This window comes from Nannobrachium achirus (assembly GCF_963921795.1).
Source record: "Nannobrachium achirus genome assembly, chromosome: 23".
Classification (NCBI taxonomy): Eukaryota; Metazoa; Chordata; class Actinopteri; order Myctophiformes; family Myctophidae; genus Nannobrachium; species Nannobrachium achirus.
The window spans coordinates 36,434,973-36,507,061 of record NC_137830.1 but is presented as its reverse complement, the minus strand read 5'-3'; the positions used below and the strand labels follow the sequence as shown (position 1 = coordinate 36,507,061).

The 72,089-nt window shown below is 42.7% G+C and overlaps 2 protein-coding genes across 5 annotated transcripts in view; both read right to left on the bottom strand.

Moving 5' to 3' along the window:
- gsap (gamma-secretase activating protein) overlaps positions 1-17,562 on the bottom strand; it is a 123,192-nt gene extending 105,630 nt beyond the window's left edge. Inside the window, exon 1 of the mRNA XM_080753978.1 lies at positions 17,200-17,562. Within this exon, the coding sequence (XP_080610104.1) occupies positions 17,200-17,350 (151 nt within the window). The 5' untranslated portion in view covers positions 17,351-17,562. The remainder of the gene's footprint in view (positions 1-17,199) is intronic.
- Positions 17,563-30,219: 12,657 nt separating this feature from the next.
- Positions 30,220-61,635, bottom strand: dusp16 (dual specificity phosphatase 16). 4 transcript variants are annotated; one of them, XM_080754604.1, is made up of 7 exons: positions 61,427-61,635; positions 58,977-59,223; positions 46,147-46,288; positions 38,500-38,663; positions 35,880-36,039; positions 33,391-33,514; positions 30,220-31,800 (listed from the first exon to the last, which is right to left on the bottom strand). In XM_080754604.1, the coding sequence occupies exons 1-7, from the start codon at positions 61,600-61,602 to the stop codon at positions 30,636-30,638; spliced, it is 2,178 nt and encodes a 725-aa protein (XP_080610730.1). In that variant the 5' UTR covers positions 61,603-61,635; the 3' UTR covers positions 30,220-30,635. The 4 variants fall into 4 exon arrangements, with proteins under 4 accessions (XP_080610730.1, XP_080610731.1, XP_080610732.1 ...); XM_080754605.1 differs by having other exon boundaries at positions 58,977-59,220; XM_080754606.1 differs by having other exon boundaries at positions 58,977-59,217.
- Positions 61,636-72,089: the final 10,454 nt, after the last annotated feature.

Below are 72,089 nucleotides of genomic sequence, written 5' to 3'. Positions count from 1 at the left end.
AGTCATGTATTAGTAGGATGTAGCTTGAATTGAGTGTTTTTGGAGCTGTGTGCAGCTCCCTATACGTGGCTGTGTGGGTCTGTGTGTCTGTGTGTGTGTGTGTGTGTGTGTGTGTGTGTGTGTGTGTGTGTGTGTGTATGTAGCCTGACTTCGGCGCGTAACTAGTGCCGCACCATTTACGCCACTCGCGCAATATATACATCAAAATGTGCGGCTCGGCCGGGAATGGTGTTCTATTACCTTTCGTTCCGATCCGCCTTACCATGCCGACGTAATCGGCAAAAAACGACGCTTAATTGTCCCCATTGACTTATAATGGGACAATGCAAGAAATCACTTTCAAGTATTTTTCTCTCGTAAACCATAGGAGCTACAGTTTCAAACCTCGGAGAGGAGATTCATAATGATTTTAAGAATGAATCGAAAAATAATTACATCACTCGGCCTCATGGTGCCGCTATAACGGCCCACTTTACGTTTTGCCCCGTAACTCTTGAACCGTAGATCGGAAAATTAAAATTCTTTTTTCCCTGGATTCCTTGGGTCAAGACGCATCTCCCCATATAGGCCACGCCCATTTGCGCCAGGATAGATTTTCCGCCATCTTGAATTTTCTCCAAAACACACTTTTTGCTCCTTTTCCTACATATTTTCTTCAAATGTCACAAAAATCGGTACACATGATCTACACACACACACACACACACACACACACGGGAGCGTGTCGCTATTTCGACGTGTCATTTGTTCGACGGCCCGCAATTTCGACGCGCCGATAGTTCGACTTAGGGATCGCGAGATTTCGGCGCCGCTGTTTCGACGGCACCCTTTTTCGAAAAAAAGGACGGCAATGTTTCGACACGACAACTGTCCGACACAACAACAGTTCGACAAGGCAGCACGGTATTTCGACAATGAAAAAACAAGTCTCTCAGCGACACGCTCCCCCCGACAGACTCATGGTGCCAACGCTCCAGCCTCCAGTAGGAGCGAGCAACCCGGTTGTAGGTCGCTAAATGATCTCGCCCTCTCTCCGCTCCTAACCCAGCCTTCCCCTCCCCCGACCCTTCTATCGTTTCTAGGCTATTTGTTGTTCTGCCTATCTACATAGGCCTACTGTGTTTTATCTGTCCGTCCGTCTGTCTGTCTGTCTGTCTGTCTGTCTGTCTGTCTGTCTCTGTCTCTGTCTCTCTCCCTCTCTTTCTTTCTCTCTCGTCTCTCTCTCTCCCTCCCTCCCTCCCTCACTCACTCACTCACTCACACATACGCACAGACAAACCACAATTTTCTGTGGAGACCGGGTTGCAATGCGCGCGCACACACACACACACACACACACACACACACACACACACACACACACACACACACACACACACACACACACACACACACACACACACACACAGTCACACACACACACACACACCAAACGCTCTGAAAGTAGCCTATATAATCAATGCCAAATTGGGAATTATTTTGTAAAAAGGCTATGAACATGAACTGTAGGCAGGGTCTCCATTTAGAAGCCCCGTGGATTTATTAGCTGGAGTACGTGAGTGATCGCCGATTAGGCCTATAATAACCTATTTAATATGCTCTAGACTGTCCCGACAGAACTTATCACAGGGTGTTCGCGCATCCTCTGTCTGTCTGTCTCTCGCCTCCTCGCTTTCTCTCTCTCCTCTCTCTCTCTCTCTCTGTGTGCGCGGTGGCACATGCTTAAAATAACATATCTGCAAGCTAACATCCTGTATATCCGACGGTGTTGATAGCTTGTAAATCTGTTATTTTTGCGCATGTAACCATGTACTTGTTTAAAAACCAGGTCAACCTGGTTGTGCCAGACCCCCTGTCTGTCATCATCATTTATGACATCATGCCTTTTGTAGGCATGTCATCATCATGTCATCATCATATATACCCTTTATATAGAAAACCCGGACAGACATTTGCTTATGTAGGACTACCCATTTCATGGGTCTGGCAAAAACTCCATGCTCTGCAGCTTTCTATTGGACACAGACCGGCAGGTTCATAATATGTGCATATAGGCCTATGGCATATGCCCACAGCTAGGGAGGAGAGTATATTTTACGTTTATATGGGGCTAGTACATTTTGCACCCATATTACTGTCATGTCTTAATAATATGTTGCTTTTAACAAGTAAGTTAAGTGATTGGTGGAGCCTGCTGCGCACTGACTGTGGCCATTCATTAGGCTACTCTTAAACAGGGCCGTGCAGTCCATACAGGCAAAATAGGCAGCCCCACACAGGCTGGGGGCCTCATGAGATTATTATAATTTTTTTAACCAACATGGGCATGGGCCCCCGTTGAGCTGTTGAACAGAGAACAGTTGAAGTGAGGGTTAACATGAAACAATTGCTTTGGACATATTAGCTCATTAGAATCTGAAAAGAGCTTGGCTCTCAAAGGTGCAGACCAGATAACAATGGCCCTAATCACCCAAGCAGTTCCTTCATGTGTGTTCTGTGATGTCACATACTAGACCCTTGATTATGCGGGCTAAAATCCTTGATTTTGCGGGCAAAAATCCTTGATTATGCGGTGAATTATGCGGGGTTTTTGTGTGAATTTATGCGATGCCAATGCGAAACTATGCGAAATATGCGGGAACTTGTGAAAGTTGCGATTAAATGCGAAATTATGCGAAATATGCGGGAACTTAAAAAACATATTTATAGCCTATGTACAGTATATATACATATTATAATAAAAATTGATAACTATTAATTAAACCACTTTAATATACAGTACACTGGCTATTTGGAAATAGTCAATCTACAAGCTCACAACATCACTAAGTAGGCCTAGTCATCAAAGTAGTCAAAACACGAATTTAAGGGTCCTTGAGTGAATTGAGAAATGCAAAACAGACTTTTTTGACTGCCTTTCATTATTTTCAAGGCAAAAAAGCAAACCTCTGTCAAATATCTGCAATTTAATTACCTTAATGGGCTACATCAAGGCAAAAATAATTACCCTATGGCCTATGCGATTGCTAAGGATACAGCTCACTGCTAAAGCAAAACTCTGGTTTATTTATGTGGTTTTGCTCTCTCTAAAGGGATTTAAGGGATTAAAATGTTATGCATTCAATTGCTGTTCCTATCCATCCATGGAATACTGCGTGCTACTTTTTTTCGGAGAGGTGCTCGTTTGCTTTGAACGGCAACGACACAACGTTTCAAACGGAGTACAATGGAGACCTCAAAACAAGTAGGATAAACTTTAATTTGTCGTTTCTTGAAGTTTGAGGACCGAGGAAGAGTGTGTTATTCTAGCGTCACGTTGGCGAGGGCCAACGCTCATACCGTATAGCCTACATTATGCCTGCATCTCTCTCTCTGTCTGCCTGCAGTTCTCACGGTGCAGCGTGCACGCAATCGCACGGCACACACACACACACACACACACACACACACACACACAGAGAGGAGCCACGTGTTTCTCAGCGCATCATTGTTTTGCTTCTGTTTTGTGTCTGAACGTGATTGAACGGTGAAGCATGACTATACTTTTATGCGAAAAAGTGCGGGGATTGTGAAATCAAGCGATGCCCGCATATTTCGCATATTTTCCGCGGAAATATGCGAAATATGCGGTGAATATGCGGGGATTGTGAAATCATGCGAGCCCCCGCATAATCAGCGGCATTCATTGATTATTGCGGGAAATTCTGCGATCGCATAATCGCGTTTTTCTGGAGGGTGTAACATACATCTTTAAAGTGATCCCTGACTAGTAAGCCATGTAGGCCTTAATATGTTATAATAACCCTCTTTAAAGTGATCCCTGACTAATACGACAAATATGCCTTAATACATTATAATTGTCCTCTATAACTACAATGTATAATTAAAAACACCTCAATTATTGTAGTGATGACGGTCGTAGAAGATACATTTTGGCTGGACGGGCCAATTTAAAATGGCGGTGTAAACAAGTTTTAGATGTTGAATTAAACACTTTACTAACCCGGCAAAACATCCTACTGGGCCCGACCAGCCAAAATTTATCTTCTACGTCATCACTGCATGCGACGAACAGTGCAATGGCTCCCCCCATGGGTTGAAAATATAACTTTTTTTCTCTCAAAGGAATATATTGTAAGTGTTTTAAATGGTATATTTTGGTTAAAGAGGGTTATTATAACATATTAAGGCCTACATGGCTTACTTGTCAGGGATCACTTTAAGAGGCAGGGGCGTGCAGAGACATTTTGAAGGGGGGGTACTCAAGTGAAAAAAGGGCACCTTGTGGAACCATCGACTACCTAGTAGTTGCATTGGTAATTCAGTGTTTGGGGGGGGGGGGGGGGGATTTGAATGATGTCAAGTGGCCGGCACTTACACATACATTACATGAGTTAACAGGTTCAGACAATGGTCTATTGATATGCATACCTGCCCTGCTGTGACATATCTAATAGGTATTGATATGCATGTATAAATTCATTGAATAACCGATTAACCATTTAATCGACTATAGTCCCTGAAAATCGCAGGCCCCCCCTGCAAGTGAAAATCGCAGGGTCCCCCTTTTGCAAATGATGGAGTTCTATCCGTCCGTCATTCAAGGTTATATGAGATACATAAAGGTTTCCTGTGTAAATAAGCCGAAAAGGTTACTAGGATCTCCTTTTAGTTGACCTTGGCTTGTACCAGTGAACTGTACTGTCATGAAACTGTACTTTTAATAGTCTTCAATCAATCAATCAATCAATCAATCTATCTGGAAGAAGTTGCACATGAACTCTGCAGCCGCACAGAGGCACTCCAACAAGACCACTCTGACAAGCTAAATGCTGGGTGCAGTAAATGTATTTGTCTGCATAAAGGCAATAATTGAAGTAGCTATGAATTGAAATATAATTAACAGGCTGCCTGTGGACACACATCCATTTACATGCATTTATTGTGAGACAAAGGTTGAGAACCACTGCAAAACAGGCACTTAAAAGTTATTCTTGTTCTTATTATCATTAAGGTAGTTAGTTATTTGTAGGTAATAACTCTGATATTCCCATTATGTTATCTTGTAGCTATACAAATTCATGTGAGAGTGAAGCACAATTGCTTTTTCTTATTTTGTTTATATGGAATTATTTTTGAAAAAATGCTAGTTTGCATTAAACTCATGATTTATTTTCTCATATCTTAATTATTTGAAAATATTTTCAAACGAGCACAGGTCTCCACCAGGCCACACAAATCGGTCTGTTATAGCGCCACCATGAGGCTGATTTAAAAAATGTGGGGCAGAGGTTCTGAATTAGCATCCAGGGAGTGTGTGTGCTCAGTTTGGCAGCGATGGGGCCAACGGCGCCGGAGATTAGCTGGTAACAACCAGGCCACACAAATCGGCCTGTTATAGCGCCACCATGAGGCTGATTTGAAAAATGTGGGGCAGAGGTTCTAGATTGGCATCCAGGGAGTGTGTGTGCTCAGTTTGGCAGCGATCGGGCCAACGGTGACTGAGATTAGCTGTTCACAAACTGCGAGGACGCACGGACGCACGGACGGACGGACGCACGGACGGACGGACGGAGGGGAAAACATACTCTCCCTCAGCCTTCGGCTGGTGGAGACAATAATTAAAAGGAAACCAAATGTAAACAGGCATTTACTTGCGACTCCTAGAAATTGGTCCGCAACCCACACACACATGGGTCCCGACCCAGGGGCCTCAAACTGGGGTTTGCCTGGGTCCTCCTAGGCCCTAAGCACGGCCCTGCTTATCCCGTAAAGATTACTTTATCCCACGTCCTCAGGTAATGTTGAGAGAGAGAGAGAGAGAGAGAGAGAGAGAGAGAGAGAGAGAGAGAGAGAGAGAGAGAGAGAGAGAGAGAGAGAGAACTATAGGGTCGGGGGAGGTAAGGCTGGGTTAGGAGCGGTGAGCGTGTGTGTGAGAGAGACTTTTTTTTTTTTTTTTTTTTTGTCGAAATACGTGCAGCCTTGTCGAAAGACCGTGCCGGCCAGTCGAAAGACCGTGCCGCCCTGTCGAAAGACCGGCGTCAGTTTTTTCGAAAAAACGTGCCGTCGAAACAGCGGCGCCGAAATCTCGCGAACCCTTGAAGTATATCTGATCAGACAATAATGCATGATAATTCATAATAATATCAATTATTACAATCTAAGCGTAAGTTGACCAGTCAGACCAACAAAAGACCCTCAAACTTTAAGGATTATTTGTGTTACTCTGTATTTAGATCTGGTCTCTTGATTGACTGACCACCTGTAGTGGCAAGCAGGGATGACAAAGGGCTTATTCTATTTTAAACCCTTTGAGGCTTGCTTAGGTGTCGGGATTCTCATCTAGCTGGAGGCTTTGGGGTTTCAGCCCCTGTCCTCTTTTACATACTGTAGATCGTTTTAACATGGTAATTATAATTTAAGGTTTACACTCTTTAAACTGTAAGATGCAAACACATGTTTAAGGGTTTTGGTTTATATAAGTGAGACATACAGTATACACATTGAATAATAAGGTAGGGAACTGTACTTTAAGACATTACATTTACTTGGAGTAAAACTATCTGAGCTAGGTTGGGAGCAGGTTAGTAAAACACATCTTGACATGAGATCTTGACATGAGCCACATGTGGTAATCTATTTCGGAGAAGGTTTCTACAGGCAGGGATAACCACAGGGTATTTACAGCCCAAACCTATTGTAAACAGGGTCCCATTTCGTTAGATTGGAGACAGCTGATTAGATGACCTAGGGGTTTGACCCCTCCTCTGCTTTTCCCCCAATGCTTGTGTAAGATGTATAAAATGGGACTGCAAAATGTATCTTAGTGAGTAGAAGAGAGAAGCCCGCGAACGGCGGAGGACTGTCGGAAGGCTGGGTGGCTCTTGCTTCCAGCAAACATTGTCTCATATGGAGCCGATCCACATTTTGCCAATAAAGGAACTCTATGGAACAACTCCACTGCTGTCTTCATCTTTCCTCTCAAATCCTTCATGGACCTTTGGGTATTTCAGTTTAATTCAGTCTAATAGGAGCTATTCCCCAGAAACTACAGAAATGGTACCAAAACCCTGGTTTACCACAAAATGGTGCTTCGAAACCCGGTGCTGATGGGGTTTTTGGACTCCACGCAAAAAGAACTTCAGGAGGACGCGAGAAGGACTTTGATGGAGTGATGGCGTTCAGTTGTTTTGTTCCTTTTGGACTTTTTGGCTGTGAGTATATTGGCGTGAGCAGAGGACAGTCAGTGTTAGAGAGGCCTCGGTCATTTTTATGTCGAGATGTTTTGTTAGTCACTCTGGTGATAATTGTTCTAGTTACTCGGTATTAGACCTACGTTTTGTCTAGTCACTTGTGTGTTGGACCGGCTAGCGTGGGGCTTATTCATATTTTTGGGGGGAGGATATTTTCCATTTTTCTCCTTTATTCTCCTTTTTCATTCGTTCTCTTTGTTCAATGTTTAAGTTTCTTATTGTTGTTAAGCACAACTGAGGGCTGCTAACCTTAATTTAACAGTAGGACAATTTCAACTTTTCTTTTCCTTTCCTCTTCTTGTGTGTGTGTTCGTTGTCTGCTACTAGGCTGAGTGTGTATGATAGAGGTTTGTTCTTGTCTAGTATGTAGAGGGGGTATTCTCTTTGTATGAATGTGTGGGAGAGAGAGTGTGTATGTGGAGGGTTTAACGAGGGCCACAGCGTGCATAGGCTGCATACAGTAATCAGGGGTTTCTGCAGGTCAGCTTTTGCTTTGAGCTTGGCTATAGGATACATTTGGGGTAAATTATAGTTTATTTGGAGTATTGATTTGAGTTGTCGAGATATATTTGTGATATCTCGAAGAGGGGGGTATAGGTATAGATCGTAACAATATCATTTATTTATTGGGATTTATTGGGATTGTAAAGGAAGTATCATAAATTCATGTAATGGGGTTTTAATGTGGGATAAACATTTTGAAGACAAAGGTTAAACTTTAACAGAAGTAATCATTCAGTAGGTAACTAAAAGTAACAGACAGTAGACTAGGTATATTTCATATATATCTATTTTTGATAATTTTATTGGGATTTCAAAATTTAAGGGGCTAACATTAAAAGTAGTAATCACATTGGGAACAAATGGGCAATGTTTGTGTATGAGTGACGTTGCATCTGTGAGTGAGTGATTGAGTGGGAAGACTGAGTGATTTTAGGGTCTTGCTCTTTAAGATTAGGCTCCTTGTGTGAAAGTCTTGTAAGAAGTTAAGCAGTAAGAGACAGCCTGTTATACTGGGCTTGTATGTAAATGTGTGTGTGTGTGTGTGTGTGTGTGTGTGTGTGTGTGGTTGAAGACATTGGCCCCCAATGCAAATGAGTGTGTGTGTGAGTGTGTGCCTGCGGGGACATACTGTGAGTGACTGACCCCCCGACCTGTGTTTGTGACATGTGAGATCTGATCTGAGTGGGTCTGTGACATCTGGGTGTGAGTGAGATCTGAATGAATGTGTGACTATCTCTCTCTTTATCTTTCACTCTCTACTATTATTACTTTTGTAAACAAGACACCATCACTTTTTTGTCTTCGTTTATTTTTTACTCATTTAGTTTTAAGATGGATTCTGAGAAAGTTATGACGCCGGCAGAGGTCATACAGGAAAGTAGCACAGTTTTTAATGGTGTTTTAGAACTTTCTAAAAAATGGGCACGACGTTGGCAAGATATCTGGCTCGACCAGGGAACATTTGAGATAGAGCGCATTAGGAAAATGCAAATTCTGGTCAGTACGTATAGAGCAGGTCAGAAAACAGCAAAGCGGACAGAGAAGCGTCGTGTTGAGTTGGCCGTCTTGGCAATGTTTTTTAAAGAGGCAAAGCGGCTGATTAGCTCTGCTACAGTATGCGAAGCAGCTCCACCACATGGGACCTCACATCTGTCAGCATGTGAAGAGCCACCACCTTTTCTACCTATGCATCCTTATTTTTTTCAACCAGAGCCTCTGCCATGCTTATCACAGCCACAGAGGGCAGAGAGCAGGCCGCCTCCCTGTATAGAGACATTGACACTGGCAGCACGAGAAGAGTCTCCATTAGGAGAGGAGAAGCAGCCAGCTACGACCACAGCAGCTGCAGTAGTACCTGTTGGACTGAGCACCAGGACGAGTCATGGAGAGAAGGAGTCAGCGAGGACACCAGCAGATCTACCGGAATCAAGCAGAACAGGCCGCAGCCTGCACAAGAGAAAGGTGATGATGACTACAGCAAGAGGAGCTACTGACCACTGCAGCAAGGACAGCAGCGATGACAGCAGACACCACAGTGAGGAGAGCGCTCACCGCCGTGACGACAAAGGACATTGGCGTGCCCGTCATGTTGGCAGGAAGTGCACAGAACGTTCCTGTCTGCCGGACGACACCAGCCCAGCAGAGGAAGATTCTACGGAGTCTAGAGTGGACAGTGACAGTGACAGCGATGATGAGGAGAAGAGAAACCTTTTTGAGACTTTGATCGCCATTGGCAAAAAGTTGAAGAGACACCAAGCACAGTGTGTCCGCTTGACTAAGCAATTGAGTCAGCATTCAGCGGCAGAAACTGAGCTAACAATGACTTTTGATGACATTTTGTGGAAGATTAAGAAGTCAGGTGTTCACCGAAGAAGTATGACTGAGGAGAGTCAAAACCTAATGAACCCTCAGGAGACGAGGAAGCGCAGAAGAACAGATGACGACCACTGTCAAACTACCAAGCGTGTCATCAGAAGAGCAAGCAGACCACAGAGCAGGAGTCCTGAACCGAGACAGGAGGATGAAAGGAGGTCTCAATACGCTGTGAAACAAGCACCAGTGTTCCTCAGAGACCAGATTCTGGACTATAAGCCATTGTCAAGCATGGAGGTTCTACACCTTGAGCGTCATTTGCCAAATCTTGAAGAAGGAGCTTGCGGATGGCTTAACAAGTTGGAGAAGCTTGTCTTGGATATTCCATTAGCGATGGGTGATTTTAAGAGGCTAGTTACACGTGCTACTGGACCCACTGGAGAACAGGTGTTGACTGACATCTTGACCGAAGCAGGACTTACTCAATTTATTGAAAATGGAGAGTATGACGCAGTCCCTTTCGCCGAGCACAGGGGTGTGCTGGGGCGTGCGTTTAGTGTCCACTATCCGTGGAATAGGACCTTGGATTCTGTAGTTATTGACCCACTACGAGAGGAGGAAGACCCAATAACTACATTTCCAGAGTGTACGAGCAGTGGGCAGATTTGACAGGAAGAAATGCTACCCGGAGCGACTTGGATGAAGCCATGGTTAGATCAAAGATCATGCAGGGCTTACCAGAAGCGATGATATCGGAGCTTGAGCTTGTATGGGAACTTTCTGCAATGAACATTAAGTCCTACACAAAACAAGTGGCACACGCGGTGAATTTAGTCCGTAAGAGAGATGCCAACGAGAAGTTGCAGGCTATGACTATAAAAAGGAAGTTGCAAGAAGCCCAACTGGCAGAAATTATGGAGAAACGAAAACAAGAAGCAAGTCAGCCATTGCCATGCGCTGAGCCTGTCAGCTACCCGCACACAGAGCAAGAGGTGCCACAATCGGTGCCTATTCCCCCATTTGTGCAGCAGTATGCAACAGTTCCGGATGCTTATCAACCAAACCAGTTCCAGAGACTACAACAGATCCCATCGTATTATGCCGGATGCTACACTTGTGGAGCGATGACCCATTTCACGAGAGACTGTGCAGTGCGTCCACCTTTCCCACGGCAGCAGAGACGACGAGGGAAATTGAAAGCACCCTGTTATATCTGTCACAAGAGAACGCACTTCTGGAGACAGTGCAATCGGAAAGAGGAACAGTGTCCACCTTGGAGATTAGCTGCCCAACAGAAGGAGATGGAGCCAACGAGCCGTCAGATGGGTCTATTCTACAGACAAAATTCAAACAACTGGAGGGAAGTTGATTATGGAGAGGATGACTATTATCCCCTGGAACAAGTGCTGACAGTTTAATTGCCCAGACACCTACAGTGGAGGCAACCGCCTGAGATGAAGATGAGAGGAGCACCCTATGCTCCGTCCGCTGTCAGAAGCTGTGTCATTGCCCTTTCCAAGAAGGATGACAGTTCCTTGCCCCGCCCCAGTGTCACTTTTGACACAACCATGCCATCTAAAGCCCCCTTTCAGTGCTATCCTGTGGCACGTGTGTCCTTCACACTCTATCCCTATGCTCTATCTAATTTCTAACTCTTTCTTTCTATCTTTTGCTCAGTCAGTATGGCCAAAGTAAAGCGCATATATTTTTGTGTGCATTTTGTACATGAAGACAAAGAAGATCTACATTTTTCGCGTTTTTCCTTTTTTTAAGTTTAAGAAAAGACATTCATTTTGCGTTTAGTCTCAGGAAAAGAAACTTATGAAGTGTGTGTCTATGATTTTACAGGTACAATTCCGAAAATTCCCCTACAATCATGGCAAATAACATTTTGGCCATGCCCAAAAAAAAGGTGGATAGGAATACTTGTTTCTAGTTCGGTGTGTATGAATTTTACCATGTCTGGCTTACCTTTGCATTCATGAACGTATTATTCATCGGCATCCTACTACAGGCGATGATCCAAACTACATTGGACAATTATGTTTCTGTTAATTTATGGACTCCCATATAGCTCATATACCTTAGGTTTATTCAAATATTTTGACGTTCTAAATTGTGTTGTAGTTGTTTCACTGCCCAGAGGGGACAGTCAACTGAGATACAATTTGAACATTTTATTAGGTATTTTTATTAAGATGATGATCATGTTTTTATTTAATATTTAGTTGCTTGGGTTTGGTTAAGTAAACATGATAGTCTAATTGTCCCATAGTTTGTTACTGCCCATAGAGACAGAGAACTGTGTTACAATCGGATTACCATTATTGGGTGGTAATATTTTAACCTGGAGTTTAACACGGATGGAGGGAATCGTTTTTGGAACAATGTAACTTTAAGCTGTAATATGTATGTAGACCAGTGGTTTCCATGTATGTCTGATCAGTTGGGTGTCATAATATGTAGTCATATTATGAAGAGGGGAATGAAGTATATCTGATCAGACAATAATGCATGATAATTCATAATAATATCAATTATTACAATCTAAGCGTAAGTTGACCAGTCAGACCAACAAAAGACCCTCAAACTTTAAGGATTATTTGTGTTACTCTGTATTTAGATCTGGTCTCTTGATTGACTGACCACCTGTAGTGGCAAGCAGGGATGACAAAGGGCTTATTCTATTTTAAACCCTTTGAGGCTTGCTTAGGTGTCGGGATTCTCATCTAGCTGGAGGCTTTGGGGTTTCAGCCCCTGTCCTCTTTTACATACTGTAGATCGTTTTAACATGGTAATTATAATTTAAGGTTTACACTCTTTAAACTGTAAGATGCAAACACATGTTTAAGGGTTTTGGTTTATATAAGTGAGACGTGGGTGGGTGACGTGACGTAGCGTTTTCGCTGTCCTCGGTGTCAAACATGTATAAATAAAAAATATATTTGTCAAAAACCTTCTGAATATTGTGCAGGACATTAAGCTTTATGTGAACTTACTCAAGATTAAAACATTTCATTCCTCATTTCTTCAGAATCTTCAACCAAACATGGTAAATGTCATCTGGTGTGACTGTCCCGACCTTGTTTCTCAAAGTGGGAACTTGAATAAAACTAAGAAAAAGAATTGCTAAAATTCATTTAAAAATGAATTTAGGCAAAAAAAATGTCTATTTGTGAGCCTATATCTTTTCAAAGTCCAAGCATAATGTTTTCAGTCATTTCTGATCAAAAAGATTTTGTCCCCCAAACCAAAATCATCTGGTGTGACACTAGTTTGGAAAAATTAAACAGGCAATAATTTGGACACCTACTGGGCTAGAGAGGTCCTTCTTCTGTAAGGCTATTCAGCACTCCCAGCACAACTGCAAGACAGGTGTCTGAGGTGAGTTATGATTTTAACATTTTCATGAAATGCCATCTTGTTGAAACTTTGACAAGTGTGGCACTTCTGGATGTCATCTGGTGTGACACCTTTTTCATTAATAAAGCAAAAGTTATTTGAAACTTTGGTCATAATTACATGTAAATCTAGGTTGTTTTGTTATAGCTAGCATGTTGTTAGCATGCTAATGTGTACCTGGTAGCCTCAAGGTAGTCCTAAATGCAGAAAACGTCATCTGGTGTGACACTTCGTCATCTGGTCTGACATATCTGCTTGTCACGCCAGATGACTTGATTGTCACACCAGATGATATATACTGTATTTTCCTAAAGACATAACAATAAATAACAAGTCCCATGTTTCTTTTGTCCATTTAAAACATTTTAACATGTTTAAAACAACGTTTTAAACATTTTTACATAATTTAATTTAGCTTCATTCGGTGATACAGCAAATTCATCAGACAGAGCAGAAACCCCTTCACAGAAACCTAAACCTTATATTGTGGTAACACTTTATAATAACTATCCGTTATAAGCAGTTAATATAAGACACTTGACAACAGAAAATGGGTGGTAACCGCACAAACTGCTTCCTCATGAGCAGCATTCCTTATACATGGGGATTCAAGAGGGTCACCTGGAACTTTTCAGAGCGTTCCCATGGAAAGGGCGCACCTGATGGTGTGGGAGGGGTGCTGAAGCGTAAGGCAGACATGTATGTCCTCGGAGGCAGTGACCTACAAACACCGAGGGATCTGTGTGAGTATTTACAGAAGTCCTCTGAAAAAGTCACTGTCATGTGGATCGAAGAAGAGAAGATATCCAACTGGATGAAATGGTCCCTCCATCAGTGCGTCCAGTGACTGGCATCAGCACTACGCACCAGGTTCTTTCTATCTTCCCGGGAAAGATAGTTTACAGAGACCTGAGTTGTTTCTGCCAGTTTCCTCAGATCTGCACCTGTCACAACCCACGGAAATTACAGTTCGACCAAGTCTCCAGGGCTGAGGTGCCAGGTGACAAGACAAGTGATGAGTAAGTATAACTAAATCATTCTCTTTGCCAATTTTATGATACCTGTAATTGTACCTGTTTAAAGTAACTTATGTCATCCATTCATTCCTTTTCTTCCTTAACTAAGTGGTGGCCCATCTGCGGAACTGCCCCCTTCCCAGGTCAGCTGCAGGCCCAAAACAGCTTCCGGAGCTCAGTGAGTATAACATACTTGGCAAACTTGAGGACTTGCTAGTAATTACATTTTACTACTAAAAACAATCTACCTGACAAATAAATTACATTTAAATGTCTCCTCCTGAAGGTCTTCTACTCAGGTGCTGGACACAAGTGCATCTATTGGAGAGGCCCAAGCTGACGATTCAGACACCTCCTCAGATGAATACACACAAGGACAGTTTGTCATAATCAAATATGAGGGAAAGCCATATGTGGGGCAGATTGTTACCATTAATAAGGAGGGGCTAGAGATAAACTGCATGAATCAACTTGGAAAAATGAAAAATGGTTTTGTCTGGCCAAAGGGGCGAGACTGCATTTTCTACAAAGAGCAGGAAGTTGTCTGTGGCATAGCAGAACCGCAACAGGGCAAACGGTTTGCTACCCTCACCAAATGTGACTGGCTGATGTACAATACAGTCTAAATGTCTATACCCTCACCAAATGTGACTGGCTGATGTACAATGCAGTCTAAATGTCTGGACTGGACAATGAGGTAAGGTAGGACCCGAGACAAACATAGCGAAAATAGCTGATCTACAAGCTCTCAACGCATTGTGCTGCGAGAGCTTGTAGATCAGCTATTTTCGGAGTTGCACAACCCAGCACTCTTTAGCTAGTGGAGATGTGGTGTAACGACATGATTCGTAAATAAATTTGTTCAACTCAAAATGCTGTGTTCAAGTTCAGGAGACTTCGGAAAAAAGTAATACACCTGAATGCTGAGTTGTTTCCAATAATTGGTGTTAATAAAATGTTGCCTTGGCTCCCAGTGTGGCTATGCACCTTATTGTCTCTTTAAGATCCTTCTGCCGTGGGCCGGCAGAAGACTTAGGTGTGCGTAGCATTCCTGTGCACATCCTCATCATCCATCTACTACTACAATTCTTTGTTATCCTATGTTAAGGCCCAACAATACTATCCTGTTCAGAAATATTAAGGCCATGTTATTTAATGTTAAAGCAATTTTACTGTTGCTGTTTTTCCTGGGTAATTGTTTAATCAATCAGTAAAGTTCAGTACTCACTAATAGGTAGGTTAAAACACAGTTTGCTTTGACACATGAAGATATGGTCATCTGGTGTGACACTAAGTCATCTGGTGTGACATTCCAAATAGTGAGAAATCATACCTTTATTAATGATGAAACCGAAAAAATGTGTATGGTTTACATAGAAAATAGTATCAGGAAGAGTCACAAATATTTGTGTAATTTTAAAGAAAGTTTTTGTCAGAATAAAATTAAAATATGTTGAAAGATCGACAACATGGGCCTCACACAGAGTGTTGATTATGAAAAAAATATACAGATTCAATTAATTTTCACAAAACTATAGTGGATCACAGGTTAGTTATGATAAAGGACTTTGATAAAGTGAGTAACTTAAGAAAGGTGTACTCCATTTTCATTTTATGAACAATTATTGTCATGTCACACCAGATGACGGTTTTAGGCACAAGTACAACAAACTGCTCAATAAAGTCTGATTCCAATAAAATATCTAAAAACAAAATGTGTTTCCATAAAGTTGAGAGTGAGTAGAACAAAAGTAAATAATTTTTATGCCTGCTATTTAAAGTTTTTTAAAAAACATGTTTTTTGGGGCGTCACGTCACTGACCCAGTATACACATTGAATAATAAGGTAGGGAACTGTACTTTAAGACATTACATTTACTTGGAGTAAAACTATCTGAGCTAGGTTGGGAGCAGGTTAGTAAAACACATCTTGACATGAGATCTTGACATGAGCCACATGTGGTAATCTATTTCGGAGAAGGTTTCTACAGGCAGGGATAACCACAGGGTATTTACAGCCCAAACCTATTGTAAACAGGGTCCCATTTCGTTAGATTGGAGACAGCTGATTAGATGACCTAGGGGTTTGACCCCTCCTCTGCTTTTCCCCCAATGCTTGTGTAAGATGTATAAAATGGGACTGCAAAATGTATCTTAGTGAGTAGAAGAGAGAAGCCCGCGAACGGCGGAGGACTGTCGGAAGGCTGGGTGGCTCTTGCTTCCAGCAAACATTGTCTCATATGGAGCCGATCCACATTTTGCCAATAAAGGAACTCTATGGAACAACTCCACTGCTGTCTTCATCTTTCCTCTCAAATCCTTCATGGACCTTTGGGTATTTCAGTTTAATTCAGTCTAATAGGAGCTATTCCCCAGAAACTACAGAAATGGTACCAAAACCCTGGTTTACTACACCCTAAGTCGAACTATCGGCGCGTCGAAGTTGCGGGCCGTCGAACATTTGACACGTCGAAAAAGCGAGATTTCCCCCACACGCGCACACACACACACACACACACACACAGCTCCACTTCACACGGGTGTGATTTTCATGAAGAGCATAGCAGGAGATATCTTAAATTTGTGGTTCTCAAAGTGGGTCATTCCAGGGGTTCCAAATGGATTCTGACCGTAGGTCTGAAACAGTACTATTGCATACATATTGTACTGGTTCAGAACCACTACAATAATGAATGCAATAAATTAATTATAGCCTACTATTACTTTGAGAACTTCTCAAAGTGAGGTCCAGGGACCCTCTGACTGGGTTTAGTCAAAGGGGGTTCCAAATTTGGACCCCAATAAATCTGTAACTCTGACAAGTGTACTACAAATGGATCCCCAGTCTAACACCACTACAATAATTTGAAAACTTTAGTTACTTTGTAGATTGATTATTATTACAAAACATACATTAGACACTTCAACCCTATAGCCTATATATCATGTCTACATTTTGGCCATTTGAAAATATGTTTTATACATTTTGAACTTGTGAAATGCGACATTATTCACAATGAGTAGCCTACTTTTACTTTTGGTATTTAAGCTCATTATTGTCATGCCAATGTTTTTGAACATTTTGAATTCCGGACTTTTACGCACAACAGAATATTTCAATATTGCAGAATTGATACTTTTGATAATAATACTTTTGATAAGTAAAGGAAAATTGAATATCCAACTTTTTCCACCACTGCTATTTATTTTACCTTTCACTCTGCCATCCAGTGCTTCTTTCCTGCAGATATCGGTCACCACATCTCTCTGTAGTTCGAACGTCGGCTGGATCTTCAGCATGAATTCCTCTGTTCCACGTTGGTTTTCTTGTCTGAAGACAACGTCTTTCTTTCCCAACAGCATTTATCCAAAAATGTTTGTTCACTCAAGTCAAGAGTTTAAAAAAAGAAAAAAAAACTGTAGTCAACGCCGATACATTGTCGCCAATGAGCCGCAGCCGCCACCTTGGACGCGTAAAAAAGCAGAAGAGACACCTTGCAGTGTCACAGCTCTCTCATGTGACAGAGAGACTCATAAAAGTTCCAACTTTTGCTACTTTGTGCTGTCCTTATGCTTATGTTGACAAGTTCAACACGCGGAAATGTTTTCATGTCATGCCGTTGTTCTGTCGTCAGTCTCGTCACACTCTAGAGATGGGACGTTCGCGAACGAATCGAGTCTTTTGAACGGCTCTTTGAAATGAACGATGGGATCCAGTTCGTAGTAGTGATTGAAGTCTTTATTAGAAATTTGCATAGGAAAAGGTACAAAAAAAGGCCATTCCTTTCTAAATGAGCAGTTGTGGGAAAAGTACATTCTTTACTTATGTAAAAGTATCAATAGACTTAGGCCTACTGCAATGTAGAAATACTCTGCCACAAGTAGAAGTTTGGAATTAATGTACTGAGTAAAATACAGTAGCCTACAAAAGTATTGGTATCAAAATGCACTTAAAAGTACCAATAATCTACTATTGGTAGCCTACCAATAGTAGATTATTGGTACTTTTAAGTGCATTTTGATACCAATACTTTTGTAGGCTAATGGTAGGCTACTTTTGGGTAAATGCAAAATGACCCATTTCACAAGTTTTCCAATGAATACAATGGGGGGGGGGGGGGGGGGAATAGCAGATCTACAAGCTCACAATTGTGAGCTTGTAAATCGGCTATTTTCAAATGGCCTAAATGTAGGCTAAATGTATAGGCCTAATAGGGTTGAAGTGATTTGTAATTATAATCAAAATCTACAAAGTGACAACTTTCAAAGAGCCGACTCATTTTAGTTACTTGTTGTCACTGTCAAGTGACAAGTAGAGTAAGGTGGGGTAAAAGGCCCCCCCTAAGGAAAATGTCTATTTTATGACCAATTAAAATACATTTTGATATTAATTCAGTATGTACATGTTAACAATGCTTTACCCAATACACCTATATGGGCACCATGTTGAAAAATTAGATACATTTGATTTTATAGTACAAAAAGAAAAACATGTAAAAAGGGCCTATTGCCCCACTACTGGGGTAATAGGCCCCCCTCTATGGGGTAATAGGCCCCCTTCTATGTCCTGGAGCAGAATAAGTGCTACAATCATGAAAATTGCCATGAGCATTTTCCATGGGTCACTTGACAAGATAATTGTCAGAGGAATTTGAATTTTCAAGATGGTGGCCATTTTTCAAGATGGCTGACACCTTAGTGGAGCAGTTATGTGATATAATAGTTTATTTGGTGATATAAGTATGAAAATTGGCATGAGCAGTCTCTGTGGGTCACTTGACAATTAGCCACCCACAGCTACTTGAAATTTCAAGATGGCGGACATTTTTCAAGATGGCCGACACCTTGTGGAGCAGTTAAGTGATATAATGGTTTATTTGGTGCTCCACTAAGGTGGTGGCCATCTTGAAACATGGCTGCCATATTGAAATTTCAAGTAACTGTGGGTGGCTAATTGTCAAGTAAGTCTGGGTTTCCGAGGCTAATTGCCAAGTGACCCACAGAGACTACTCATGCCAATTTTCAGGCTTGTAAAATACCCAGGGGGCAAAGGAAGGAAGGTGTGCTGCATTTGCCCCGACATAAAAAGTTGTCCACCAGAAATATTGTCTATGACCCAGTAGGATCACAACCTATATGGACAACCCGGTCAATTTGTACAACAAAGTCCAATATGGCCGCCTCAATATTAGCCCCTATTAGTTTTAATGGGGGGTGAATAGGGCAAAATTTTAAACTGAGGGATATTTCCACGAAACTTCACAGGTTGATCAATGGTATACATATGAACATTTTTTGTATTGCAAGTTTCCATGAAATCCAATATGGCCGCCACAATATGGCCGGCATAATGTAAGGACCCAGAAAATAGGTTTTGCCTCTAACTTCTGAACCAGATGAGCTAGAAACGCAAACTTGGTGTCTATTTCATGGTGTCTGACCATGGGAGACTCAATGGAATAGCTAATTTTATTATTGGGTGTGTCTGGACCTTTATTGTGCATATTTGCAAGATGGTGGACTCCCAAAATAGAGCTTTAACATAATTTCTACCATTATTGTTGACTGCTTTTGCAAATACAAGCAATATGAATCCATTTGCTAAGATGTATGGCACAGAAGGGACTTATACCTGTATTATTCTTGAGTTTGCATGTTGTCAAAATGGCTGTAAACGAGATATTATATTTCCTGTCCGATTCTACTGTATGTAGTTGTAGCAAAGACTTCAGATAAAATCAGAGACCAAAACAATGTATCTTAGAAATTATTTTTTTTATTTAAAAAAAAAGAAAAAAGAGAGAGATTATCTCAATGAAATGAATGCAACTGCCTTTTTGGGTCTTTCACACATAGACATGCACATGCTTTCCAACAACTTCAGCTTCAGGGAAATTATAATGAACACATGATTAAAACAGGCTGCATTATAATGCAAATAATTGCTAGTCACTATCACTGTCATGTGTACCTATCCTGCTGCATCTTGTCTCCAGTCCTTGGCAACGACACCCCAAGTAGCATGCAATTCCCTTCTTCGCACATGAAGTTCAATCACCCGAGAGAGACTTGGAGTAGAACCGCTGCTCCTTCACTTGGAAAGGAGTCAGCTTAGGTGGTTCGGGCATCTAGTACGGATGCCCCCCGAGCGCCTTCCTAGGAAGGTCCTCGATGCACGTCCCACTGGGAGGAGACCCTGTGGCAGACCTAAGACCAGATGGAAGGATTATATATCCAGACTGGCCTGGGAACGCCTCGGTATACTCCCAGAGGGAGTGGAGGAAGTTGCGCAGGATAAGGAAATCTGGAAGTCTCAGTTGGAACTGTTACCCCCGCGACCCGATTCCGGATAAGCGGTTGAAGATGGATGGATGGATGGATGGCACATGAACAGTTTTTCTGGCAGCCTTTGATACAGCTACATGATATTGCCTTGTCCATTGATATAGGCCAGGCTGGCTCTGTAGATGTACAGGGGACTGCCTTCCCATCACTGAGAGACCATCCATATTCAGTGAAGCAAGGGATGTCTGGCTTCGCGATGTGTGCAGTTTTATCTATTATGGCTGCAAGAGCAGCTCTTTTCAGGTGCAGGTCAAAGGCATTTTCTGTAGGTGGCAGCAGCTTCAACAGGGTTGATCGGTTATTTAGGAACTTGTACACTCTCAGCTTTGCCAGGTCAAAGTCCTCCGAATGGTCAGCTTTTGATGCATATACAGCTATTGTGAGGTCTCTAGCCTGATTCTTGACATCCTCTGAGAGGGAATAAGAGGAATTTTCACCAAACTCCTGAAGTGCAGGGAGATCTAGACCCATGCTGGTCTTGAACCATGCCTTCTTTCCAGTGAAAAAGGGATAGCTGGTGGTATCTCTGCCACTCAGGCAGTGAATAAAGGGCAGGGCACGACACTGTGCGAGTCCAAGGGCTGAGACCATGTGATGGATAGGAAGATATGCATCCTGCTCTGTTCTCACCCACAGCTCTGGAAGGTCTAGGAGGTGGGTGGCAGCATGATATAGATGCCTATATCATGCTGCCGCCATGAGAAGGCAGTCCCCTGTCCATCTACAGAGCCAGCCTGGCCTATATCAATGGACAAGGCAATATCATGTAGCTGTATCAAAGGCTGCCAGAAAAACTGTTCATGTGCGAAGAAGGGAATTGCATGCTACTTGGGGTGTCGTTGCCAAGGACTGGAGACAAGATGCAGCAGGATAGGTACACATGACAGTGATAGTGACTAGCAATTATTTGCATTATAATGCAGCCTGTTTTAATCATGTGTTCATTATAATTTCCCTGAAGCTGAAGTTGTTGGAAAGCATGTGCATGTCTATGTGTGAAAGACCCAAAAAGGCAGTTGCATTCATTTCATTGAGATAATCTCTCTCTTTTATTATATTTTTTTTTAATAAAAAAATAATTTCTAAGATACATTGTTTTGGTCTCTGATTTTATCTGAAGTCATTGCTACAACTACATACAGTAGAATCGGACAGGAAATATAATATCTCGTTTACAGCCATTTTGACAACATGCAAACTCAAGAATAATACAGGTATAAGTCCCTTCTGTGCCATACATCTTAGCAAATGGATTCATATTGCTTGTATTTGCAAAAGCAGTCAACAATCATGGTAGAAATTATGTTAAAGCTCTATTTTGGGAATTCACCATCTTGCAAATATGCACAATAAAGGTCCAGACACACCTAATAATAAAATTAGCTATTCCATTGAGTCTCCCATGGTCAGACACCTGCATGAAATAGACACCAAGTTTGCGTTTCTAGCTCATCTGGTTCAGAAGTTAGAGGCAAAACCTATTTTCTGGGTCCTTACATTATGGCGGCCATATTGTGGTGGCCATATTGGATTTCATGGAAACTTGCAATACAAAAAATGTTCATATGTATACCATTGATCAACCTGTGAAGTTTCGTGGAAATATCCCTCAGTTTAAAAATGTGCCCTATTCACCCCCCATTAAAACTAATAGGGGCTAATATTGAGGCGGCCATATTGGACTTTGTTGTACAAATTGACCGGGTTGTCCATATAGGTTGTGATCCTACTGGGTCATAGATAATATTTCTGGTGGACAACTTTTTATGTCGGGGCAAATGCAGGTTTCCCAAAAAAAGGCTGGTTTGCCCCCTGGGTAAAATAACCCTTTATATCACATAACTGCTCCAATTAGGTGTCAGCCATCTTGAAAAATGTCTGTCATCTTGAAAGTGTCCATTTCAAAGTGACCCATGGAAACTGCTAATGCCAATTTTCACGTTTGTATCATTAACTGAACGATTCTGCCAAAAATAAGCAGTTATTCTCTCCATGGGGCAAAAAGCCTCCGGGGGCTTCTTACCCCACACGAGGGGGGGGCCTATTACCCCAACGCTGTCATTGCAAAGAGTGTCATCTTAAATCTTAAACCTTTTTTATTTTTTTATTTTTTTAAGTTGATCATTTATCATAAGGCCTTCCTAATGATATACAAAAAATAAGTGAAGAGGTTCAACTTATTTACACAGAGTTTGGAACATTTTCACAGTGACAAAGAATTAGATCAGTTTATCTTAAATGTGTTTGATTGAGAAAGTTATGACCTGGATTAAGGTGAGACAATGAAATTTGGTATCCATGAAGAGCTAAGGATGCCAGGAATGTGCTGAAATCAAAATTTTTGCCACCTTGTAGTTCTGTAGTCAAATACAGCTGGGGGGCTTATTACCCCAGGGGGGCCTTTTCCCCCACTCTACCCCTAACTAAAATGAGTCTTTTGAACGGCTCTTTGAAAGGAACGGATCCCAGTGATCCGGATCACTTCAAAGAACCATAAATCCCATCTCTATCACCCTCGTTCGATATTGTTCAGGGCAGCGGGCAGCTCTGCTATTGTGAAGCCGACAGAAGCGTCACTACGCCCGGAATGGAATGTCTCGCCGCCCCGCTGAATGGATGGCACACACACGGACACAGTCAGTCACCTGACTGACCCCAGTGGAGCAAACACGGAAATTATAGCCTACTTGTCTGATCTGCATAAACAAACAGTGCAGTACATTCAGCGATAATGGAATCCGTAGGAGGAGACGGGGTTATAGCGTACAGTCAGGCATTGACTACGGAAACAATAGTCGCATCGCATAGTCGTACACGTGTGACAAAGGTCATAACCCCTGTAGCGTAGGCCTACTTGTCTTGAGTCGAGGAATAAAGAATAAATGTATAAATTGTTTAAAATAATAAATGGTTTAATAAATAATTGGCTATACACGTTACATCATCATTAAAGGCCCATTCCCACTGGGCCAGATAAACAGATAAAAAAAATATCTTTCTCCATTCAAGTGGATGGTAAGATACTGATATATTTTGTTTTTATCTGTGACAAATATTTTTCCATTCAAGTGGATGGCAAGATACTGATAAAAAGATATCTGTGACTGACATTTTTTATCAGTATCTTACCATCCACTTGAATGGAGAAATACATTTTTGTATCTGTTTATCTGGCCCAGTGGGAACAATGGGCCTTTTTAATTACTCTACCTGTGGTGATTAAGAGGAGACCACATGCATCTGCATGACGTTAGGAAATCAGATACATTCTTCCTTTTTTATTTATTTTTTAATTTTTTTACTGACTATATCAACTGCATAGTACTGTGTTCTATTCGTCTGTCATTCAATGTTATATGAGATACTTTAATGGTTTCCTGTGGATATATTAAGCTTTGTGTTTTCTAGGATCTCCTTTTAGTTGACCTTGTACCAGTGAACTGTACCGTCATGAGTCATGACACTGTACCTTTTCCTATGCAAACTTCTTATAAAGTCTTCAATCAATCAATACATTGTTTTTCTATTCATGTAACGGGGGTTGAGTAGTTAAGCTTTACGACCACACTATGGGGGAGTAAAGTGAGTGCGATTGGGGGACAGAGCTATAGTGATTTGAATGATTAATCATTCTAGGGCCTATGAATCTATTAGGCAAAAAAAAAAACTAAACATGACCAGCAATAGAGTAGGCCTACATTGCTGGTTTTATGTGAATATAATTTTTATGGATTATTTTTCATTTTTAGTAGTCATATCTCAAGTCCACTTTCCTTAGCAGCCATCTAAGCCATCTACATGTTTCCCCAAGCCTGCTTCTGGTACAAGGCAGTTACACCATTAGTCCACTAGGGAGCAACCTTACTCCTACAAGAAAGTTGTTGTCAGCCTGTCAGGCCTCCATCTTCATGAACAGAACTATTCCCTTGTGCTCTTATTAATCCACGAGCGGTAACATACCTTGTGGTGCCTTTCTGACTACGATCTGCCTGTACCAGCACTTCTAATCCTACCACTTTTATTGACTATTTAAATTCACAATGAATAAATTACTTTGTATGAACTGTAAAGGGACCCTAATTAAAACAAGCCAAACGCTTTCTTGTGGTTTTTATCCTTTTAGTTGACCTTGTACCTGTAAACTGTACTGTCCTGTATCTTTTCCTATGCAAACCTTAATACAATCTTCAATCAATCAATCAATCAATCAATCAATCAAGCTATCGACCCTGGCCTGCATGCTGATAATGGAACAAGAACTATTGTTCCATTATTCCTGCATTAGCCTACTTGGTTATCTGCCAATTTTGTTTGTATTGAACAGAAGTGAATTTCTGGGGCAGCACTTGAAATATGGAATAGTGCCTGCATTTTCACCTGAGAGGGAATTAGATCTATGTCCTACCATGTTGCTGTTCTTTTGATTTATTATGACTGTCTCTGGAAACAATTTGTCAGCATACGTCACCCCACTGGCACTAATTATGGGTAAAAGAAATTGACTACGATTCTGTCAGCCCTTAGACAAGCAGATCATATTGCTTAATAATTCTGGGCATCCGATATGCTGTCATGACAACCCAGAATTCCCCTGTCAGACACTCTTTGGCACCGTGTCCGCTGCCGTATATTTGAGACTAAAATATACAGCAAGATATAAACTGCGGCCACAGTCTTGCCAGCATGTCTTGCTCAAGGTTAAAATCCCCATGGCCACAGACCTTAGGATCAGATCACACAGACTCCAAGCAAAGGGCCAAAGTGCAAAACTGTCTTGGATCAAATTGCATGGAGTAAACTATTCCAAATTAAATTAACTATAATACAGACATTATTAAATAACTTATGAGTGATATGTAGCGTTACTAGACACTTATATAGCATTATCAACTGCTCACACAGGGACCCACATTCTGACTTGACCATACATCAGCAAATCTATAAAATACCATAATATTCTTCTCTAAAGTTGAAAAATGAGCATATTTCCCCCGTTTCCTGCACGTGTATTTCATATTCCTTTGAATGGCAATCATCATTCTCTTCAGCCGTGTGCAATGCAGGTTATAGAAAATTAAGACTCACGTGTACCATACCATTTAAGATTTTATTTCAACAGTCATCATACATCTACTGCTTCTAACTTCATAAAACTGTGCACATTGTCCAAAGTAAAGCTAGCTATGTTCTCACACAATGCCACAGGCCTAAAACTCTCACACAGATTCACACAGGTACCATCTTTAATCTACTCTGTAAAACCTTTTACAAATCATTAATCTACACAATACATTTGTTTGTTTTTTTCAAATCCAGTAACGTGATCAGCTAGCTAATCAATGGCTTTGTTTATATCTATTGGATAGAATATTCTGAAGTTTGGAATCAAGGCATTAAAAATATAAATCGACCAATGCGCAGAATCGTCTCCCCCGAGCGCATCAAATCGTTCATCTTTTAAGCATTGTTATTTGATGTGACTGTCATTCGTAGCACACTCACGGTAGATCCCGACACAGTTGTGTGATTACCTCTGATATCCCATATGCATGAACATGTATGTGTATCTGATATCCCATATACATGCACATCTATATGTATATATCTGACATCCCATGTACAGGTACAATTTCACAGCTTTGGAGAAACCTTCAAACATACAGCCACGCTACTTATCATCAACTCACACCATTCTTCTGTAGGAAAAAAAAAAGTCTGAGACATATTAGCATCACACATTAGATTTTTAAAGGCACATTGATTTGAAGCTGTTTAGGGGTACAGAGAGGTGATTTATTTGAGCTCACCCTACCCTATAGAACTGACTGCCTCTGGTGTTCTGTCCAATGTATGGATCAATCACTGATTTTAATGAAATGGTCAATAAAAAGGTGTTCTGAAAGTCTGTCAAGGGGGACAACCGGAAGCCCCTTGCCCAATCGGATCAATCAGCATCAGCTTTTGGAGAGCTGGAAATAATACTGCCCTCACCACACGGGCCAGAGTCAAGTGCTTCATACATTATGAGCTGGGGTCAGGAAACGGTAGTGCGGTGACGGTGTCTGTGTGGAAGGCAACTGAAAGCACCAGTTAGACGGGTGTGATTTTACTTAGTCGCTCTTGTCCTGCACACGCGAGCCGCATTATCAAACCCTGTACTGTCTGATTCTTACATCAGTCAGCCAGGCAGAACCATCTCCTCAAACTCTAACTTCCTAACTTGATCAGATGCCATCATCACAGTTCCACCCGCATGCTGTATGGAGAAGTAGAAGTGGGCAGTCTGGGATGTGGGATGTCCTTGTGGCGTATATGTCCACTACACCACATACTCTACACCTACCGGCCTACCTTTGACATTTTCTCTCTCTACACTTTCTGAATGAAGCAGAAAATTGATCAAAATATAACCCCAAGAAGAAAAAGAAAAAAGCGATAAAGCTGTGCAGTCTTGCAGGAGTAGCTTTGGCAAAGCAAACAAGGTCTGTAAGGGGAGTTAGTCTGTAAGGGCAGTTAGATAGTCTGTAAGGGCAGTTAGTTAGTCAAGGCCACCTGTGGCAGGTTCTCCCTGCTTGGATTGGATCATTACACCATCTGGGAGAGCAGTGAGTGTTGATCTTCGATCAGGAATACACACTGAAGTTGATCTATTCCACCGGACCAAGTTTTGCGATGTCCCACATCTATCCTCTGTGAATGAGGCAAGCATGTGGATGTAAAGTGCTGATAAAGCCTGTCTGTCCACTTTAGGAAGGCCCTGTTCCTCTAATGCAGCCATCCTCAACCTTTTTCTGGACCAGGGCTCGCTAGAAAAGCTCGAAAGCGCTCGCGACCCACCCATCGGACCACATAACGGCAACACGGCAGCCAAATGGCTGTGGTCAGACAGGTGGGCCGCATGCATTTTTCAGAGAATGTTTATTTCAAAGATCAATCAATCGATTGTGTTTCCTGGCTCGGATCAATGGAACTAACATAGTATACTTTTAAGTTCCCATTTAAGATATGTATTTGTATCACATTGTATCACAACTCATATTACCATGATTTCTTTTTCACACAACCTTTTAAATATCAAAGTTATATTTAATATTATCAATAAAATCTTTTGCATTTTCCAATTATCTGGTGGCCTGCTTGAAATACTGTCACGGCCCACCAGGGGCCCTGGCCCACAGGTTGCTCTCCATTCAGAGTTAAGACGCTGGGCTGTAGGGCATTCACGAATAGTGATTTTTAGTATTCGAATTATTCAACCTCAAAGTATTCGAATAGTCGAATATTCGACAGGACTGGCCAAACTGTCAAATATTAAGTAAGCAATAGGCAAACATTGTGAAAATAGCCGATCTACGCGAGGCGTTGTGAGCATATAGATCTGCTATTTTCACAATATTTAGCTGAGGAACCGAGTCACATTAATACCTACAATTCCAAGTGCGTGTCAGGGTGGGGGTCCCCAGTTCAAATATGTTTATTTTGGGGGTCACGGCCTAAAAAGGTTTGAGAACCCCTGGTATAGAGCATTAACAAATTCATCCACCAGGGGCATTGACAACTCATTCTTATGACTTCCTATCTAGCCAAGCTTTATAAACTATATGTTTTTTAAAGAGAAAACAATAAAAAAAAATATAAAAAAATAAAATCGAATATTCGACTTCGGTGAACAACGACCAATAGTGACTTTGATATTCGAATATTCGAATATTTGGTGAATGCCCTACTGGGCTGTGGACAGACAAGAGAACAGAACAGAGCGGAACGGAGCGGAGCAGTCAGCCTCTCCCACTTTTACAAGACAGCCTGCCTATTTGAGGAACTGCCATGAGAATTTGATCCAAATACACCGTGGAGCACTGCACACAGCAACCGTACAGCCCCGGTTCGTGTTCATAAGGAGACTTCTGCTTTAAAAACAAACAAACATGTTGACAGAGCTGTAAATGTTCATAGTCCAGATCAAAACCGACCGTATTTCAACTTCCTTTGTAATGCAACTGGCGAATTTGCTCTCAACCTTCCTCCCATATAAGCATCTATTAGTGAACTAATTTCCATCCTTGTCCCTGAAGAGAAATATGAAAAACTTTGATAAGGGGGCTTTTGAAGCGTGCCAATTTTGTCATCTTAAGGCAAGCAGTGATGAAGGGCCATGTCCCTGTTGTAAACCAACCATTTCTCAGTTCCCTGCCAGCCTGTGAGAGCACCACATATACACACACACACACACACACACGCAGAAGCACACACGCTCATACACATAGCATTATCTCCAAATACCGTTTTGCACGTTTGTAAATCAAAACCATTCCCAGAACCACAATAGTGCAATATTAAAATGCGTGTTTTGCGATTGATCTGTCTGAGGCACTGACTTTCAAGAGCCCATCTTCTGTATTTGTCATTGAAACGATACCTTTAACCCCCCTCACAGCTCTGTGGTCTTTGAGCAAGAGTCCCAGCCTCTTTCTTATTAAAATCACTTGCTACATCAACCCTCTCCCCCTTTTGGGAACCCATGGATTCAAGCAAGAAAAAAAAAGAAAAAAAATATATAATATATATATATATATATAATATATATATATATATATATATATAATATATATATATATATATATTATATATATATATATATATATATTCTCAGCATTATTATATATTCTTTTGTAAAGGCCCATTTTGTGATTTGTGAAACAGCATAAGAGGACACCCCCACACTAGTTCCCAAACAATTACCGCAATTACATGTATGTAAGATTATGATGTCTAGGTATTATTGGAAATTATAGATTGAGCCTTTAGCCTTGTGCTTTTATGAAGTATCTGAGACCATTAGGGGAAGATATGTATTCTATTGTTAGTTTGACCCAATCCAAAAACTCTTGAATCTTTCCATAACTTTCCAGCCACATGAATGGCCGATTCGCCCAGGCTAGCCTTCTATGGCACTGAAAATATAGCAGATCTACAAGTTCTGTACATCTGATATTTTCAGCATGTGACACACAACCAAGTATACTCATCCTTTAGAGAAAGCCAAGAGAAAGACATGTTGTTGACTGCATGGAAGCCAAATGAGTGAAATCAGTCGTGGCGACAAACACAAAAAAAAAGAAAAAAGAGAAAGAAAAAACTTGAATCCATGGGAACCATGTCCTCTGTCACATCTTACCTAGTCTCGCGAGCCAGACTGTTGCCTCCCACAATTTTCTAAAGCTTCCGTTGTACAGTCTGGAGCACGGAAGCTCTGTTTTCCCTTTAAAGTCGCGCAGATTTGTACTAAAATAATCAAAAATAATCAAAGCCTATATTGCCTTACGGTAATTGGAAATTCAAAAATAAAATGTAATGATATTTTAAAATATATTTTGGTGAGCGTAGATTACGAACATATGACTCGACTTTCGAGATGTTTGGTTCCAGACGCCATATAGCGTTCGGAGATTGTGGAATAGTTGTCTGGCTGCGCGAGACTTATCTCTTACCTAATGCCATCAACAGATCCCCCCATCAGCAGCCCTACTGCGCCCCAACATCAGATGGAAGCACTGATCCTCGGACAGTCAAAGTGGTTCATGTCATTCAATTATGTTTCTACTCCAATCCTGACAAAGCGGACAATCTCGAGTTCTCTCAATCGTTTTTCAAGCGTTTCAGAGCAATCTTCAACTGTAATCCTCTAGAGGGGGAAACCATTCAATTGTTCTTTACCGATGCTCAAATGAGACCTGAGATTTTAACTGAGTCGTTGAGCTACAGGTTAAAGAGAAAGAATAACAGGAAAAACTAAAACCCTCGTTTTGGACATGTTACTTTCTCATTCCAGTTCACAACATTATCGGGCAAACAACCCCCCCCCCCCCCCCCCCCACACACACACACACACACACACACACACATTTTATTTCCGCATGTCATATTGGTATGAACAACAGCGATGTCCGACGTGCGGAGCCGATGAGAATCAATTTGGGTAAAATTACAAGACCACAAATGAGATGAGGCGTCGACAGGCTCAGTCCAAACACACGTTTTTAGGGTGTCGCCTCCTCCATCGTCACATTCAGGAATACAGCTGCAAGGTGCGAGTTCTCCGCTTCACTGCATTTAAATGCCAACAGTTCCAATAAAAGCACTTGAAACGAGTGTCTCAAAAATCGCGTTCTGGCCCGGCCAGCGTTCCTAATGAGCCCAGACCAACGTTTTACAGTACAATCCCAAGAACCACCATGGGAGAATCTCGGACAATAAAAACTGAGCAAAATCCAGCGGACGTTCCATCCGACACCCCGCTCCCTCAGGATACCTCGATGATCTCCATGCTGCCAGAGAAGCTGGACTGGCTCCCCACCTTCCCCATCTCCTCCCGGGAGCGGCTCTCCGACATGCCGTCGCCGAACTCCATCTGACAGCTGCGGCGCTTCAGCTGCTTCTCGAAGGTGCTCTCCTCGTGCCAGCTGCGGCGCGAGTCGCCGCGGTCGCCGCTCCGCTGCCGCCCGCGCCGGCGCACCGCCTCGAAGCCCTGGCTGCAGCTGTAGGCTGCGAAGCCGCCACCGCTCAGGATGGCCGAGGTGGAGTAGAAGCGCGTGGACTCCGAGGAGAGGTACCAGCCACTGGCCAGCGAGGCGCTGGACACCGTGACGGGGCCCAGCAGGATGTCCGAGTGCCAGCCCTTCAGCGTGCCGCCGCCAGCACCCGATTTGGCGAGCTGCTGCTGACTGCGGGACAGGCCGAAGAGGAAGCTGGCGGCGTGGGCGGTCTCCTCCACGCTGCCGCTCCGGTGGAGCTGATGGGAACAATTGGACAGAGGCGGAGGTTGAGGCTTGGTGCCGCCGACGCTAGCGCCGCCGGGTGTGGAGAGGGTGCCGGGGGCCGGCGTGGCGGAGCTGGGCGTCGGGCCGTCTGCCTGCTCCTTGTCGGGGCTCTGCTCCGGGGTCGACTGCTCGGAAACCTCCTCCACCGGGGAGAACTGGCAGGGCTTGCTGGCCGGTTCCTTGAAAGTGGACGGCTTGAAATACTCGGAGGCGTCCCCCGCTCCGCCATGAGGGACGAAGGCTCGGTAGGGGGCGCTGACGCCCGGCTCTCCATACGACTTGATGTCCAGGGAGAAGGAACGTTTGAGCCTGGCGTTGTCCTCCGCTCCCTCCACCAGCTGCAGCCCGCTGAGAGCCTGGGCCAGGAGCCTCTCTTCAGGGACGTCAGCCAGCATACAAGGCAGGGTGAGGGGCTCCAGCAGGTCCGGGTCGGGGGTTCCGACAGAGTTCTGACCCACCGGGGCTTCCGGCGCGTCGTCCAGCCCCTCGTGCGGAGCGGAGGCCTCGCCGCCGCTCTGTTCCGGATGGAGGGACTTGAGTTTAGCCTCAGCACCGTGATGGGGACTCTTGATCTTCTTCTCGAAATCCAGAAGCTGCCCCAGGAAGTTGAAGTTGGGGGAGATGGTCGGCCTTTTCTCCTTCACAAACCTACAGAGAGAGGAGAGGGAAACACACACACACACACACACACACACACACACACACACACACACACACACACACACACACACACACACACACACACACACACACACACACACACACACACACACACACACACACACACACACACACGGAAGTCAGACAGGAGGAGAGGCCATAGCGGCTATAGAATATGAACTGAATTCGGTCCACATTCTATGGCCATCATTAGTGACCCTCACGATGCCATCTGTAATTGGGAATGACACTCTGGGAAAGTTTAATTAGAGGTCGGGCAAGTACCCGGGTTCATTAGGGGAGACGGTCTGCATTGTTACGACCTATAGAGAGAGAGAGATTGTTCCTGATAAAAGGGGATGTCAGCCCACAGGAATGTGACCTGTGCCACGCACTTACAGTACAATTAATAGATATAGGGTAGAATAGATGTATACAGCAGATTTGGTTGAGATCTAAAAAGATCTATAGAGTATATGCTAGGCTTGATTGATTCAGGCTGTTTTATTTGTTCGATACAGGGTGAATAACCCTGGGGCAGAAGCCTTATTATGAATATGATGATTGTTAGTTAAGAAAATTAATGATGGGGGTAGGACTTGATACGTTTTTCAAACTTCTTCCTACTCCTTTTTCGAACATGAACTTTAATTTAAGGATGTTTTCAATATAATTTTGTTGCAGTTTGTATTTTATTTTATCTTCCTTTTATTTTATTTGTCTTTTTATACTCATTTTAAATGTTCGAAATAAAGAAATAAATTAAAAATGAAATGACTGTACCACTGGCCCTGTATATGACTTCAAATCAATATCACCATTATTTCAAACTTTTGCCTCACTGCCTGAGCTTGTAGATCTACAATTTTTGGAGGAAATAAAACGTGAACATTTGTGCAAATCTTTGAATACCGGTATATATTCTTTTAAAGCAAACATTTTTAACTCAAATCTTTGCTTCTGGGGGTCCCTGGAATAGAATATTTCGATATGGGGTTCCACAGTCAAATACATATAATTCTAGGGGTCCTTGACATTAAAAACTTTGAGCACCACAGATAAAGAAACTGCAGTTTTAGGTATTTTCAGGTCTTAAAGTTTTAACATTGAACTATGTCATTAATATACCTTAGAGTTCTGGAAATCTGGAAATGAGAAGGTATACCAGTAAGACTCCCTAATCGGGAGATAAGCGACCGTCAGGTTGCATACACAAACTTTAGAAGGCAATCGTAGCCAATCGTAGAGAGAATATGGGAAATGGGACAGATCCATGTTGATGACATGACTTTAGACTAGAGATACTGTGTACCGCTTTGAGTTATTTTGGGGCAAAATCTGTAGGAGCAGTGTCCAAAAATGTGTTTTGCAAAAATCGGCCTCATGGTGGCTCTAGAATTCTTTTTTTTTACTTTGTTTATTGATTTTCACTTGAAGCATTTAGAGAAATAAAAGTGGTACAGTAATCTGAGTAGCAGCTTCTTTTGTACATACTGTACATCAAATATACAACAATGGTAAAACGATTGCATTTTCCCCCTTTTGATGTCTTTGTGTGCGGCCAGCATTGAGCCTCACCTGTAAGCCTCGTCCAAGGACATGTCCATTCTCTTCATGATGTAGGCGATGGCGATGGTGGCAGAGCGGGAGATGCCAGCCAGACAGTGAACCAAGACACGAGCGTTGCACGCTTTGGCTTTCTCTGACAAAACACGGCAAGAAAACACTTTCAAAAACTACTTTCAAACCTGGCAGCATCCCTGTTTCTCCGCCATTTCATTATGTGAACATTAAAAAATAAAAAATAAATAAACAACAGATATACACAAGCACTTGTGATCTTTGTAGATCAGCTTAAGTAGCAAACTGTGAGAAACAAAAACAGTTACAGAACAAATAAAAAGTGTAAAACATATTTAATAAAATCAGTTGTAGGTACTGTAAGTGGACTCTTAATTTTATCTTTGCACCGACCGTGTGTTTTTCTTAACACAACATACGCCAAACTCGTTCAGTAACGAGACAAGGCCACTGGAGGTCGCTGTGCCAAAACTCAGTTGTCTCGTCCAGAGACGAGTCAAGGGTTAACATTGTTACGTGCATGCTGCGTGCATGCTGCGTGCCCTGTGAAAGACCCTGGTGCATACTGTATGTCATAACGTGACGCGCACAGAAACAAAATGGAGCGTCTATGCTGCATTGACTCCAATTCTATGCTGAAACATAAAAACGGCTTTATCTCTGAATAAGGTGCAAAGAACGCCAGGGAAGCAGAGATCTGCTTGTTTCCACGGCAACACTATACCGCGATGGTCGGCCCCGGTTTGGATTTTAGTTTTGTGAGCGTTTGTAAACAAACAGATCTTCTTCCTCAATCGTCAGTGGACACTCACGTGCACACGCACGAAGCTTCCCGAGGCTCTTCGAAATAAAGCGTAAGTGAACGGCGGCACCAGCAACAGCTAGAAATGTTAGAAACCTTGGCGGCCGTTGTGTTAATGTCTGTGAGCATGACCTCCCCGCCCGGTAATGTTACAATGCCATCCGTGAATTGAATGGTTTGTGGACACCAACAACGATTCAGGGGATTACTCAAGCCCCCAGAACGGCTTGTACATATTGAAGCTACTGGCCAAAGCTGGAACTGCAGGCGGGGTGAAAAATAGATGCACGAGCAAAAGAGCGCGCTGCTGGGGTCTGCTATGGGGTTCAATGACGTAATTACGTCTCGACGCCAAACATTTTGGCAACTACACAGTTGCCAATTTCCCCCACAATGCACCTGGATTCACCCACAATGCACCGGAATTCATCTACTTCCCCATGCTTCAAAACGCCACTGAGCACTTGCATTGAAATGAATTGCTGGGGGCTATCCGCTCTCTATTTATATACGCTATGGGATTACTCTGTTAGCTGGCACTTTGGCTACAACAGATACAATGTACACAGACAGTGACCCCTCCAGTGTTAACGGCTTTGCACACTGCTGCATTTTTCGGGCCGAATATCGACGGAGTGAATTTCGGATCGCGGAAATAAAAAAATCGCACCCGTGCGAAGGGAGCGGTGCAAACTAATTCCTGCGCAAATCAGTGTTGATGGGCATGCATGGCAATATTCTTTTTGTTGAGTATGATGTCAGTCTAGAGGTCTGCTCAGACTATATAAGTCTTTATTGTCATTTCTCATCAGTTAGTTGACCAAGCTACGGATTGTAGCTTGTAAGAGTGTCATAGTGTAATGATAAGTGACCTTATTTACCTCCAGAGAGGCCTCCAGAGAGGCGAGAAGAGGCCAGAAGATGAATATTTTAGTTTTTCAAAGTCTGTTCATTTGTATTTTAAACTTGTATTAGCTGCCTATCATTTATAACCTGTAAGATTTTCCACAGTCTGTCTAAAAGTGTGGTTATTTTATCGCTTATAAGTGATATTCATCTAATATAATTTTGAAATTCAAGGTTAGCACCGCTCAATAATTTTTTATGACGTATTTTACGCGGCCTAAACGCGCTATGACGTATTTTACGCGGCCTAAACGCGTTATGACGTATTTTACGCTGGCCTAAACGCGTTCTAAATCAGGGTGAACCAATCGAGTGCCTCTGTGACTATGACATCATGGACAGATCAACAGAATCGAAGTGTTTCATTGGTCTAGCGAACTCATGTCATCATCATTTGTGACATCATAGTTTTGGTAAAAAAGCAGTCTATAGGAGCGGTTAGCACCGCTCAAAAATCAACCTCACGTTATGTCAATCACGTTTGCACACTGCCGCCAGTTTCGTATTTATTTTCGGACCAGGGTTGATCTTTTCCGATTTTTGCAGCTGTTGCCACTGTCCCTTGCGCTCTCTCTCTCTCTCTTTTCTCTCTCTTTTCTCTCTCTCTCCCTGGCCTCCGGATTTCGGATTTTCCAAAACGCAACGAAAGACCACAGTGCAGTGTGCAGCAACCAGCTTTACTCTGAGAGGGTACAAATGGAACCAAATTCACAATGGTGACTCTTTAGTTTTTGTTCTCTCGGTCAAAAGACTGAAGGTGAAGGTTTGCTCTGCTGACCTATGAACTCCACTGATTTGTCCAGCCACGGCAGGATCTTCTCACAGAAGCTGTCGTTGACGGGAACGCGCAGGAAGTGTGAGTCGGGGATGAAGTCGGGCTTGGGGCAGGTGTTGCTGGCGTTCAGGACGTAGGCGATGTCGTTCTGCTGCATCAGCTCCTGCATTGGGGAGAGAATAGTAAGGGGAACATGAGAAAATCTGCTAACTAAATCGTTACCAAGATATTTCTTCGCCAATGTGTGTAAAGGTGTGTAATAATATGTACTAAAAGGTTGAAATTCAACTCCTGGGGGAAACCTCATAAAAAAAAGATTTGTGTTTGTGTCCCATTAACTTTACTATACAGGAAACAAATACAAAAAATAAATATCTGTGGGCTACAAATGGCCCCTACAAAACGGTGAAAAGTGATGATTCATCACTTCTGTGGATCCGTTTTTAGCCCAAGGAATATTTTTCATGCAAAACAAATGCTTGCAATGGATTCAGCATCATGAAAAACCCGTAGTTTGACCCCTCACATGCTACTTAAAGCACATTTATTTTTTGTATTCTTTTCCTGTATAGTACACAAACACAAATCAGTTTCCCCCGGGAGTTGAATTTCAACCTTTTAGTACATATTATTACACACCTTTAGAAACACATTGGTGAAGAAATTTCTTGGTAACGATTTACTTCGCAGATTGGTCAAATATCTTATAAAATCCCCTTACTAGAAGGTTGTAATTGAGAAATGGACCGATTGCAAAATTCTTGGCCGATACCGATCCACCGGTTTTATGAAGGTCTGACCTGCCAAAACTGATTTTTCCGATACCGATTTCTTTAGCTAAGAACTAGAAAATAGGGTTGCTCTAATACCCTTTTTTCAAGCCAAGTAGGCCTACAAGACATACTTCAATTTGAGTACCAATAAGCTAGAATAACAATAATGCCAAATCAATCACAATAGTACAATATCCAAAATCACAGAAAATATCCAGTCTAATATGACCATCTGGACTAGGCAGGAGGAAAGCAGGTGACGCATGCTTTTTTTCCCCCCTTCTTTTTGGAGACGACATTGACACAGGATTATGGAATCTATCCTTACATTGCAAAGGTAATCAGCACCATCTGTATTCTGTAGGCTGCCACTAAGTAGACTGGCTGCTACTTGCTAATGTTTACTTTAGTCACAGTACCAGAGCATCATGCTGTGCAGTGCCATAGACACAACTGGCATAAAACCGGTATTTATGTCAGTGACCTGCCGGTCACCGATTCGGCCGGTTTGATATCATACCTGCCGATTTTTGTTATTGGCCGATTCCGATGTCCATCCCTACCATGAACGCATTATTACGCATTATTGTGTGCTTTAACTAATGAAAAATAGCAGATATACAAGCTCACAGTGCGGCACCGAGTGCCGCGCTGCGAGTTTGTAGATCTGCTATTTTTGAGAAATCATGAAAATGTGTCTGATATTTCAATGTTTTTTTTTTCTTTTTTTTTTTTGAAAAATCTATGTTTCTATGTCAGTGGTGCTCAAACCTTTTTCATGTGAAGGACCCCCTAAATGATTAATGTATTTGGCCACGGACCTCCATCTCAAAATATTTAGTTCCAGGGACCCCCCCAGAAGCAAAATTTGAGTTCAAAATTTCCTCTTAAAAAATACATATACCTGTATTCAAAGATTTACACACATGTTTACGACTTAAAAAAAAAAAAAAGATCTACAAGCTCGCTGCTTGTATATCTGCTATTTTTCAATAGCTAAAGTATAAAATAATTAAGGCCCCTCCACCTTGGGCCCTAGTCACTCAGTCCCCATAATTCAGTGTTTTAAATTTTCTTTCTCCGTAAACGTATATTTGAAAAAAAATAAATTAAAGTGAAAGTGGTTATGTACGTCTGTGTGTTTTATAAATATTGATCCAATGAAAAGTATTAACAATAGTTTGTGACTAAATAATAACTACATTGATTGACTGGATCCATTGGAACTTTATGTTTCAATTTCCTGAATCTGTGTGTGGTTTGGAGGGGCAGGCTGATAGCCTGACATTGACATTTGGTTTCACTTCATTATGCAGTCTGAGGTCGCTCCCACCCAGGGCGATTGCTGGGATGGGCGTTGCCAAAGAGGCAGTCTTCTGCGATTGGTTCACCGTCTGACCAACACATGACGTAGTGTTGTTATGTGTGGCTGGCTAGTGGCTAGCCTGTTGCTTGCTAGTGCTACTTGCTAACCAAAGAAACAGGCAGAATAGGAGCACTATGAACTAGTAATCAAACACAACATAACATGCCTGCTACTGGTGTTTCATAGCGAGATCGATACCATCGTATTTTACCACAATTTACCGCATTTTACCGCGACGCGATGCACGGTATGGTACGGCGGCGGCGCTGGTTTACTTGGAAACGCACATGAGTTCTGGGAAACCCCCACCCACGCTGATCACAAGATGCTGATTCACGACGCTGATTCGCCGTACGGATTTTCGAACGAGGAAGGCCTCTTCAATTAGCTGTGAGAGGAATTCTAGACCCCTGAATCGCCAAAATAAAAATTCAAAGGGGTGTGGCTAGCGATTCAGGGTCTGGAACTAGGCTAGCAGGCTGACCTTGTTGAGCACGTCTCTCTGGCAGCCCAGGTAGAGGTGGGGCAGGATGCGGGTGGGTCCCACGGTGGCGACGGGCACACAGGGCTGGGAGATGCAGGAGGGCACCAGCGTAGACTTTCCCTCACACAGGCCAGGGAAAAGCCGCGAGAACTCTGCAAAGCCACCTGCAATGGCAAAGCACACATGGCTTTAGCCTAGCACAGGTAGGGACGTGCTGGGCCCCTGATTCAGCCCGGGAAAAAAGAGTTGGAGAGGCCCTCATTGCGCGCTATAGAGAGAGATCTCTCTCTATAGCGCTGCTGCTACTCAAAGATTTGCCATTTCAGATCATGACAAGTGACACTGACAAGCCAGTGGGCCAATTACATGAGTTATATTTCGTCGTTGTCGGGTGGAAACCTTGTATGTCCAAAGCCGTTTGTTTTGTATTTATCATTTAAAAAATGATTTAAACTACTGAAAACAGCCGATCTACAAGCACACAACGCCTCGCACCGCGAGGCGTTGTGTGCTTGTAGATCTGCTGTTTTCACTACTTTTGTGCGACGGCCTTGTATGATGAAGCAGGGCTTTGCTTTGCGAAAAAAATGTACACATTTGAAACTTGGAGATACGAGGTTTCTGCCCGACAGTGACGATTTACTTTGTTGGCCACCCAGCCCCCAAAATGGAACGAAGGCCGACATTTTATTTTTAATTTATTCCTAATGGCCGGCCTGGAATGAACCGGCCATTCGGGAGTTGTCCCGCTTTTCCCAATGGCCAGCACGTCCCTGAGCACAGGGGTCTGCAACCCACATGTGGCCCTTTAGCCCCTTTTCTTCACATTGTTTTTAATTTATTGTTTATTGTTTATTGTAGGCCAAACATGACATACATTCTTACGTTTTCCAATATTGTACAAAAACTGATATTTTAATAGATCATGGACATAGTCGTTTGCTTTCACAGCCAATACTTCCAGATTACCTGTATGTTTGATCTGCTGTGAGAAGTTATCATATTTATTGAACGCTCATTAACATGTAATTGTCATTTGACAGGTTAATACACACTTGATAGCCAGTTTTTACTATATTAAGGCTCAAATATATTTGCTATATCAGTGGTTCTCAAACATGTTCATGTCAAGGACCCCCAAAATGATATGTATTTGGTCTCAGACCCCCATCTCAAAAGTCAAAACATTTTGTTCCAGGGAACCTCGGAAGTAAAGCTTTGAGTTAAACATTTTAAATGTTTTTTTTTCCTTCTTTTTACGGTTTCTTAAGGTTTTAAAAAAAAACTAGCAGATACAGTATCTGCTATTTTAATGGTTAAAGGGGTTAAACATGACACAATTGCTTTTCCGCTTTTTACTCACTTCGTGCCAAGGCCCCAAGAGGCCGCTAGAGTGCCAGACATTTCTACATAAGGCTTCATAGTATCATCCGGGTACCCTGGCAGAAGTGGATTGGGATTTCACTGCATGCAGTGTTATGACCGTGGACCGGAGGAGGAGAGCTAAGAGTTAGCTATCGGCTCTTTTTTTTTTTATAAGCCCGATCTGAGGCTATTTAGCAGCAAAAAAAACGTTGTCGCTGCCTTGGGAACACAGTTCAGAGAAAAAGGTCTCTAAAGATCTGAGAATGTATTGGATTAGGCGGCGCGGTGCAGCGGCGTTACCCGATTACGGGCCGGTGGAAAGAGAGCGCGGTAGACGGCCTGGTTCCAAAATTAGACCGGGGCTTCGTTGAGGCCTCCGATTAATTAATTCATTTTATTAAAAAAGCCAGACTAGATCGGGATCGGCACCCCGGAATACGTCGCGCCGCCGACAGTATAGATTGAGTTTTTTGGGGGGGGCTCTAAACTTTATTCTAAACCATTTTCAATGGAATAAATCGTTGGACCATCTAGACTCTGTCGTTGGAAAGCGTAGGACGAGCCAGGACCACCCACATCTCTACAAGCAGCTCAGGGTAAGTAAAATAGCAAAAAAAACATTGTATTGTATTGGAAAAAAAGCCGAACTTGTTCAGGATGGGCACAAGAAGGGTTAATGGATTAAAAAAGTAAGAAAGAATTAGATGTAAAAGAAGGGATATGAAATGTACATGTTCAATTGAGTATCACGTAATGATGTAAGTAAAGTCACATGTACTGCATTCAATATAGTGCAGTATCATGCAACTTAAAAATTACATGAATTCCTAATCATTGCTGGTGATGTCTGAGAGTGTGGCATCTGGTCTAGAAAGGTTTGTTAATACATTTTGATTCAGAATAATTACATAGCCGCTATCATAGCACAAAATAATGGATGGATGGATGGATGGCGTCAATGCAGTTTAACCACTTAAACCTTTAACTCCTCCTATTTCCCCTCTACACAAAGATTCCCCTGCAAAAGTATGTTTGCCTGTTTTCACGGAATAGAACAGAGGTACAAGGTTTCAAGTGGTGGTTAACTGCTTTAGTGCCTATCCCGAACTAGTTCGGGATCATTTGGACCGTCCTGGGTGCCTATCCCGAACTAGTTCGGCTTTAAAAAAAAAATGTTTTTTGTAAACGGGCCTGTTTACACGGCCCGCGAGAGCGTCGCGCCGCCGATATTTACCATCCACTCCAATGCAATCCAGGATCTTTAGAGCTCATTTTCTCTGTTCCATGCATATCCATGAGGTGTGCAAGGTTTAATCATGGCTAAATCGCCGAAAATAGGGCTTCTAAAATGCTTGGTAGCCAATAGCTAACTTCAAGCTAACTTCATCCTGTCCCTGTTGATGACACAAAGGAAAGTGTTCAGGCTTGTCATGGCTGCGCACGGCTTGTGCTGTTACAACGCTTGTGGATGGTGTTTTCTATGGCCATTGGGCGCCCTCTAGTGGTGAAAAGGTGGCATTGAAAGCGTTAAGATTAAGGAAACCTCGTACTGTATGTCCACGAAAAATCAAATCCCCACTACATCATCGGCATGCCGGTCTACAAATATCCATTTGGTTAGTCAAAAAATGTAAACAGTGTTCCATTCTACCATGAATGTCAAAGCCCTGCTTCCATCCTAAAACTTCTTCAATAGATGAACACACAGTGGAATCAAAATTCTTCAATAGATCAGCGGTTCTCAACCTTTTCAGGCCGTGACCCCCAAAATAATCATATTATAACTGGGGACACCCCACCCTGACGAGCACTGAGAGTTGAGCCATTACATTTTGTATAACACGGTTCTATTGTGAAAATAGCAGATCTACATGCTCACAACGCCTCGCAGCACGAGGCGTTGTGAGCATGTAGATCGGCTATTTTCACAATACGGGTCCATTTGTATGCTCTCAGAGTTACACACCTTTTAAGGGGTAATTTGGAACCCCCAAGTTATCCTGGACCACACTTTGGGACCCACTGGTGTTTCCAGTGAGCCAACATGCTCAATATCAGCTCCCTGGTTCTGTTTGACCAGAATGGAACAGAGCCTTCATTAGTATCATTATTAACACCTGTGAAGGAAGTGGGAAGAAACCCAACTTCTCTCCAAAATGGCTGCTGTGCATATAGCCTGATGAACTGCTTCAATCAGATGAACAACACAGTGTTTGGGGGCCCAATGCAGTGACGTTTCACCGTATTGTTTATGAAGCAGAGAGCTTGCAGACAGAGTGTGCACCAGTCCTCCCTACTTTCCACTGAGGGTTCACTTATGTAACCAATGATGTAATCTCACAGCCACCACTCCACCGCCCCCTCTCTCTCTCTCTCTCTCTCTCTCTCGCTCTCTCTCTCTCTGTGTCTCTCTCTCACATAACAAAAAAAGAAAGAAAAATCAATAGGCCTTTTGGGGGTTCCTAAAAATCATGCTATTTTGCGCTCACTCACTGGGTCACGGTGGTTTAAACTGGTTACACAATAGGCATTTTGTGTCTCACATACAAATTGAGGAAGGCGTTATTTCCCTCTCCAGATACGCAACCATTAAACAGATGCCATTTATTATCCGGGGAAAGGCCAGGGGGAAGTTGTGCGCGGCTCGGCCGTAGACGAAAAAGAGGAACTCTGTCCTTGACGAGGATGTTATAGTGCTGTTGATGATTGTTAGGGAACAGTGAATCATCTGACATAATTGAAGAAGCATGTAGACGTTATTTTCTCTGTATTTCTATCGCATACATCATTTTGTATCAACTCATCGATATACAGTGTCACCTAACTTAAGTATTTTTGAATTATTTCAGTGACAATTAATTGTCATGTAAAATGTAAAAATAATCGTGACAGCCCTATTAGAGACCAGATAAAGTCTGCAAACTGCCATGTGCCGTTCTTTGCCGGTTTGCTCCGAGTTTCAAGAAAAGAACACAAGTTCGCTTATGAGCTTGAGTGTGTGTGCGTGCACGGCACGCGCATGCATGCGCGTGTGTGAACGAAAAAGGTGTCTCATCGATCGATCTCTGGATCAGATGGGAAACGTGCGCAACGCAGAGGTCATATTTTGTGTTTTCGTCTCTTCTCTCTTTCTCTTTCTCTCTCCCTCTAATGGAAAATGTACAAAAATGTCAAAACAGGTTGTGTCTGTTAGTCATACTCATTTTATACATTCTTGCTCGACAGAAATCCATCTGAAAAAAAAGAAAAGTAAACACCATGTTAAGAGCTGAATGGCCTGGCATTCAAAATGCTCTTTCGTCACCACATACTGACTGACTGAAGATGTCAGTATGCGGAGAATGCTCTGGTAGGCCAGTCGTGAATGGGGCAGCGTGCGTGCCATTGTGAAAACCGGATTAGGCTGCTGAATGCAATGTATGTCACCAGCCTAGTTTAGGAGAGCCGATAAGACAGAGAAGTCACAGGGCCTGCAGGTACACTGTACAAGCATACAGGTAACAGGGCCATGTAAACCAAAAATTATTATTATTATTATTTTCTTTTAACTCTTTGAGCGCCAGCGCCCTCTAGGGGCCAAAGAATGCCAGCGCATCTCTCATAGGCGAGCGCTTTAGCTTCCAGGACTTCAGCTTCCAGGACCTGACGTCCTCACGTTCATGCACGGCATGGAAATGTCCCGGATGAAGATGCTAACAGAATGGCTATTCCCATTTTGTCATCTAAAAGATCATTTTTGGGCGATTTCGCCGTAAATAAACCTCGCGCCGCTTTCCTAAAACACAAAAAAGAGATATAAGCCTTTAAAGATGCGGTCTTTCATTGGATTAGGCGGAGATTGGCGATTGCGTTCGCAAATTACGGCCGGCCGGGACGTTGTTAGCTTTCGGCTAGTAGCTACAAAAATCAAGCCAGGCTTCAGAAGGCCTCTTATCATTTTATTCATTTAATTAAACTAGCCCTTACCCGTTCAAAGATATGAGCTCCAAAATGATGTGCAGTGTGTGGGTTATGGGATGTGCACTGTGCACACAGTATATGAGGGATGGAAAGTAACTTTAACTGGTGCTTGCATGATGTAGGAGCATCAATGTAAGAAACCCGTTTCGTTTAATGGCTACAGAGATACTGTCCCCCCCCAGCCCGCCCGCCCGCCCACCCGCCTGCCTGCCTGCCTGCCTGCCTGCACACACACACACACACACACACACACACACACACACACACACACACACACACACACACACACACACACACACACACACACACACAGAGCTGGTTAAACATTTTGCCTCATGCTAGATGCAGAATAGATGTGCCTCATGCTAGATGCAGAATAGATAGTAGATACACCATAAAAATGCTAATATACAGCATACGATTTGTGAAAGTGACAAACGGGCTTCACAGTTATGTCAGGTGTGTTCATATGCTAATGGTGATGCGATTTCAGATCAATTGCTCCAGCCACTGAGGAGAAACGCTGTTTCAGACAGACAGACAGACACTCACTCAGACATTCGCAAAATTATAGTATAGATAAAGCCGAACTACTTCGGGATCGGCACACTCGTGTACTCATCGGAAGCGGCGCCGAACATCGGGTGAACATTGGGGAGCTCAAAAATGTATTTTAAACCATTTTTAATGGAATATATCGTCGGACAGAGTAGAACGGCTAGCTGGCTAGCGGCTAGCGAGCCAGGACCACCCACGACTCTACAAGCAGCTCGGGGTAAGTGAATTAATAAAAAAAAGATTGTATTGGATTGAAATAAAGCCGAACTAGTTCGGGATCGGCACCAGATGAGTTAAGAAATACATTTCAATACAATAAACTTCAACCCAGGATGTAATAAAACATTTCCCAGATGGATTATTTTTTTGCCCCACCTTACTACTTGATATAAGTGTAAATGCGTATATTACAAGGCTTGGTAATATACCTCAGTGCTTTGTTTTTCAAAAAGGCAGCCATTGTAGCTACTAACTAATGCTTTTGAGCGAGAAATGCAGGAAGAATATTTATTAATATTTGATAAACATTTCGATCCTTAATTCCATCTTCGTCAGGACAAAACTATACATTTTTGGAAATGTGGTTAAAAGAATACAATACAAAACAAAAAAACACTGCTGAAAGTGATAATGCCATGTGTCGAGTCCACCATCTCTGGAATCACATGCAGCCCTACTGTCCCTGGTTCAAATCCCATAAGAGCCTCTCAGCTTTCCTAAAGCGTCTGTGTGAATAGAGGGAGGCAAGGTGGGAAAATACTAGTTTCTTCCTAAAGCGTGTAAAGCTGAAGCTATACTCGCTCGTCCGTATAGGATGTGAAAACGTTATGATGTGCGAAACCTCAACAGTTCAACTTTTGGAAAGAAGCGCCCGGGCATTTGATCCTCCTGATTGTATAATGTGACAACATGATCATTTACAAACCCGAGTTGAGTTCAGAAGTCCATGTTTACGTTATTTCAAATAGCTTATTGTACTAATGAACTGCGTGTGAGCAGTGAGCACCTCAACGGTTAACAGGTTAGAACCGTGCAGACGTCACACTGTGTGTGAATGCTACTGTATGGACATGATATCCAAAAACACCAAAAGGCATTCTCTGTGGACACGGCCCTTAACCCATTAAAACCTGAGGCCGATTCTACAAATGCCTTCTAAATCAGTAGTTATCAAACTTTTTCATGCCAACGTCCCCCAAATTGATATGCATTCGGCCGCAGACCCCTATCTGGAAATATGTCCTGCCAGAGACCCCCAGAAGAGGAGAGTTGCAAAGATTACTCTAAATTTCCCCTGTGTTTTTTTTTTTCTTTTCTTTTTTCTTTGTTACACAGTCCTGCCAAAAGCAACCCTTTCTATGTAGCTCCCTGCCAGGCCCGATAATCCAGAGAATTTAATAAGCTTTAATTAAAAATACATTTTAATCGAAAAGCGGAACTAAACCTCTTGGAACGGTTTCTTCAGGACCCATTTGATCGCTGCACCATTACCATGGCAACCCGCAACCGGAAGCAGCCATCCGTCCAGGCCATGGGATCGTTCCATTCACTCACTGTTTATACAACACGAGAGCTAGTTCTTGAACGAATGGTCGGATTTTCAATCTTTTTATTTATTTATTTTGAAGCTGTGGACAACGTAACGCGGATATTCTCGCGACCACGTTAAAAGGTAAGAGAAGAAAGGCAGTGAAAGACATAGGGAAATTCTCGTGACTATCGGGACTTGCACCAAATGAGTTAAAGGGGGAGGGGAGGGCTTACCAGACAGCAGGTGGACGGATGGGAAGCTGACCTCCAGCTTGGCCAGCAGGACACTGAGGAAGGCCTCAGACGACAGGGCAGCAGGATCCGTGGAGCTCTGGTCGTACACAACCACCTCCTGACCACCTGCCTGCAGCTCCAACTGACACACACACACACACACACACACACACACACACACACACACACACACACACACACACACACACACACACACACACACACACACACACACACACACACACACACACACACACACACACACACAGCGTTAGCGTTGGGATCCTTTAGGATTTTAGCGATTCCGGTTCCTTAAGGCGGGGGATCCGCCAAATCTTTGTAATTATTTTAAATTAACAACTTTAACCCTCACATCCCTATTCTGAGGAGAACTTTAGCCAAAAATAGCAGATCTACAAGCTCTCAACGCCTCGCGCTGCGAGGCTTTGAGAGCTTTGAGAGCGTCCTCGAGAACGGTGCGCTGCAATGTGAAGCTACCGTTCCATCAATACACACACACACAGAACTTAGGACTAGTAAGACACCTGAGGGTGACATGCAACCTCAGGGGGACATGCGACCTCGCCCTAAAGGGCGAGGTCGCGCCAATTCTTGACCATCTGGCCAACCACAGCGTTTCTCTGACGATTCTAGTTGTTGTCATTCTGGGGGGAGTTTGTTCATGTTTTTGTGAGGGTATCAACCCTAGGAGACACGGGGAGAACATGCAAACTCAACACATAAAGGCCCTATCGCCCACACCCTAGTTGGGGTTGGCGATAGGGCCTTTCTGTGTGGAGTTTGCCTAAACATGGAGATGTGGTACAGAATGACTCATATATGGGCATAAAAAGTATGTCATGTGACATCACTTCCTGTACAGACAGTCAGACAGACAGCCATTGACTCCGGCCTAACAATGGCTACTGTCTATGACGGTAGTCCCATATGACATGATGGACTTGACTATCTCCATATATAGTGTTCTCCACATCTCCATGTTTAGGCCAAACAGGTTTTCTCCATTTCTCCATGTATAGGTCCAAATGCCCAACGTTGAGCTTGACAACGAAACGTTGCCCCCATATTTACTTTAGAAAATATGTTAAATTCTAAGAACGTTTCGAGTACTCTTGATACAAGAGCGAATAAGCGCTACACTTCTGGAATCCTGTGCGTTGACTTAAAGTCGGATCCAGGCCTAATAACTGTATCTGTCCGCCCCGTTGCCACCTCCTTGTTACATTTTCTTTTCTGAGACTGCCGACTGTACATTGTACCTCATCCACCCTTTCTTCTCTCTCTTTTTGGTATCTTTATCCTCCTCCTCCTTTTTTTCTTTTTTATTCTTCTCTTTTTTTGTCTTTCTTAGTCTTGTGTATCCTTCTTTCTTTTTTTTTGTCTTTATTAAGTGTGTCACAACTCGCTGACATCACACTGACATCACACTGACATCACTTCCTGTACAGAAAGATTACAGAAGGTCTGTAGCAACTCATAATGTAATAACGGCTCATAATGTAATAAGGGCTCATAATGTAATAAGAAAAATGTAATAAAAACTCATAATGTAATAATCAGCTCATAATGTAATAAAAAAGCGAGCGCATAACGTAATAATGGATTTTTCAGTAATGTAATAATGTAATAATGTGTTACATTAAGAACCTCCACATAGGACGCTCATAATGTAATAAAACTTCATAATGTAATAATGTATTTTTATTACATTATGAGCTGATTATTACATTATGAGCTTTTATTACATTTTAATTATTACATTAGGCGCTTGTTTTGTTATTACATTATGAACCCTTATTACCGTACATTATGAGTTGCTACACACCCTGCCAACTTTGTTGATGAAGAATGGAGCAACTATCTGCTAAACATGCAGCAAATTAATACATTTGGGGATCATTTAGCTGTACAAAGAGCATCCACAATATTCAACATACAGTTTGTGATTGTATCGACACTGGGTGTTGATGCAACATCGATAATATCCCCATGTGGTCAGTATGACGACAGTCTGCCATTGCTAGTTCTGGGCCACTTTGCCGAAGGTCATGGGGACCATTATGTAAGCCTTGATGGACCAGTCACACACTTGATTCCAAGAGCGCACCACTTCGATCTGTCTAGACTTAAGGCCAGAGTGAGGTACCGGGTCAGGGCCAGAGTTGGAGTGAGGGCCAGATTTAGGGCCAGAGCAGGGCAGGATTTACCCTTCATGGTGCCCTGTGCTTGGACCTAGTTTGTTGCCTCTCACTTCAAACTTGGTTTGATTTTTTGTCCCCTTCTCCACCAGCATACAGTATCAGGTAGCTACAATTTCGACAGTCCAGTAACTACAAGCCCTGGCTTCTCTATCCCACAAAAACATCAATCAAACAGGTAGCCACATGTATCACATCCATCCATCTTCAACCGCTTATCCGGAATCGGGTCGCGGGGTAACAGTTCCAACTGAGACCTCCAAGTTGGAACGCCGAGGCGTTCCCAAGCCAGTTTGGAGATATAATCCCGCCATCTGGTCTTTGGTCTGCCACGGGGTCTCCTCCCAGTGGGACGCGCATCGAGGACCTTCCTAGGAAGGCGCTCGGGGGGCATCCGTACTAGATGCCCGAACCACCTAAGCTGACTCCTTTCCAAATGTAGGAGCAGCGGTTCTACTCCAAGTCTCTCTCGGGTGACTGAACTTCTCACCCGATCTCTAAGGGAGATACCAGCCACCTGTCTGTATCACATGATACATGTATCACAGTCAAGCTCAAATTATAAATAACAATAGTGTAGAATATGCCCAAAGATGGTGTATGAAACAACAGAGCCTAAAACCGGGACCCTAAAAGCAATGCGCACTCGCAATGAATTTGTACATGTTTTCTGATTGGTTAGGTGAGCATGTTTTTGTGAAAAGAACATAATAAATGTCTATGCAACCACTGAAAACAGATACTATTATTGGCACAATGTTGTAGTGAATGTTGAAAAGCAGGACATATTAGTGTTTTAGAGATATTTGTCGGGACACCGGGACAAGCAGCTTGAAAACGAACAGTCCCGGCCAAACCGGGACGTCTGGTCACCCTACTTAATAGTGTGGTCTCAGTTGTTATATGAGATTTATGAAGGTTTCCTGTGCAAATAAGCCGAAAAACTTACTAGGATCTCCCTTTAGTTGACCTTGTACCTTGTGACCTTGTACCAGTGAACTGTACTGTCACTTTTCCTATGCAAACTTCTAATAAAGTTTTCAATCAATCAATCAATCAATCAGGGATAGATAGCACCTTACCTCTGCAGCCGCACTGAGGCGCTCCAACACAAAAGTGCACCAGTTCTTTTAAAGTTGTGCATACTAGTATCCACCTAACGTTTCTTCAAAACCCTTAAGTCTAACCAGTCATTACAGACAGCAACGTTAGCTTAGCTTAGCTTAGCTCATGTGAATATCTTTTGTTTACAGTTGATCCTCTGGTGCCCCCCTGTGGTTGTTGTTGCCCTGTGCTTCAGCACGTCAAGCCCTATTATAAATCCGGCCCTGGGCCAGAGTGAGGGACCGAGTCAGGGCCAGAGTGAGGTACCGAGTCAGGGCCAGAGTGAGGGCTAGACTTAGGGCCAGAGTGAGGAACAGATCGTGCGCTCTCCTCTGCTTCCTGGACTCTTTGAATGAAGTGTGTGACTGGTCCATCAGGGCTTACATAATGGTCCCCATGACCTTCGGCAAAGTGGCCCAGAACTAGCAATGGCAGACTGTCGTCATACTGACCACAAGGGGATATTATCGATGTTGCATCAACAACCAGTGTCGATACAATCACGAACTGTATGTTGAACATTGTGGATGCTCTTTGTACAGCTAAATGATCCCCATACAGTATGTATTAATTTGCTGCATGTTTAGCAGATAGTTGCTCCATTCTTCATCAACAAAGTTGGCAGGGTGTGTAGCAACTCATAATGTAATAAGGGCTCATAATGTAATAAAAACATGTAATAAAAACTCATAATGTAATAATCAGCTCATAATGTAATAAAAAACAAGCGCATAATGTAATAATTAAAATGTAATAAAAGCTCATAATGTAATAATCAGCTCATAATGTAATAAAAATACATTATTACATTATGAAGTTTTATTACATTATGAGCCTCCTATGTGGAGGTTCTTAATGTAACACATTATTACATTATTACATTATTGAAAAATCCATTATTACGTTATGCGCTCGCTTTTTTATTACATTATGAGCTGATTATTACATTATGAGTTTTTATTACATGTTTCTTATTACATTATGAGCCCTTATTACATTATGAGCCGTTATTACATTATGAGTTGCTACATCGTCACTCAAGTGACAAGGTTTTCCAGGGTAAATGCGACCTTCGGTCACAACAAGGATGCCGGCACTCACTTTAGAATAAATTCTTGTTTGATTGAAGGTTTTACCCCCATGCAGCAGCCGCAAAACAAATGGACGTTTCCTCAGGGTTACACGCTGAGGAAGGCCTGTTGGGCCGAAACGTCCATTTGTTTGCAGCTGCTGGGGGGAAAAAACCTTCAATAAAACAAGAAGAAATCATTCTAAAGTGAGTGCTGGTGTCAAGCTTGTTCTAAGTTCATTGTTTGCCCGAGCCGTGCACCCAAGATGAATATATTTTTGAACTACTTTTTTGACGAGTGCTCCTCTTTTCTCTTCCTGAAGTACACACACACAAACCCACACAGGGGCAGACCTGCATTCAGAAACACCCCCACTTAGAAACATCCCCATTCAGAAATACCCCCACTGAGGTTAAGGTTAGGGTTTAGGTTAGGTTTAGGTGACACCTCCATTTAGAATAATGGAAGTCAATCTTCTGAATGGAGATGTGTAACCGAAGAGGTCTTAACAAGTATGGTGTGTGTGTGTGTGTTACTTGTTAAGACCTCTTCGATTGCATTTCACTCCTAACCAGGCTTACTCTAATTCAAACCATAACCCCAAACCTGAGACTCAGGACATCTGGTCCAAGTACTGTACACTTGAGGGTTGAATAAAAAAGACCAACACACCAACAAAGTTGCTTGATTCTACTTCACTCTCCACACACGCATATACTGTGTACACACGCACGCACGCACGCACGCACGCACGCGCACGCGCACACAGACAGACAGACAGACAGACAGACAGACAGACAGACAGACAGACAGACAGACAGACAGACAGACAGACAGACAGACAGACAGACAGACAGACAGACAGACAGACAGACAGACAGACAGACAGGCGCGCGCACACACACACACACACACACACACACACACACACACACACACACACACACACACACACACACACACACACACACACACACACACACACACACACACACACACACACCTGAAACAACTTGGGACTGACTGAAAAATCTAGATTCATAGATTGAATGTCTCAGGCACTGACCTACTTCCAAGTGTGATTATTGCCATTGCGACAGAGCAATGCCGTCAGGCCAATCCCAGTCCAGAGACCTACATAAGGGAACAGCCCCATCAGCACTTTGTCTGGACTAACTGCAGCTTGGCTCCGTCTCTCTCACTCTCTCTGTGTGTGTGTGTGTGTGTGTGTGTGTGTGTGTGTGTGTGTGTGTGTGTGTGTGTGTGTGTGTGTGTGTGTGTGTGTGTGTGTGTGTGTGTGTGTGTGTGTGTGTGTGTGTGTGTGCGTCTGTACTTCGAAAAAGGCTTGCAGGTTACGCTTATAATTAGGAAAAGATTCAGGTTGGGGTTAGACATTTAGAGGTTATGTTTAGGGGTTGGAGTTTATACTTTAGTTGGAACTTGTGAGCTCTACAAGCTCACGAGTGAGATATTTATTTCAGCTATTTTCAATAAAATGTTGAGGTCCTCACAAGTACAAGTGTGTGTGTGTGTGTGTGTGTGTGTGTGTGTGTGTGTGTGTGTGTGTGTGTGTGTGTGTGTGTGTGTGTGTGTGTGCGTGCGTGCGTGCGTGCGTGCGTGCGTGCGTGCGTGCGTGCGCGCGTGCGTGCGTGCACTCTGTGTGTGTGTGTGTGTGTGTGCTGACATCACACACCCAGAGCACACACCACAGCAGCAGACAAACACAGCGGCCAGCAGCTTACCTCCTGGTGTACGGAGGAGCGATTGGGTTTCAGTCAGAGGCTTTTCACACAGACCAGTTCACTGCCCCTCCGGCTAGACACCATGATCTACAACCAAACCTGCTTACAGCTAGACACCATGATCTACAACCAAACCTGCTTACAGTTAGACACCGCAATATACAGTACTACCAACCCTGCTTACAGCTAGACACCATGATCTACAACCAAACCTGCTTACAGCTAGACACCGCGATATACTACCAAACCTGCTTACAGCTTGACACCGCGATATACAACCAAACCTGCTTACAGCTAGACACCGCAATATACTACCAAACCTGCTTACAGCTAGACACCGCGATATACACCCAAACCTGCTTACAGCTAGACACCGCGATATACACCCAAACCTGCTTACAGCTAGACACCGCGATATACAACCAAACCTGCTTGGTCTACAAGAAACACGATACCTAAATTGGGAATCTAATTCTGACCACTGTTATGTCTAAATCAATGTGGCCAAAAACACTTGAACTAGTCTTTTCCACAGTTCTCCTTCATTTCTTTGATATCCAGCAATGAAGCAGAATTTAATGTCCAGATTGAACCCTGGTACACCACAATACCGGTGATTACGCCAATATCCACAGTAACACCCTTGTCTGAAAAGGGGGAGGCAAGTCAAGTCAAGGACAGTCCCAGTTAACGCCACCCGTTGCTGAAGCTTGATAAGGAGACTGGACTGGTTCATGGTGTCAAAAGCTGCACAGCAACAGCACTGAACATCAGTGTCGATACTGTGGCTGACTGGAACTAAGACATCATTGTTGGGGGCATGGTGGTGCAGTCGGTAGTGCTGTCGCATCACAGCTAGAAGGTCCCGGGTTTGATTCCCATACCCATTCCCATACCCTAGGTGGGGTTGGCGAAAGGGACTTTCTGTGTGGAGTTTGCATGTTCTCCCCGGGTAGGTAACCTAGGGGAAAACATGCAGCAGGGGCGTCACAAGGGGTAGGAAAGTGGGACTGAGTTACTAGGGCCCAAGGTGGAGGGGCCCTAGTAACTTTAGCTATTGAAAAATAGCAGATATACAAGCTCACAGCGCGGCACCGAGTGCCGAGCTGTGAGCTTGTAGATCTGCTATTTTTGAAAAGTTGTGAAAATGTGTGCAAATCTTTGAATATGTATTTTTTAAGCAGACATTTGTAACTCAAATTTTGCTTCCAGGGGGGTTTCCTGGAACTAAATATTTTGAGATGGGGATCCGTGGCCAAATTCATATAATTTTTTTGTGTCCTTCACATGAAAAAGTTTGAGCATCACTGACATGGAAACATGGGTTTATTGCACACTTTTTCACAATTTTTCAAAAATAGCAGATCTACAAGCTCGCAGCGCGGCACTCGGTGCCGCGCTGTGAGCTTGTATATCTGCTATTTTTCAATAGTTAACATTCATGGGGGGCCCACAGTGAATCCTTGTACCCAGGGCCCAGAATTTGGTGTGACGCCCCTGCATGCAGTAATCCTGGTCTCTATACTGCCTCCCCCTGGTCAGCCGGGGTGCCTGATGGAGGGGAGAGGAACTGGTTGGAATAACGTGTTCCTTCCACACGTAACGTCCTACCGGGGAAACTCCCCTCTGTCGGGTGATAAGAAGTGGAAGCATGAGCTCAGTTCAAGGCTCTCCCCAGGTTGTTTGGTCTGATGACAATCCTGATATTGGAGAGTCCTACAGTAGCTTACTAATTACCGATCCGTTTTTCAAAAACGTAACATTTCAAAAATAGCCGCTCTACAAGCTCACAACACGTCACGTTGTGAGCTTGTAGATGGACTATTTTTGAAACCTTTGAAAACTTTTTTTCTCCTATTAATGCATGCCCCAAATAGGGATGCCAGGTTTACATGTCGACCATATGGTACAACTGACGATACCGGAGTCGTCAAAAAAGGCAAATAATGATAATAATAATGATAATAATACATTTTATTTATAACGCGCTTTACATTCTTGCGAATCTCTAAGTGCTACAAAGGGCAAAAAAATGCATAAAGAAAGCAGCAAATAATGGCCGATATATCAGCCAAAATGATCCGTCTGGCAGGCTAAAGGAGTTATTTATACAACGGAGAGCAGATTTGGGCCTAAGGAGACAAAAACAATGTCCAGAGGAATATATAATATCTTGGTTGTCCAATCTACGGTTATACAGAACCCCTCAGTTGCAATGGGCACTGTGCCAGCTCCTGTGTACAGCACCTGGTCTACGGTAAATACGGGACTTTCCAATATCCTGTGGTATTATTGTCATTCCTCACATCTGGTTCCTACATTAAGACACAACAACAGCATCCCAGCGGAGTTTCAACCAGCCGACCACACTAGTACAATAAGAGAGACCCTCTCTGTTGGCACGCTAGAACAGTGGTTCTCAAACTGTGGGTCGGGATCCCCAGAGGGGTCCTCAAATTATTTTGGGGGGTCCCCAGCTGATTAGCTTAATGTGCATTAACATTGTTTTCTCACTCAACAGTAAACAAACCAACAAAGTTTAAGTTTATAGAGGGTATCTGCACATTTCTAAAGTGACATTGTAAGGACTTTTTAATACCTCTAAAACGACAAATTAAACATTGGCCAAATTATCAAATATTAGAGGCAAAAACATTGAAAATAGCTGATCTACATGCTCACAACGCCTCGCAACAATAGAAGCATGTTATACAAAATGTAATGCCTCAACTATTAGTGCTCGTCAGAGGTCCCCAGTTAAAATATGATTATTTTGGGGGTCACGGCCTGAAAAGGTAGAGATCCACTGCGCTTGAATAGTTATCTTAGGTCCAGTGGTGGTTTTAATTTACGTAAGTAAAAGTATCAATACTGCAGTGTAGAAATACTCTGTTACTGGTTAAAAAGTCCAGAATTCAAACTTTACTTGAGTAAAAGTACAAAGGTGTGGCATAAAAAAATAACTCATTATGCAAAATTGTCCATTTCACAAGTAAGAAAAAAAGACAACAAAAAAACAAAATATTTTATAGGTGTTTTTGTTTTTCCTGTTATTTGGAGGCCCATGTTGCAATATCCTGACTTTTCAACTGGGTAGTGGGGACCCCCCTCCCCACCCGTGACAAGCATAGCCGATCTACAAGCTCCTAACGCCTCGCAGAGTGAGGCGCTTTGAGCTTGTAGATCGTCTATTTTCTTTGGACAATTTGGTATTAAAAAGGTAATTAAGTCATTCAATTGTAACATTGTAACTGCTAGAAGTGCAGATACCTTGTATACACTAACAGTATATTGTAAGTTGGTTTGTTTACTTTTGATTGAGAAAACAATGTTGCACATTAAAGGAGTAGTTCACCCCCAAAATGACTTTTTTATGTTGATTAGTCACGCCATGGAGACTAGAGTTCAATAATATTTTTGGAGTGGTGAAAGCACTCCCAATAGACAGGTATGTCTGTGGCTGGCTATGTGGCTGGCTGGCTGGCTGGCTGGGTATGTCTGTAGCCTGGCAATACCTTGAGTGGCCACACAAGTTAAAGGAGGGGCGCTGTTGTGCAGGCACAAACACACACACGCACACACACACGCACGCACGCACGCACGCACGCACAGATTCACCACTCCACTTCGAACCGAGGTTTGATTTTTAGTATTTTGTCGCATTCCTAAGACAAAAATGTGATAACAATAAATGTATCCCCATTCGTTCCGGATGGGGACCCGTTTCGAAACGGGTCCCCATCCGGGGTAAGTTTACTCGAATCAAATTTTTGTCTTAGGAATGTGACAAAAACCAAAAAATATTATTGAACTCTACTCTCCATGGCATGAGTAATCAATAGAAAAAAAGTCATTTTGGGGTGAACTACTCCTTTAACTCTTTGAGTGCCCCCTTTTTCACCACTAGAGGGCCACAATGACCAGAGAATTCTACTTAGACAGTGCTGGTATATGCACAAGCCCTGCAGCCATGACATGCCTGAACACTTTCCTTTGTGCATGTACAGGAAGAGGATGAAGTTAGCTTGAAGTTAGCTATTGGCTACCAAGCATTTTAGAAGATCTATTTTCTGCAATTTAGCCTCGATTAAACCTTGCACACCTCATGCATGGGAAAAAAACAGAGAAGAATGAGCTCTAAAAAATCCAATGCAATCCTGGATTGCATTGGAGTGGATTTGTGCAGTTTGTTCACAGCTTTCAAACAAAAAAATCCGATTGGAAATCCGTTCAGGCATTCTTGAGATAATAGCCATTATGTTTTACATGTTATGTAAACAAAAATGGCTGCCCTGTATGTTAGATGGGGTTGTATGGGGGTGGAACATGCAAAATCGCGATTGAAATCATGTTCACCAGATTTGATGGGGTCCAAAAAAAAAAAATCAAAAAAAAAATTTTCAAAACATTTTTTTTTTTTTTTTTTTTTTTTTTTAAAGCCGAACTAGTTCGGGATCGGCACTCTGCGATACGCTAATAAAGCCGAACTAGTTCGGGATTGGCACTCAATGAGTTAAGCTAATCATCTGGGGACCCCCAAAATAATTTGGGGCCCCCCAGTTTGGGAACCACCTCTGTAGGACAGGGGGTCAGACGATCTTATAATAAAATACATATATAGGCTACATTTTGATCAAAGTTAAAGGGCCACTTCACCTCTGGGACAACCCTATCTTATTTTATTGTTGTTTGGGACACGATCAACACAATCCTGAGTTATTTTTTGTATTCAATCTGTGTTTTTAGATATTTTAGTATTTCAGCATGACTGGTGATGCCTTTTGCATCATCAGTGATGCGTTTTACCTCATATGATGCAAAACGCATCACTAGTACATGCTGAAATACTAAAATATCTAAAAATCAAACCTCGTTCGAAGTGGAGCTGTGAATTTGAGCAGTTCCAGATCTATGATTTTGATTCTATGTGTTTTAGATCTATGAATTCTAAGTGTTCTATATATAAATTCTATGTGTTCTAGATCTATAAATTATATGTGTGTGTGTGTGTGTGTGTGTGTGTGTGTGTGTGTGTGTGTGTGTGTGTGTGTGTGTGTGTGTGTGTGTGTGTGTGTGCGTGTGTGAACTGTAAACTGTTCCTATGAGTGAGTGGTGAGTGTGCCTGGCCTGCACAAAACAGCGCCCCTCCTTTAACTAGTGTGTTGTGTGTGGCCACTCAAGGTATTGCCAGGCTACGGACAGGGCCAGCCACCCAGCCACCCAGCCACCCACATACCCACGGACATACCTGTCTATTGGGAGCTTGTGTTCCACACAGCTCCAAAAAAGGTTCTTTCATAGAATAGGAGCTCAAGGTCTCTTCTTAGATATGGAGAGAAAGTGTGAACCAGCTGCCTGTCATTCACTCTCTCTACATCATACATGGGCAACTGGCGGCCCGGGGGCCACATGCGGCCCACACCTTCACTTAAAGGTATATTCAGTGATTGTATTTCATTCAAATACAAATATAATTGGTACATTATCCATTCATTCTCCTCACTAGAATGTGTGCTGACCATATAAGGACTTCCACCATGGCCCGTGTTACGAGCATAGCTAGATTCAGTTTTCAGAGGTGGCCAGCCAGTCCTCGACCAATCAGGGTAGAGAATGGCCGTAGTTATGTTATGATGTTTAGTTATGATGGTCAAAATAATTTTTGAGAACCACAGTCGCTCTGAATTAAGAACGTCTAAATGCCTAGATTGTAAACTACTGAACTTGGGTCTAATGATCAAAACAAGAACATTATAATGGTGTAAAAAATCTATAAAAAACTAAGGCCAGTAAGGGACAAGATGACCCCCGGCCACTTTCATTATCACTGAATACACCTTTAATGTGGCCCGCAGGTTAATACCGGAATACTGAATATATTATTGATTTCAGCTGTTACAATTCCAAACATGACCTGCTTTAATTCTGTCAGTCTATATAGCTTAATGACTAGTATAGTAGTATTAAAATGTATTGTTTTTGTATTTAGGTTCATAAAGTTAACATGAGTATATAACTAAATGCGTTTGAAATTAAATCAAAATGTTACATTTCAGGATTCCAATTAAGAAATAACAAAATATTATTCAGGATTCCAATTCAAAAGAAGCAAACATAGCCGATATACAAGCTCAGAGCTTGTAGACCTGCTATTTTTGCTTCTATTGTATGCGATACTAGAATGACAAAGTACGACATAGCAATATGCAATGTGGCCCTCTGGAGTGAAAGTGGAAATATAGTGGCCCTCACCATCATCAAAGTTGCCCACCCCTGCTCTACATGGATAAGAACATAATAATTCTTTGGAAATGGAAAAGATTAAATACAATAAAATAATTATAAACAATTCACGGCCTAAAAAGGTTTGAGAACCCCTGGTATAGAGAATTAACAAATTCATCCACCAGGGGCATTGCCAACTCATTCTTATGACTTCCTATCTAGCTAAGCTTTATAAACTATATATTTTTTAAAAAGAAAACAAAAAAATACGCGAATATTCGACTTCGGTGAACCATGTCGAATAGTGACTTTGATATTCGAATATTCGAATATTTGGTGAATGCCCTGTGTGTGTGTGTGTGTGTGTGTGTGTGTGTGTGTGTGTGTGTGTGTGTGTTGCTTGTGTTTAGCATGTGTTTAGCATGTGTTTAGCATGTGTTTAGCATAGACGCAGCGGCGTGGCCCCTCACCTTCTTCTTGGCGGAGTGCTGCAGCAGCTCGGCGATGTGCACCTTGTCCTGCTGCAGCCTCCTCTTCATCAGCTTGGAGCAGTTGACGTTGACCGCCTCCAGGATGTGCGAGGCGTTGTAGTCCACGAAGGGCCGGCTGTCGATGAGCAGCACGCCGTCCAGGCCGCCCTCCAGCAGGGACACCAGGGCCTCTGACCCGATGGGAAGCACCGCCCGCTCAGACCCCCTTCTGCTGCTGCTGCTGCTGCTGGGGCACCATCACACCAGACATTTCACTCATCCAGTGTTTCTCGCACTTTTACATTTCAAGGTCTCCCCTTAAAGGACAACGTTGTTTTTTTTTACAACAAGGGTTCATATTTTAGATTGTAATTAAAGAATATAAAAGATGATTGTTAAAATTATTTCATTTACTTCTTCCTATTGTTTTAGAGATTCTTATTTCAGTGGATGGGGGCATGCGTACAAGAGGCTAAATATGGCATTTTACACAGAATAAGCTCATTCCCAAGATACAACGCAACCTTTCATGGTTGGATGTGACTTATGGGGGCTATACGTGTTACTGTAAATAGCAATAAAGAAACTGCTGGCTTATTGTGTCTAAAAAGACATATTTAGCCACTTGTACACATGCCCCCATGCGTACGCATGCCCCACATTTTAGTACGGTAAACGCAATAAAACAATAGAACGAAGCAAATGAAAACATTTTAACACTCACCCAAATGAAAACATTTTAACACTCACCTTTTCTTTTCCCTAATTACAATCTAAAATAAGAACCCTTGTTGTAAAAAAAACAAAGTTGTCCTTTAACTCTGACAGTGTACAAATGGAACCAAATGGACCTGTTACAGACTTGTATGGGTCCGTTTAGACGTACCCCCCTAAAGGATCCCACAGAGTCCCTGGAATCCACTTTTGAGAAGCACTGCACTAACTCAGATTGATTGATTGATTGATTGAATATTTTATTAGACAAAAATGGAGAACAGTACAAGTATAGTTAAACACCCTGCCTAAAAAGGAGCATCCCAAATAAGTCCTCTTACGGTCTTGTTTATGTCCTTGGTATTCAATTCATGGACATAACAAATGGCAAGCAAAAAAAAACACATTAAAAAATCATTACATATAAATGAAGTGATAACAACCTCCTTCTCTGGCCTCCTGAAAGGTGAGTTCTCAGGGCAGTTTTGAAGGAGGCCAGCGAGCTACATGTTTTAAGGGAAGTTGTCCACCTGGGTGGCAGACAGTGTTGTAGAAGGAGAATTTACCCATATTTGTCTTACGGGTTTGTATCATTATCAGATGGTTGTGTGCGTTCCCTCTGGTGTTGTGGCTGTGGGTGTCGCGACGCTAACTAAGTGTGTTGGTCTCAGATTCTACAGCATGCATGTGGTTGTCACTCAGGCCGTCCTTCAGTACATTCTTTTATCATCACAGACCAGAAACACACCGTTATGAAGGTATGAGGGTTTTTAATGACATTAATAATGGACAAATAAATAATGAATGAATCACGAATAATGAACGGAGGGAGGGGACGTGGGTTCCTCCGGGGAAGGACACTAACCCATTAATCAAACCTTTAAAAGGATATTTCACTTTCAAAAAAACTTTTGGTCATTTTATCGTCTAATCAGTCTTTTATGAACACCCTGAACAGTTTTTAATTTGCTTGATTCAATATTTAGATATTTGATGTAAATGTTACCAGGCGGGCCTGGCTTTTTCAATGTGTTTTTTCATTTATTTTTAATAATTCTTTGGGAAAATGGAAGAAAAAAAAATCAATAAAAAGAAGTTATCGGAAAAAAGGCCTGCTCACGTATTAGGAGGGTGGTATGAGTCGCCAGAAAATATAATGGGTGTTTTTAATGAATCTATCATGGTTAAAATGGAGTTTGAAGTTACAATGGGTGTGTATGGGGAGAGGCCCTGGGCCTGGAGGGCCTGATAACATTTACATCAAATATCTAAATATTGAATCAAGCAAATTAAAAACTGTTCAGGGTGTTCATAAAAGCCTGATTAGACGATAAAATGACAAAACGTTTTTTTGAAACTGAAATATCCCTTTAAGTTGACTGATCAATTGTCACATAAAATAATTGAGATATAACGATACACTTTTTCTTTTTTTTTTTTGCATTGGAACATTGTGAACATATCAATACAATTTGAATTTCCGTTTGGTTTTTAAAGGCCTGTCCATACTTTGACCGAAACCGCCCTTTTCGGTCAAAAGGTCCAAAAGGTTCGACTACAAAACGACGTCACTCGCGACTTCTGAAAAGCATTAGACCGAATGAGAGGTCGGAAATTTGCACGTCGGAAAGTCCAACTCACCGAGCATTTCGGAGAAAGTATGGACAAGGCCTTAAGGCTTGTCCAATAATTGCAATTAAGGCGATCAATCATGTAATAACGGTGACAGTCCTTACCCCCTGCCGGGCCTGGAGGACGGCGCGCCGCAGCACGTCGTCACGGACGTCCCCGTCGTCACGGACACTGTCACGGCCGATGACCCCCCGGCGGCGGGTCCTCCTCCTCCAGAAGAGTCAGACCCAGGGACCACCACCACCACCGCTGCTCCTGCGCCCACGGGACGCTCCGACATTATGACTAAAAAAACTTCTCTCTCTCCCGTCTTCCTGCGAGAGTGCACACCCCCTCCCCCCTCCCCCCTCCCTACCTCCCCTTCTTCCTCCTTGTCGTTGCAAGCGGCTGCGGGGTCCCGGACCCCCCCACCCACCCCCACCCCCAACCCGGCCCCCCCCCCCCCCCGGCAGGTCCAGCAGCAGGAGTGACGCAGCCTAAAGCCTGGCGAGGGTCTCGGGTCTCTCTCTCTCAGGAGATGAAGAGCTCCATTGTGTCGGCCGGGTATGATGTCATCCTGATGGCAGCTTTGGCAGCCAGAAGAACCCAAGGCCAAAAGAGAGAGAGAGAGAGAGAGGAGGGAGAGAGGGAGAAGGGAGTGGAATGGGGAGGGGGGGGGGGAGAGAGAGAGACAGAGAGAGAGAGAGAAAAGGAGGCCTCTCTCTGGCCCTGAAAGACTAAAAAGAAAAAAAAACTAAACCCCCACCACTATCTTTCTTGCATTTGTGAGACTCTGTGCATGTGTGGTTTCTTGTCAGTGTGTGTGTTTGTGTGTGTGTGTGTGTGTGTGTGTGTGTGTGTACGCGTGGTGGGGAGGGTATGTATGTAGGCCAACTGGTTGTGTCCAAACCAAACCTAACCCAATATACTGTGAGTAAAGGAGTCCTTTTGGGAGGTGGAGGAGGAGAAGGGGGGGGGGGGGGGGGAATAGGGGAGGAGGAGAGGGGGGGGAGGAGAGGAGAGGAGGAGGAGCAGGGGTAGAACTTTTATTCACACCATTGCACGAGCGGGAACAAAAGAGCTCTTTTCTCCGGGACTGTGCTGCGAGGATGACATCACCGCGCCGCGCTGCACCTCGCTCCTCGTCTTCATGCTTAAGTGCTTATCAGCCTGGAGGAGAGAAAGAGGAGACAAAACGTTGCTGTGGTGGCGGAAACCTTGTATGTCTCCCAAGTTTCAAATCTGTACGTTCTTCTTTCGCAAAGCGAAGCCACTGCTTCGTCGTACAAGGCCCGTCGCACAAAAGTAGTGAAAACAGCCGATCTACGAGCACACAACGCCTCGCAGGCTGGCGTGAGGCGTTGTGTGCTCGTAGATCGGCTGTTTTCGCTAGTTTAAATCGTTTTTTGTTTTTTATAAAAAAAAAAAAAGCAAAACGAAACAGGTTTTGGACATACGAGGTTTTCACCCGACAACGACGAAAAGAAAAAAAGGGACACGGGAGGAGCTTTTTGGGCTCGGGAGGGAATAAGCGCCCCGGACCAGAGTTGCCAGATCTCTTTTTTCCACCCCCTTTTTTTTTAGAGAGAAATAAGCAACCAGGTCTAGGAAAACAAGCCCAAAAGAAGTGGCTGTTATTAAAGGCCACGTGTTGTAAGCGCTTTAATGTTTAAGGTAGTGGTGGAAAAAGTACTCAAATGTGTTGGTAAAAGTATCAATACTGCAAAGTTTACTTGAGTAAAATAATACAAGTATTGGCCCTTAGAAACAAGCAACTACCAAAATTTACAAGCAACTTCACAGAGAATTAAGCACAAAGTCGCTTGAAATAAACAGACATGGCAACACTGCTCCTCGCCAGTTTAATCGGAAACTGACTGACTTTTGTGCCAGGTTTACAGGTGTGCTTATTATAAGCAACGTTTGCCTTGTTTTTCTGCAAAGTCGCTTGTAAATATTGATGGTTGCTCGTTTTATTTTGGGCTTGTTTCAAAGTTATTCTATTTTCTTTCACGATTCTTTATGAACATAGCAGATCTACAAGCTTACAACGCTTTGCATCGCGTTGTGAGCTTGAGGGCCATTGGGAGGGTCATTGGCGTTCGGAGCAAGGACAGAAAGAGAGATTTGTCATGTTCGATCACTTTGAGACCTCAGAGTAAAGTGTCAGGCAGACAGATGACATATATTTATGCCTCCCTAGATGTCCGTGCATACATTTGATTGATTTTCTATACTTTTTCCTTCCATGAAATATGGCTACCGTGGTGAGGCTCTAAAAGTGCCCAAACCCCAAGAAGTCATGATGAGTATTTATTTGGAAGAATGTTAAAGAGAATAAGGTTAAAATTGTGTTCATGAGAAAGCACAGATATCACCCAGGCTAACACAGTCTGAATATATAAATAAATAAAGAACCATGGGCTATCGGCACATGGTAACATTGTTTTCTCACTCAACTGTAAACAAACCAACATTAAGATTAAGTGTATAGAGGGTATCTTCACATTTCTAAAGTGCCAATTTAAGGACTTTTTGAATACCTCTAAAATGACAAATTAAACATTGGCCAAATTGTCAAATATTAGAGGCAGAAATTGTGAAAATAGCAGATCTACATGCTCACAAGTGAGCATGTAGATCTGCTATTTTCACAATAGAATTTCTTTTTTTTTTTTTTTTTTACTTCGACCTTCGACTTTCTCTGGTGGGAGTCGACTTGTGTGATGAAGTCGACTAAGTCGACTTGTCGACTTTTTCGTTAATGCCCTAATGCAAACCATTAAAATTGTCGCCATTTGGCCTAATTGTATCTCCATGTTTCAACAGTTTTTTTTATAACTTAATGTCCCAATTAGTTGTACGAGTGTCCAGCAAAAGTCGATAAAATAGCCGACCTACGAGCCGAGCTCACAGCGCGCCGTATCTGTGACGAGCTCGTAGATCTGCCATCTTCTCCATTTATGAAAAGTTGTCGTTCTGTTTCCTTGAAAAGTAACGGTTTCCGCCCGATTAAGTGCAATCTATGACGCTCAGACTCGCCTTGTAAAATATTTATTTCTGTGTGTGTGCGCAGGACTTAAGAGTGTGTGTGCCATGCCTCGGCCGCAAGACAAGCATGGCGTTTGTGTGTGTGTGTGTGTGTGTGTGTGTGTGTGTGTGTGTGTGTGTGTGTGTGTGTGTGTGTGTGAGTGAGAGAGACGGATGACTGAGAGTCGCCAGCTTCCCATTAAAAGTTTTGGTCGTCCTGCAACCGACTGAGTCAAAGCCGTGAGCCCAGGAAATTCCCTTGTGCCGTTAAACCCAACACTTAACTCAGCAGTATCGACAAAAAAAAAAACTGTTTTTTCTTCCCCCATGACGTATTCCTACTCACACAAGACCACCCACAGAGCACAAAAAAAGATCCACTGGCGAGAGAAATCACCTCTGAGTTCCAGAAACAATAAAAAAGAGAGAGAAAAAAAACTTCTAAACTTTACATTTCTGTTACATCAGGTTGTCTCCGGCGCCACGCGCAAAGTTTACTTTCAGAGTCTCACAGTTTAAAATAGAGGAGCCAGACATGACCTGGTTTCATCAATGGATGCATGGCAGAGGTAAGTTTATAATACAGGAGCCAGACATGAAGTCGTCTCATCAACGGATGCAAGGCAGAGGCATGTTTCCACACTCTCACTGACAACTACCCAGAGGATCCCCAAATGTTTTAATTAAAGGGATAGTTCAACCCCCAAATGACTTTTTTCGATCGATTACTCACCCCATGGGGATTGTTTTTGTCGCATTTTGTCCTAAGCCAATAATTTGAGGAGACTCTTTGTGTCTCCATAGGGAACAAAGCAGGCTATTTGTGACTCCATAGGGAACCACTGCTGGTTATCAAATTGTTGGTTTAGGAATGTGACAAAAACTAAAATAAATATACGTGAAGTCTCCATGGGGTGAGTAATTGATAGAAAAAAGTATTTTTTTGGGTGAACTATCCCTCTAAGGGTAACGGTCCATTTGGGTGAACTATCCCTCTAAGGGTAACGGTCCATTTGTACACTCTCAGAATTACAGACCTGTAAGGGTCCATTTGGAACCCTAGGGGTCCCTGCCTGGACCCCACAAGATCAAGTGATCTAGGGGGTGACCTAATAATAACTTGAATTTATATAGCGCCTTTCAAAACCCTATAGGACCTGATAGACCTGCAGGATAGACCTACAGGCCCCAGTGATGTTGCTAGGTTTTCAATGGGTCCCGGGACCCACAGGTGGTCATTCAAATGGGTCCCAGAATTATTTTATGGGTCCCGCGACGACACATGCATTATGTATCAACGGTGAAAACATCACAAAGGACTTTGATTTAAACAAATGGTGGCAAATAGCTACTTGTATGTAGTTAATGAAGGACAGAAGCATGGATTTACAAGATGTTCTCGATCATCTCATCGGTAATGCCAGAAAGTATTGCAGCACATGCAGCTCAGCTGGTGCAGTGAAATGACTGATAGCAGAAAGGATAGCATCCCCGGGATGCAGTGATGCTTAGTTTAATGCGCCCTTCAAAAACAATATGCGTCAGGGATGCAGGATGCAGGGCTAGTAGCATGACTGGGCCTGTCAGATGCTACTTGTCCTTTAGGCCTCTGTTGGGAGAAAAAATTGAGAAAAACAAACAACAGCAAAGCACCAGAGAGTGAACTGGAGTCATAGTTTTATTTTATCAAGAAGAGTGAATTATAAAATCCACCCGCTGCCATCGTGCCACTTTGAGTCTTTTGGCCTCCCCTTTCCAAGTTCAACAAAATCTGGGGATCCGTTTCGCCCTGCATCAACACCGAACGCTCCTGTAACTGCACTTCTTTTAAAACCATGACAGCTAGTCTTGGGTAACATACACTGGGGTAATATGCAATTATGTTACGGATGCCGGGGATAAAACAACAAAGCCCTGATGGGGAAATGATCCGAGACCACCATGGCTCACCATGGGGCTGATCTGCCCCCTGAAACCATGCAAATTATTATCATTAGGGCTAATAATTGCGATTAACGATTTAATTGTGTTTCTGTCATTGACAATTACATTTCTGTTTTTGCTTGTAGGCTTTGAACATGGCAGACATGACACATAACCTAAATATACAAAGACATTACTTACATATTTGGCAACTTTATACTTGAAAAAGAACATTGATAGTGGAAATAGCAAATCTACAAGCTCACAACGCGTCGTTGTGAGCTTGTAGATCGGCTATTTCCACTATTTTAGAAAATGTTTGAAAATATGAAAAATGTTCAACATGTAAACGATTATTAACGACAAAATAATTGCGATTATGTCAAATAATTGTGATTAAACGATGATGTAATAATTGTGACAGCCCTAATTATCATACAGTACAGGAATCATGTCATTAAAAAGGATAAGAACAGGGAGAGCATATATTACATCTGCTACAATATGACGATATCAGCGAACAAACTATGTGTGTATAACAACACACAGTCATCTTGACACACCTTAACTCGCTGTTGTGATTATCATAAGTAAGGAGCGACCAAACAGAATGGAGAAGGGCAGACTAGGGCACAGAAAACAGGGGTGTGTGTGTGTGTGTGTGTGTGTGTGTGTGTGTGTGTGTGTGTGTGTGTGTGCGTGTGTGTGTGTGTGTGTGTTAGGGCTGTCACAATTATTACATAATCGTCTAATCGTGATTATTTGACATAATCGCGATTATTTTTCATAATCGTCATAATCGTTTCCATGTTGAAAAACGTTCATGTATTTAAAAAAGAGTCAAAAATATTGGAAATAGCAGATCTACAAGCTCACAACGCGTCGCATCGAGCTTGTACAGTAGATCGGCTATTTCCACTTCAAAGTTATTTTTTAAGTAGTAAGTTGTCAAATATGTCAATAATTTCTTTGTATATTTAGGTTATGTGTCATATCTACCATGTACAACTTCAAAGCCTAAAAGCCAAACAGAAATGTAATTATCAACGATAAAAACACAATTTAATCGATAATCGCCAATTATTTGAGTGACAATTAATCGTCATGTAAAATGTCATATCGTGACAGCCCTAGTGTGTGTGTGTGTGTGTGTGTGTGTGTGTGTGTGTGTGTGTGTGTGTGTGTGTGTGTGTGTGTGTGTGTGTGTGCACGTGGTCAATGAAGCCAAGACACAAGCCAGCCCTTCCTTGACCTTGGGGGACAAAATCAGGCCCCGCCGGGCCGTCTATCTAAAACCCAGATACCGTGGGAGGCCCAGCAACAGCAGCAGCTGGAGCGCACCGAGGCAGGCAGCGTCCCAACAGCTCATCATGTTCCACTTCACACCATAAAAGTGGAATAAGTGGCAGAGCTGTGATGTTCAGAAACGGCCCGGGGCATTCCCATCCCAATGAACGCACGTTTTCTTTTTTCTTTTTCTTTTTATAAAAACCTTTGAACCCTATTCTGGGATGGGGGAGACGTTTGCCAAAAAACAGCAGATCTACAAGTTCAGATTAAGCTTTTAGAGCTTGTAGATCGTCTGTTTTGGGGGGCTGAGAGAGATTTGGTGCAGACGTTAAAAAATAAATAAAGCGGTCCAAGTAGTTGTAAGTCAGGTCAGTTTGACTAAGAATAGAGCAGGGGTCTTCAACAGGGGGTCCGGGACCCCTAGGGAGTCATCAGTGTTACTACGGGGGGTCCTCCATATCTTCCAATCCTTTTCTATATTAACAGCTTGAACCCTAGTGTCCATATTTTGAGAACTTTAGCCAAAAATATCAGATCTACAAGCTCACAGCGCCTCACGCTGCAAGGCAATGTGAGCTTGTAGATCGTCTATTTTCGTCAAAGAGCTTTGGTGTAGAGGGGAAAAAGAGCAGACTAAGTACAGAGTGAAAGGTCAGGTTTATTAAGTATTGACGGTTCAAGTGGTTAAATATCTAAAAACACAAATTGACATGAATCCAAAATACACTGAAGATTTTGCTGTCAAACAATGAAACTATATGGAATCTATGAACAGGTTGTGGGGGTCCCTGCTTCATCTCTCTCTCAACTAAGGGGTCCTTGGCCTGAAAACGTTGAAGACCCCTGGAATAGAGGGTTTTAAGTGGTTAAAAATGACGTGCACAAAGAATCCATGTCGGTCAAATTACCAGCTCTCAACTCTCTCTGGAATCAGATGGGGACGTTGTTGTAATCAAGTGTAGGCCTGTCAGGTTGCGACCTCTTACATTGTTCCCAGATAAAAAAAAGAAGAAAAAGAAAAGAAAATGAATCATGACGACTGCATGAGAAAGATCACAGCGCTCCTCCTACTCTCAGCCCCCAATGGGGGGACAAACAAGGACATGGACACGGTCCCCTCTGGGAGCCACATCGTGCACGTATAACGTCCCTGATCCTGACGTAATGGCTTTAGGGTGCGATGGGGACAGACGAGCATCCTGGCGGGGATGCACTTTCGTCAAAAAAAAAAAGAAAAAATCTCTAATCTCAAATGACAACTAGAAAGTTGCGATTCAGGGAAATTGCATGTGTGGTTGCACTGAAGCGAGCCCTGTCTTATTGGACATGATATTGTCCAATCAGAAAAGGGACGGAAATTGTCCACTGAACTCAAAGGACTTTTGGGATTACAGAAAAGTTGAATGAACACAACTTGAGGTGAAGAAATAGGTTAACTGAAAACAGGTTTACTTTGGGTGACAAAAGTTCTCGAACCTAGAACAATAGTCTGGTTGCCTATAGCAACCACTCTAATAATGGTCCTGGTGGTCCCCAGGACCAAGCACCGAACGTGGGCCGACAGTAGCCTGGCGTTGCTCATACTAATTCCTCACTGCGTGTCGGATACTACCAACAGGGGGTGGTGTTGTGGAGTCTGGTTTATTAACCAGGCTAGGCCGACAGGGCTCTTTCTGCTGCTGCCCCCTGCCTGTGGAATGCACTCCCGAATGCCATCAATGAAGCCCCCTACCTTCCCAATCATTCAAAACCGCTCTCAAAACACAACTCAGTAGCATATGAATATCGATATTGCTTTTGCCAGCAAACTGTTTTAATTGATTTTGCTCTAGAGACATTAAGGGCGGATTCACACTGCAGTCCGATTGATTTGAACTGTTCCCGAAAACAGTTGCCTGGCTGACCAGCATTCACATTGGCCAAAATTCTTCTGTGCCTGGACTCCCTGGAGTACACATCATTCATCTGTAATTGTATCTGTGTGCCTCCCGGGGGCGCTGTTGACTATGGGGCTTTGGGAGATATAAAACGTCATGTCACAGAAGAAGAGTATCTTGTCAGAATTTAGAGCGAATATTAAAGTTTTACTGAGCGGTTATCGAGATACACGGATTACATACACACACACACGCGCGCAGACACGCAGGCATATTCACAGAGACTTCTCGCATTTATTGTAAGAAAACAGAACAACAATACACAACCAAAGCAGTGTGTGCTGACTGTCTTTGAAACCTTCGGTCGCAATCACAATGTAACGCTGTCTGGACCGTCCCAATTCCACTCCTGTTGGGAGTGGAATTTTTGCCAACATTTGACAACATTTGTCACAACGTGAGCACAGCAGAGAAGATGCACAAACAATTCAGCGCGTGTCGCTGATCAGGATTTCACTAATATGTCTCTGTCATCCACACAAGTCCGTTTATAAATACTTTGTAGCACCCAGGATCACATTAGAACGAAATAACTTACAAAATTGTGGGATTAAGAAATTTAAAAAAGAAAGAAAAATGCTTTATTGATCCGAGGTATTATTATAGCTCTCAACGTACTGGCCACAATGGAGGGAAATGCATTGCATATAATACTCCTCTCCCTCAGTTCCATGATGACGGCACTGCACTATCGTGGCATTTCTATGAGTTAACAAGATCAAGGCTCAAGTCAATGGAGCCTTTAGTTCCCTTGTTGGGCTAACGTGAAAACCGGTGTCACTTTAGCCTGACCTAACTGACCAACTGAGAACTTGTTCTGTGTTAAACGTTATATACTTTGTTGACACCCCCCCCCCCCCCCCCCCCCCCCCCCCCCCACACACACACACACACACACACACACGGACAGCTCTCTCCATTCCGACATGTCGCCACTCCGAAATTGACTTCTTATTGTCGGAGTGGCGACACTCCCATAGGGGTTAGGTTTAGGGTTAGGGTTAGAGATAGGGTTAGTGTCGGAATGGAGACATGTCGGAAAGGAGACATGTCGGAGTGGAGAGATGCACTCCCCACACACACACACACACACCAAATATCTTTGCCGGAAATACCCGATCTACAAGCTCAAAAAGCATTGTAATGCGACGTGTGGGGAGCTTGTAGATGTGCAACCTTTTCGCAGAACATTCCACCCGGAACAGAGAAGAGAAGTTGGCTTACTTCCCCTTTCAAATGTCATCGCAGGAAACCACATATGTCCAAAAACTGTCCACTTTACAGGATAGTTCAAAAGTTGCAATAAATGGCAGATCTACAAGCTATTCTTTTGCAACTTTTGAGTGGCACTGTATAATGACAAAGTGTTAACAAAAATAATTGACAAAAACAAGATTACGTTAAAATATGGAGATACAAGTTTTGTGCTATCTGCAGTAGGCAGGTAGGTGTGTGAGCCAACACTGTGTGAGCAAAGGTTAATGACTCGCTGCTGGTTCTATAGAGATAGCGAAGCAACCAGCTAGACTTTGCTCTGTGACCCACATGACCAAACCTCAACCAGATTAAAAAAGCAAGTGAAAATTAAAAACCGACTTGGTGCAGCACAGGACATGACAGGACAGGACAGGACAGGACAAGACAAGACAAGACAGGAGAACAGGTGTATCCTATCCCACATGTGACAAATCTGCATTCTCAACCCGTGGTGGGCCTTGAGGTTTATTGCAAGTGGGTCCCCAAATCATTGGCATAAAGCTAAGATTTTAATTAATATACATTTAAACAAACAATCTTTGTACTGTATTTTACTCTTTGTGTTAAAATGAGTTTTACATTGTGATGAAGGGCTGAACTTAAAGTGCACTACGTTGGTTCTATGGATCCAAGCCGGAACGCAATTGATTGATCATACCGCAAGTCCGCAAGCCTTTTGGCTTTTTTTTTTCTTTTTTTAAGATCTTGAAAGTAAGTTGGATAATTTAGATTTTTTAACAAAATCTACTCTTCGGGGGGTTCAGATGGGGCTCTGCGGCCAAATACATATCATGTTGGGGGTCCATGGTACAAAAAAAAAAAGTTTGAGAGCCACTGATTTAGAAGGCATTTGTAGAATGGGCCTCAGGTCTTAAATGCAGTGGAGGAAAAAGTACTCACATTTTTTACTTAAAGGAGTAGTTCATAAATGACTTCTTTACTATTGATTACTCACGCCATGGAGACTTGAGTTCAATAATATTTTTTGTTTTTTGTCGCACCCCCATTGATTCCGGATGGGGACCCGAATGCATTTGGGTCCCCATCTGGAATCAATGGGGGTAAATTTACTACAATCAATTTTTTTTGTCTTTGGAATGCGACAAATACAAAAAAAAATATCATTGAACTCAAGTCTCCATGGCGTGAGTAGTCAAAAGAAAAAAAGTCATTTTGGGGGTGAACTACTCCTTTAAGTAAAGGTATGAATACTTCAGTGTAGAAATACTCTGTTACAAGTAAATGTATTGGAAATTGAAAATACTCAAGTAAAGTACAAATATCTATAAAACTTGTACTTATGTAGTGTACAGTACTTAAGTAAATGTACTTAGTTACCTTACGCCACTGG

What these genes read in the sequence shown, in the direction of transcription:
- dusp16 (XM_080754604.1), bottom strand. Translation starts at nt 61,602, where the DNA reads ATGTCGGAGCGTCCCGTGGGCGCAGGAGCAGCGGTGGTGGTGGTGGTC. An exon ending in AGCACTCCGCCAAGAAGAAG is followed by an intron (nt 46,289 to 58,976) that starts GTGAGGGGCCAC and finishes TGTGTGTGTCAG; the next exon opens with TTGGAGCTGCAGGCAGGTGG. An exon ending in AGAGAGACGTGCTCAACAAG is followed by an intron (nt 36,040 to 38,499) that starts GTCAGCCTGCTA and finishes TCCCCAATGCAG; the next exon opens with GAGCTGATGCAGCAGAACGA.